This window comes from Camelus ferus, chromosome 18, assembly GCF_009834535.1.
Source record: "Camelus ferus isolate YT-003-E chromosome 18, BCGSAC_Cfer_1.0, whole genome shotgun sequence".
NCBI classification, from domain to species: Eukaryota; Metazoa; Chordata; class Mammalia; order Artiodactyla; family Camelidae; genus Camelus; species Camelus ferus.
Genome location: NC_045713.1, coordinates 36667792 through 36736034, shown reverse-complemented (window position 1 = coordinate 36736034; position 68243 = coordinate 36667792). Strand labels below are relative to the sequence as shown.

General features: G+C 47.0%; 2 protein-coding genes across 15 annotated transcripts; one reads left to right on the top strand and one right to left on the bottom strand.

Moving 5' to 3' along the window:
• The first annotated feature begins 29944 nt into the window (after positions 1-29944).
• Positions 29945-50110, top strand: LOC116657619 (collagen alpha-1(III) chain-like). 14 transcript variants are annotated; one of them, XM_032461011.1, is made up of 5 exons: positions 29945-30627; positions 32781-32863; positions 32988-34821; positions 35230-35375; positions 48322-50110. In XM_032461011.1, the coding sequence occupies exons 3-5, from the start codon at positions 34421-34423 to the stop codon at positions 48606-48608; spliced, it is 834 nt and encodes a 277-aa protein (XP_032316902.1). In that variant the 5' UTR covers positions 29945-30627; positions 32781-32863; positions 32988-34420; the 3' UTR covers positions 48609-50110. The 14 variants fall into 14 exon arrangements, with proteins under 14 accessions (XP_032316902.1, XP_032316899.1, XP_032316895.1 ...); XM_032461010.1 differs by lacking the exon at positions 29945-30627 and adding an exon at positions 31090-31345; XM_032461009.1 differs by lacking the exon at positions 29945-30627 and adding an exon at positions 31090-32532.
• On the bottom strand, positions 33841-34357 carry LOC102513234 (protein phosphatase 1 regulatory subunit 3D-like; the record flags this gene model as incomplete). Its single annotated transcript, XM_032459475.1, is given in 2 exon segments — positions 33841-33997; positions 33999-34357. Coding segments are annotated over 2 exon segments (516 nt in total), but the record flags the coding sequence as incomplete, so codon positions are not given.
• Positions 50111-68243: the final 18133 nt, after the last annotated feature.

The following is a 68243-nucleotide window of genomic DNA, read 5'->3' as shown; positions in this document are numbered from 1 at the left end:
TAAAATAATACCATTTGCAGCAACACAGAGGGACCTAGAGATCATTATTCTAAGTGAAGTAAGCCAGAAAGAGAAAGAAAAATTCCATATGATGTCACTCATATGTGGACTCAAAAAAAAAAAAAAAGAGGACACAAGTGAACGTATTTACAAAACAGAAACAGACTCATGGACATAGTAAATGATCTTACGGTTACCCAGTGGTGGAGTGGGAAGGGAGTGGGAAGGGTTAAATTTGGGAGTTTGAGATTTGCAGATATTAACTATTATACATAAAAATAGATTAAAAAACAAATTTCTTCTGTATAGCACAGGGAACTATGTTTGGTATCTTGTAATAACCTTTAATGAAAGAGAATATGAGAATGAATATATATATATACACACATGACTGGGACATTATGCTGTACACCAGAAATTGACACATTGTAACTGAGTATACTTTAATAATAATAATAATAATAAAAACAACAACAACAATAATAAGCCCTCCATCATACGTGGAAGACCAACAAATCAGGACAAAAATAAAAAGTAACTATGAAGATAAGTGCAGGTGTTTCTGTTCATGCAGGATGTATGCATTCCTGAGAAACCTCTTGAGCTGCAAAACTGCATGCCTACCAACATCCAGGCTGATGGGCGGGATGCAGTGGGGGCAGACCACTGGAAACCCATGCCGCAGTTAACCAACACTACAAAAATAGTAACAATCCCATAAATATCTAGCACAGTTCTTTAAAAAAAAAAAGAGAGAAAATGCATGTTGAACTCCTAATATTCCAGCAGTTATACAATTTTATGTTGAGAAAAAAAAAGGTGAAGGTTGTTTGATGGAAGGGCTTTCAGGATGGGAGCTTGAAGTACAGATGGAAACAAGTCCCAAGTCAGAAGAGAGACTCGCCCACCGAACACTTCCAGACGGAGCCACGAGGAAGACGGGAGGTGAATGGCGTGGTGCCCCCGTGCCATGTTCCTCGGCAGCTCCTGCGTTCAGCCGTCGGGGTATTTCGTGTTCAGCTGCTTCCACTGGTTGGCACAGAACATTAACACACCAAGACGAATCGTGTTGCAACCAATCTGACTTTCACATTATCCCAACATCGTTCTCCTATTTGCTAATCCTGTGTGACCTGATTTGCTTTGCAAAAGCAGTGGTTGTAGCAAAATGGGCCAGACGATGGCAAAGCAGCATGATTAAATGCAGGCTGGATACGGCTGTGACAGGGCTGTGACTCAGGACTGTTAATCCAGTTGCCTGGGACGAAAAAGGATGGGAAAGAGGTTTATGAGAATTCCGGCACCAACCCATGAAGCGCACTTCCAGAAAACCTGGTGGACCTGCAGCTAAACCAACAACAGAGCCACGTGGTCCAGACGCTTGAAAGAAGAAAAATTAGCCAAAATATTTCTACCCCCTCCCTTCCAAGGATCAATGGTTCTGTTAGGGTAAGAAAACTGACTTATGGAGACAGGAGACCACAGTTCTCTTACACAAAAGGCAACTTGTCTGTTCGGGGTTGTTGTGAGGATTCACAGAACACGATATGAAAGAGCAGACAGCGGAGGTGGGGACGGCGTTGAGGTGGTGAAGGTGACGCTCTCACAGCCTGAGTGGGAGCGCCTGCTGTTTTCGCTGGAGGCTGGGGGAGGGTGACGTGCACTGTTGGCTGCTGTGTTTTTGTGCTCTGAGTTCCTGGGCATATTTATGAGTCTTTACAAATACCTTTCAGTAAACACAGAAGGCAGATGTCAAGAGGCATGGCTCCTTCTGCTTCTCCTCTTTCCCCAGATCAAGTGCAGTTTTGAAGAAAGGGGTCCAGTGGATTATAAATGACAGAGGGGACGTTTGATGAGAGCTCTGTCCCCAGCTTCCTCTGGCTCTGCTCAGGTCATGCTCCACACTCGGCCCCACTTCCCCATCTTTAAAAGGAAGAGGTCAGACCTGATGGATACAAGAGGTTTTCCAGCCCATCCGTGTTAGATATCCTGTTGCCCGCGGAGCCAGACGGCTTTAAGCCAGAGATGTAATTTACCTTGGAGCAATTCCAAAGTATTTCTTGACAGCCAGGCATAGCACTTTACTGGCTTTTTTGAGGAAATGCAACAAATTTGTCCTTCACCTTGGTGACCCTTAAACTGGGATGCCCAAAGAAGCCAGGCGGGGTATGTCCATGAATAAAGTACAAAATGTGTAAGGAAAACAGTGCAATGTGATGCCAGCAGTGGCAAAGTGACGTCCAGGCATCAGGGAGCGGTGGGGACTGTGGTGTGCTGGCAAGCATAGCCTGTGGGACCCTAGAATGGCTGGCTCTTACTCTTAACAGTTTCTGAAAAGAAACAAGAAAATCGGGTTTGTGTATCAAATCGTTTCATTTTTAAATGCTCCCCAAGTTTTTAAACATTTGGACAAAAGCCCAGCTGTAGGCTGAGTTGCCCAGAGACAGCCTGGGCATTTGCAACCACATTTGTGACCTCTGCCTTGTAGTCTATATGAGAGGTTGGTAAGTTGTGGCAGGCTGAACTGCCTCCCATTTTTGTAGATGAAGTTCAGATGGAACGTAGCCACACCAGGGGGTTCAGGGATTGTCTGTGGACAGTTTCATGTTGCAGGAGCAGAGGTGCGTGGTTGTGACAAAGACAGTGAGGCCTGCAAAGCCTACAATGTTTCCTGCCTGGTCCTCTAGAGAAAACATGTGCTGGCCTCGGTCTGTATCACGGAGCTGTTGTGGGGCTGGGAAAACATTCTGGGTCCGGAGCCTGAATGGCCCAAGTTCCAAGGCTGGCTCAGGGAAGTCCAGCTGTAAAATGACAGAGATAGGACAGCATTGTCCTTTTCTTCTTTTGGAAATGATCCTGAAGCAACAAACGGAAATGCAAATGTCTTTGATGAAAGCATAGCGTCTGGAACCTCATACATGGGGAAATCAGTAAAGGTCAAGATGAGTGCAGGGAGAGTCCAGAGGGAGAGAAACGCCTGGCTGCAGAAGGGCTCAGACGAAGCGGGAGGGCCGAGTTCTCTCTACTCCAGGTGGTGCGTACAGAAGGCAGAACCTATCGCCTCTCTCGTGCATCAGCTGCCGTGGGAGCCCTCCCACATCTAGTGGTTTGTGTTTAATTGAGATATAATGGACATACAGCCTTTTATCTGTTTCAGGTGTGTAACTTAATGATTCAGTATTTGTCTACACTGGGAAGTGATCACTACGTTAAGTCTAGTTAACATGCTTCACCAGATGTAGTTGTATACTTTTTTCTTGTGACAAGTGAGAACTTTTAAGAACTACTCTCTTAGCAACTTTCCAGTATTATTAATGACCATTACCATACTATACATTACATCTCCATGGCTTATTTATTTTCCAGCTGGAGGTTTGTACATTTCAACCACACTTCTTCGGTTTTGCCCACCCCTAACCGTCTGTCTCTGGTGGCCACCAATCTGTTCTTTGTATCTCTTAGTGGCTATTTTTTTTTAGATTCTACATTTAAGGATTATACAGTATACAGTCTGACTTATTTCACTTAGCTTAGTGCCTTCAATTTCCATCCGTGTTGTCAAAAATGACAAGATTTTCTTTTTCATGGCTGAGTAATATTCCATTGTATCTCCCTCCTTCCCTCTCCCTTTGCACTGCTCTCTGTGTGTGTATTTGTGTGTGTCTGTGTATAAAATTACATTTTCCATTCATCCATGAGATCTAGTTTTAAACAAAGTAAAAACAGGGATGGGTCTAGTCTGAACACGGACCCATATGGACAAACCATAGTTTCTAGATGCATCTCCTGGGGAGACAGAGTGGGAAACAGAGGCTCTGTGTGGAATGCAGGTCTGAGGCCTCTGATCTTTACCCAGAAAAAAGTAAAGGCTGAAAGAACTGACCCTCACTCACACCCTGTATAAGACCTGTCTCACTTTTTGGACTGTCTTGCATGTGAATCTTGTGTAAATCGATAGCTCAGGAAGGACTTGCCTCACAGCTGAGTCATAATCAGCGGGAACCAGCACAGCTGTGTATTAAGTTACTCTGAAAAAGCAAGAAAGTGACAGGTGAAGAATAGACATAAGAAAAATATTGCCACAACGCAGGTGAAAATTCCAAATGTACATAATGTCTTGAATGAAGGAAGAAGTACTGGAGGTATTCCTGCCTGTGAAAGTGCAAAGTTGAGATACAGGAACCCAGCAGAGATGGCAACATGACAGAAGAGGCTGGCCCGTGATACGACTGATCTCGGTAAAACAGATGGGCTGAAAAGTAAGCCTGAGAGCAAGTGAAGCCCATGGTGGGATGATCTCAACAGAAAACACAGTGAGAGGCCTGGAAGGGGGCTGGGAAAAGCAAGGCAAATTCATATAAATAAAGAAGGGATAAAAGGAGTCGAAAAACAGTAATACAGAAGACAGAGGGGACCCAACACACACAAAACTGCTGTCCTTGGCAATGAGAATGAAAATAATTACATTCCTAAAATGTCAGTATAATTCAGGAAAACTTTCCAAATATAAGATTTAAAAAAATCCTAACAATAGTCCCTGCTTCTGTGGTCTGCATGTCTGTGTCTTCCCAAAATGCGTCTGTTGGATCCTTACTCCCAAGGTGTATTAGGAGGTAGGGCCTTTGGAAGGTGATGAGATCATGAGGGCAGAACCCTGATGACTGGGAACAGTGTCTTGTACCAGAGAGCCCAGAGAGCCAGCGTGTCCCTTCCACCAGGTGAGGTTATGGTGCAAAGACTGAGATGTGGGTCCCCACCACACACTGAATCTGCAGCACCGTGGTCGTGGACCTCCCAGCCTGCAGAACCATGAGATGTAAATGCCTGTTGTTTATAAGCCACCCAGTCATGGTGTTTTTTGTCATAACATCCCAGATGGGCCAGGACACTCACTACCTCATCAAGTTGTTGAGGATCAGCTGGGTTTAGCCAAGTGAAATGACTAGGACAGAACCTGGCACATGACAGGTACAGTCCAATTAGCCGATATAAGTACCACATCCGTGGTTGAACACTGGGTCTGGATTTGGAGCCCATGTGCCTCCTGGTCCAATAGGGGTGGCCCACCTGGCAACAGGTGAGCCATAGCCAGTCAGGGGTCTGGAGAGGGGTGCCAAGAAGGGGACAACCAGCTCATCCTGGGGATCAGGCCACCTGGGGAGGCTATCTTGCTGGGTCTTAAAGAATGGATGGGAAGATGAGACAGTACCATTTCCCACCCCTCGGGTCTGCAGAGAGATCTTGAAGTCTCAGGATCTCAGGTGTAGGGAGAGGGTGGAGAAACGGAGAGGCACATACACTGTCATTGGAAGCGTAAATGAGAGCAAACCACTCGGACAGGAATTTGCCAACATGCGAAAGATGTCCCAGACCTATAGCCTGGTGAGTCCCTTTCAAGGTAAATAGGATAGACAAACTCTTGCAACTACGCACATAGGAACTCATTCAACAATATTCTAAAATTTTTTAAAAAGTCAAAAGATATTTTATAACTTGTTTGGCAGCAAAACCTGACTCATATTGATGTCTTAAATGGATTTAGAGTCTGTTTATTCCTTTAATGTAAATTTTTGTATGTTCTGCTATAGAAATAGGAGTGCGTTTGAGAAAGGGGCACTGACACAGCCCAGATCCCCCGGGGGTGATCTGTAGTGTGTGCAAGGTGGGCTGGGACCTGGTCTGACTCCCCGAGGCCCCTGGAGGATGGCTCAGAGCGGACAAGGTGGAAGGGGACTCAGGAGACCAGAAGTGCTGGTTCAGTGCTGGCCCCTCCTCCACTCCAAGACCGCACAGCCGGACAGGGGCAGGGGCAGATGAGATCTTGGGGTTCCAGGCTCTCTCAGCGGGTTCCCCAGAAGCTGACCCTGACATGAGGATGATTTGTTCAGGAAGTATTGCCAGGGGAGACCAGGTGGGGAGTGGGGGAGGCAGGCCAGGGGAGGGCGTGACTGCAGGTGAAGGAAATTTCTGCCTGACCCTGCGGATATGCCCTGAGCTTGCCCACCCTGGGGGTCAGGCGGCCACTGCCGAGGGCCTGTGGTGCGGAGGCCTCTGGAAGTCCCTGTGGTCCTGCCTGACTTCATCCAGGAGGTGGGCCTCATCCGGTGGCGCTCCAGGCGGCTCACACTCGCTGGTGAGCGCCGACCACTGAAGCTGCGGTTCTGTGAGCTGGTCATTATCTCCGTAGTTTGCAGTTGGCCGTGGTAGGCGATGGGGGCAGATGCTACAAGTCAGGGCCCAGCCGGTTCTTAAGCATTTGCCAGCACACTCCTGGCTGCCTTTCAGACCTTCCCCTCCTTCAGGATTCCTCTCCCCCTTTACCAGACTGTGCTGATTCCTGGCCTTGAAAACCCAACTATATCTGTCATCTAGAATCTCAGGTACCCTCCTTGGTGAATGGGCTCCCTCAAGGCCGTGCTTCTCAAAGTGGGGCAGGTGGCCGAGTGCCTGGGGCTATAACATCCCCCTCTTCTAATCTTTACATTAAAAAAAAAATACACAGTTGCAAAGTTGTAATTTAGTGAAAGAAGGAATGAATAGACTACAAAATTGGTGTGAATTTTCTAAACAAACAGCTCAAGGACATTTTATACTTGCCAAGGGCCACTTTTGCTCTGTCCCTGCCTGCAGGTTCACTGTGAGGTGTGAGTGTTCAGTGTAACGGGGAACCTCTGGCTTTGTGCCTTTCCTCACACTGAGACTCTGGAGGGAGGGGCTGTCACAGAGGGGAGTAACCTCTCTCTTCCTGGACCCCAGGGCCCCTTTAGCATTTCACTGATACGAGGCACTAGAGCTGGAACAGAGAAAGCATGGCCTTTGGAGCTAGACCGCTGGTGCAGACTGTGTGACCTCAGGGAAATTGCTTCCCCTCTCTGGACCTCAGCTTCCCTCAGGGAAATCTGGATGATCGGAAATCCCCCCCAGGGTTTCCAGGAGGCCAGGTGAGACAGTGCAGGTGGCAGCTGTGAAGCGCCATGCCCGCACCTAGCATCAGGGACATAGCTGTAGCAACGTTCATTGATTTTGGTGCTGAGGAAAATGCAGCTCACTGTGAAAAAAGAAGGAGGTTCACGTGGCCATTTCTTAAATGCACAGCCCCCAGTTTGATCTTGGCCTGGATATGAGAGTTAGGCCCCAGGTAGCATCCTAAGATTATGAAACCATTCAAGTGGGGGTTGAGCTCCTGCAGGTGTGATATTTGACTTCAGGCAAGGCGTTTGGTCTCTCTGGGCCTCTGGGTAGAATAGGCCACCCCCAGAGAGGGTCCTCAGCCCTTCCTGGATGCTGTGGGGCCACAGCTGGTCCTCATTCCATGCCCTGCTTCAAGGGCCAGCCTGCACCCTCAGACCCTTTTTTTGTGGATGTGACTGGGCATTTGTTTGTTTATCCCCTGACAGCAAACTCTGTTCGATCAGGAATTGATGTCCGTGGTGTTAGCACACAATAAAGCTTCAAGAAGCTGGTTAAACAGCATGAGGTGGGCCATAAATTTGGCTTTTCATCCCTGTCAGAACTTCCTTATTACAGAAAGTGAGAAAGATGGAGCAGCATGCTGTATTCTGCAGGGTGTTTAATTTAGAGCGACAGTCAGGACTCCTGGACACCTCCCACTGTTTATAACTGCAGGCTCAGCTGTAATTCTGAGCAACAAGGCTGGAATTTACCATCATATTTAACTGCTTGCTTTTAAGTTTCCTTTTAAAATGTGTTGTTGATTTCTTTAACGGTTTTTCTTCTCTGCCATCTTCAATTAAACCACATCTTAATGAGGCTTTTGATCTTCATTCTTGTCTTCCTATCAGGTACTAAGGCCTGAAATTTACTGTTAATTGATTATTGATGATCTGATTTGAGCCACACATGAATTCTTTTCAGGGATGTGAAAAACTAGCTTAGAAATGAAAATCAAAATGTAGTGCTTAAGTTGGAGAAAAGGCAGTGTCACAGTCAGAAATGAAGGCTGCTCCTGAGTTGTTTAGAACACAGGTGGCAACAGAAGCCTGTGGGCCAAATCTGGCCCACCGACTGTTTTTGTAAATAAAGTTTTATTGGCACACAGCCACACCTGTTCATTTACATATTGTCCATGGCTGTTTTTCACTACAAGGGCAGACCTGAGGAGCTGTGACAGAGGCTGTATGGCCTGTAAACCTGATGTATCAGCTCTCTGGCCTTTATAGAAAGACTGCCAACTGTGATGGTCAATTTTATCTGTTAGCTTGGCTGGGCTGTCGTGCCTGGATATTTGGTGAAACATTCTGGATGTTTCTGTGAGAGTATTTTTGGATAAGATGATCATTTAGATCAGTAGACTTTGAGTAAAGCGGATTATCCTTTATAATGTGGGTGGGCCTCATCTAATCAGTTGATGGCGTGACTATAACAAACACTAACCTCCTCTTGGCAGCGATTTCTGCAGCAGATGGCCTTTGGACTCAAACTGCAATATCAACTCTTTCTGAGTCTCTAGCCTGCTGGCCAACCCTGCAGATTTTGGACTTTTCAGTCCCCATAATTGTGTAAACCAATTCCATAAAATAAATCTCTCTCTATGTATATATAAACATCCCATTGGTTGTTTCTTTGGAGAAACAAAAACAGAAACATTGGTCCTGTTTTTCTGACTAACACACCTGATACTCGGGGTCAGATGATCTGCAGTAAAGGATTGTGCAGGGCCTAGGAGTCAGGCAGACCTGGGTTCAAATCTCATCTCTGCTGCTTCCTGGCTGGAACTTTGAGCTGATTCTGCCACTTCTCAAGGTTTGTTTCTGTATCTGTAAACTGCAGCCAAGTACTGCTCACTTTGGAGGGTCATAGTTCGTGACTGACACACTTAACAAGGGGTCAGCACCTGCTGGGTGCCCGGTTCTGGTCACCGTCAGTGTTATTACTGTGAATGAACTGTCTGGTTTATTCATCAGTCTCTTGTGTGTTTGGTTCAGATGAGTCAGCCCTTCAGGCCTGCTAAGGTCCAGCTGCCCTTATAAGATGTGGTTACTGAACCAGAAAAACAGTGGCCCTGACCCTTGATGGTGGAGTCACAGGTACCTCTGTGACATTGATCTCTCCCCTGTCCCCCAACCCCTTCAACAGAACCAAAGAAGCCCCTGGACTGTGCTGAGTGGGAGCCCCTGGCTTGGTTGCAGGTGGCGGCACGAAGGATGCAGTTGCTGGGTTTACTGGAAGGAATTGTCCTGCTAGGATTTCCCAGGCTTCATTCAAGCACCGAGGTGCTGAACTTTGAGCCTTTGTTCTCTAACTCAGTTCTTTTATTCATTCAACAAATGTTTTATTGAGTACTTGCTGTGTTCCAGACACTGTTCTGGGCACCAAGCATACAGCAGGGGCCCACCAGACTTGTCCTGGACCTCCAGAAGTACCAGGGCTTAGAGCATGAGCCTCGTCCCCCAGGCTGTTTCCAGGTCAGATTTTCTCATCTTGGGCCACAGCTCTGCTCTGTCCCTGTGGAGGTGAAGGCGCAGGTCAGGATGGGGCAGACCTACTGGTGTGAGCCCCACCACAGGAATCATCTCTCAGTGCAGGACCACCAATCCCTGCAGATGCCCCCTCTGTGTGTGCCATGTTCCAGCTCAGTTTTGGGCCCACGAAAAGATTCTTAATTAGCTTTTGAAACTGGCTTCTCTTCATCTGGACTCTCAGTGGCAGTGCAGCCTGCAAAGCTCAGTGAGCAGGACTCGCCCAGTGTTTCCCCCCGGTGGGTGCTGGTGGGCCAGCGGAGCCCTGCCCCTACCCGTGGTTCGGGGCTGGGTGGCCAAAACTGTGCCCAACCCAGCTGTGTGGCCTCATTAACAAAGAGCAGGTCTCTGGACCAAAGAGGGGAGTAGGAGTGACCTGCTGTGAGGTGGGCAAAACGTAGGCCTGCAGTCAGAGCTGGGCGTGAGTCCCACTCTGCCAGGTGACGCCGGGTGCCCTCAGGCAGGGGTGTGGCGGTGTTTTGTAGAAACCGGAAGCCACACGAGCAGCTCCGAACCCCAGCTGGGCCCTAGGAGAGCCTTGCTGCCTGCGCGGTGGGAGGGAGGGAGGGCGTGCTCTCGCTCCACACCGCAAGCAGCCTCACCCCCACCTTGCCTGCCGGCAGTGAGTACTCCTGGAAGGAGGCACTGGCAGGGGGGGCTTGGCAGAAACAAGCCATTTGTCGTGGCCGTGTGCCAGCCTGCATGTCGTCCCGCAGCCTGTCCTTGGGAAGTCTTGCCCGCTTGTCGTGTGGAGTAGAACATCTGTGTGCATGCAGGCGTGTATGTGTATGTGTGTGTGTGTGTGTGTCTGTGTAAGAGAAAAGTGTCCACACCCATGATGAGACAGTTCCCCGGAGGAGGCAGCATTAATGGGGGGGGGGGGGATTAGAGGTCCTAAATTATACTGGGTTGAATATTGTCCCCCAAGATTCAAGTCCACCCAGAACCTTAGACTATGACTTTATTTGGAAATAGCATCTTTGAAGATGCAATTACTTAAGTTAAGATCAGGTCATATTTTTAAAAAAATATAAGGTCATATTTGATTAAAGGGGACCCTAAATCCAATGACTGGTGTCCTTATGTGAAGAGGACGGACACACAGAGACATACAGGGAGACTGTCATGTGAAGACAGAGGCAGAGTTGGGAGTGACGTGTCTACAGACCAAGGACCACCAAGGCCGGCTGGCAAGCACCAAAAGCTAGGAGGGGCGAGGACTGGCTCTCTCTCCCCTTAGAGCCTCCAGAGGGAGCCAATCCTGCAGATGACTTGACTTTGGACATCCAGCCTCCAGACTGAGATGGCACATTTCTGTTGTTTCCAGCCCGCCTGTTGGTGTGGGAAAGGAATCAAGGACCCGGACCCAGACCCTGACTTTCTGACCCCTGTTTTCTCCATCTGCAAAGTGACGTGTTGAGCTAGAATGGGAGTGACATACATTTTCTGTAAGTGGCCAGATGGTAAATACTTTAGACTTTGCAGGCCTAAAACTAAATTCTTTTTTAGGACAGAAATACATTTTAATTCATTAGAAAGTACAGCAGTGAACAGGGTCCTCTGAAGGGTGTTTTCTGAGTCAAATGAGTGAGATGACACAGAGCCAGGGCAGAATCCCTTCTCGGAACAGAAGATGCAAACACGGGAATTCAAAACATTCAGTGGGACCTAAATGGTGGTGCAACTATAGACCCCAATACTCCCATCTAGTTCTGCTGTTGAATCAGTTTAAATACCCTTTGCCTACTCTTATAAGTGTTGCTTATTTTTCTTTGTTTTGTTGTCCTTGCTTGTCATTTGTTTTACTTTTCTTTCCAAGTGCACAAAGCTGTTCTGGATCCTGGGCTGGATTTAGCTCATGGGCTGCAGTTTGCCAGCCGAGACTCAAGGCATTAATTCTGCCTGTAGGGAGCCCCAGACACACACACCGTCCATCATCAGGGCGCATGGTCATGGTTCTGCCGCTAGGCCACGTGCTGATGGGGGAGGAGCCAGCCTGGAGCCCCCAGGCGTCAGTTTTCAGACCTTTCAGTGGGCATGATGACTGGTTTTCCCGCATGAAGGCCAGAGGGGACAGCGCTAGGCAGGCCACCACCGTGTGTCCGTGCCAGGGCCTGTCTCTGTTGTTCAGCCCTTGCTGGGCTTCAGCCTCCTCTCCAGGAGGGCAGAGGACGGGGCAAGATGTGCGCAGCAGAAAGCAGCCTGGCGCATGGGGGTGCCCGCTCTTAGCAGCAGTTCCGTCGTTAGGTGGCTCTGAATGGTAAAGCCTGCATTTTTGTCACGCCTGCACTCCCTCCATCGTGGGTGTGTGTCCCCTGCCCCCTTGGAACTCTCCCATCCTAGCTCTGTCCAAGGGCTGCCATGGCCGCCCCATTGTACAGACGAAGAAACAGGCTCAGCAAGTAAGGGGCCTTACCCGAGGCCACAAGGCAAGACAAGTGGCTGAAGGGGACCCGAGGCCGGTCCTCCTCCAGCCCGCTCCTCGCCGACCCAAATGACTGCCTGTCTGATCAAGGCACTCTCCCAGCCATGGACCGTCAGGCACACGGGCGGGAGCTGAGGGAAGCCTCCATCATCTCATTGGACTGATCGGCAGAAATCTGCTGGGAATGCTGCCATTTGAGGTGTGGTGACCCCCAAACACCCCCGTGGTGTCTGCTTTAGGCACCCACCCTCCCCCGCCCCCCTTAATCAAAGCCGGTCCTGTGAAGACCTGCTTGCTTGCCCTGACTAGGAGACAGCTTCGATTTATTGCCACAAGGCCGAGGCCATGGACTGGGGTCCCTGGCGTCCCCTCCCCGAGAGAATCTGCAGGAAAATGTGTTTACGCAGAAGCTGGAGCAGCGTCCAGAGGGAACCCGGCAGGCGGGGCCCTGGAGACCTACCCAGTTGAGTTGCCCTGGGGATTCTAGGAGCCTGGAGTCTCGTCAGTATGTTGCATGGAGGGGGCCGGGTGCTGCATGGGAGCCCCAAACCCAGGCCACAGAGAGGGAGGGGCGCCAGGAGCCCCAGGAAGAGTGGTGCTGCTTTTTTTTGTATAATCTTTTTTCTTTAATTTTTCTTGAAATATAGTTGATTCACAGTGTTTCAGGGGTACAGCAAAGTGATTCAGTTATACATATATACATTCTTTTTCAGATTCTTTTCCATTATGGGCTATTACAAGCTACTGAATATAGTTCCCTGCGCTCTGCAGCAGGTCCTTGTGGTTTGTCTAGGGTGGTGCTTCTTATCGGAAGATCCCCCAGGAGGCCTGCAGCCTGGGTCTGCAGGCAGTGGAGTCTGGGGGGAGGGCCACGCCCTCACTGAATGTCACCCTGGGAGGAACCAGGTGAAGATCTAGTCCCCGGGGCTAAGAGTCGCTATACTCTCTTTGTTTTCTTATTCTAGAAGAAGCAGCACCACCACCACCCTGCCTCCCGTCCCTTTTCACTTACCCCCCATCCTTTATGACGTCCTTACAGGGTGCCTGGAGCTCGGGGTCTGACCCCATCAAGACACTTGGCAAAGGAGGCAGCAGGGAGAGGCAGAGCAGCACACCTAGCACCTCATCGTGGACACGGAACACCTGGCCTAGGTGTGCTGGCCAAGTGGGCTTCCTAATGCTGAGCCCCAGAATTTGTCTAGCATGCCCACCCATCTCTGGACTTTGGCAGGCAGGCAGGCGCAGAGCAGAGCAGGCCCTCCTGGGCACTGGGCTCCCAGGAGGAAGGGGGGAGGAGGGGCGGGGCTCCTTACACCCAGTCCTCCTTCCATATGTACGGATCAGAGTGGGTCACCCTCCCTTCCAAGGAGGGGGAGGCCAGGAGCGTACAGTGGAGGACACAGCAGGAGTCTGGAAGAAGCGTCTCCCCTGGTCCCCTAACCCTGTCAAATGGCCCCCACCATCCTGCGGGGTGGTACCAGTGTGGCTCTGTGTTCGGAGCCAAAAGCTTGAGAAACAGAAAGATCTGGATGCAGAGTGGCATCTGTGCAGCCAGAGGGCATGTGGGCAGCCCAGGCCTGGCCAGTAGATCAGTGTGACTGGAGCAGAAGTGAGGGAGGTGGAGCAGAGATGGCGAAAGAGAAGCTGGACTGGTGCGGGGCTCCCACGTCATCGAGGAGGTGGCAGCTGGTGGGCTGTTTGGGAAAGCTCAGGCTGGATGGGGGAGGGGCGGGTGAGACCAGAGGCAGTGGGGGGCTTGCTAAGCTGGCAGAGGCTAGGGGTCCCAGAGGAGCCTGACGGGACATCGAGATGACAGAAAGGACAGGCGGCTGCTGGATCAGCTGTGGCATTTTCATTGGGTAGTGGAGTCAGACCTGGGTTTGAATCCTGGCTCCCATTCTTGGGAGCTGGGTGACTTTGTCAAGTTGTATGACCTCTCTGAACCTCAGTTTTCTCATCTGTAGAGTGGGGGAGTCCACAAGGGGTTGAGGGAGGAGAATCAAGTCTTGCTTTTAGGAACTTTCTGGAATTTTTTTTTTCAAATATATATTTTTTGATCTGAGGATGCTCAACCCAAAGGGCCAGCTGTGTTTGTGGCTTCCGTGGCCTCAGCTGCCAGTCCTGCAGCCCCCAGGGAGCCTTATGCTTCCTGAGCTTATCGCTCACTGCTGCTCAGTGTCCCCTTGGGAGAGAAACGTGATTGGCTAAGCTCTCTGGGCAGCCTGGTGATTGGCTGCCTCTAACAGGGGGGTGTCCACCTCTTGATCCGATCAGCTGAGGGCAGCATAGGGCTGTGGTCACATGGTGGTGCTGCTGGAGCCAGCTGGGGGACAGGGGTTGGGGGCAATGAAAGGTCACCGCTGCTGTTAGTTGATCAACATTTGACCTTTTTTGGGTCCTTTGCCTTTTCTGCCATTTTTTTTTAAATCAACCTAATGGCACACACAATTTTTAAATTCCCCAAATTACTAAATTTTCAATATAGTCTAACACGGAACAACTGAAATGTAACAGGAGCCACACATGTAATTTTTTATTTTTTAGTAGCCACATTACATAGTGAAAACATACAGGTGCAATTCATTTTAATAATTTACTCACATATCCAAAATACGATACATACGTAATCAATAAAGGCATTATTAATAAGCTGTCCCACATTCTGCTTCCACATCTCTGTCTGAATCTGGTGTGCAGTTACATTTACACATCTCAGTCCAGACTGGCCACATTTCAGCGACTCAGTGGCCATGTGTGGCTGACGGCCATGGACAGGGAAGTGCAGCTCTGGATGAGGACCTTGCTTTACATCCTTTTAAATGTACTTTTACCCACTTTCGAATAGTTTAGGGACTTTACAGCCCATTGTTTAGGAGTATTAGACTTTAAAATGTCGGGTCTCTGGCAATAAGTGTTCATAAAACCTGCTGGCGTTTTGGAGGGTTAGGTCCGTGCATCCTGACTGCCTGTGTCCTGTTTCTGCTGGGTCCTTGCTGCAGGCCGGGTGGCAGCCCGTCGTTAGTGTTCGCTTCTGATTAGTGAGTGTGTTTATTTTCTGGGGCTGCCATAGCATACTGCCACAAACTCGGGCTTGCAACGCAGAATGCATTTCTCACAGTTCTGCAGGCCAGAGGTCTGAGGTCACGGTGACCAGAGGGCTGTGCTCCCGCTGAGCCTCCAGGGAGGACACGTCCTTGCTTGTCCCGGCTTCTGGAGGCTGCCTGCATTTCTTGGCTTGTGGCCACATGGCTCCAATCTCTGCCTCCCTTGTCACACGGCCCCCTCCTCTTCTCGCTGTGCCTCTCATCTGTGTGTCTCTTGTAAGGATGCCTATCACCGGACTTAGGGTCCACTCGGGTGATCCTGGATGATCTCATTTCAAATCCTTGACTTCATTATGTCTGCAAAGACCTTTACAAATAGGGTCACATGTACAGGTTCTGGAGATTAGAATGTGGACACACCTTTTGTGGAGCCATCTTTCAACCCCCACAGTGAAACACTGAGGTGTGACAGTGAGAATGAAAAAGCAAGGTGAGACCCCGTTTTATTTTTCTAAGCTACTGAAATGCACACAGTAACAGTGGCTTATGAAAGGCCAGCTGTACTCTGCATCATTTCCCTGTAACAGGAAGTGCTGGTCCAGAGCCTCTGGCCAGGGTTGGGCAGGGGTTAATTTGATGTACAAGTATGTCAGATGCACTCAGGAAGGCAAATTGAAAGACAGCAGAAGGGCAAGAATGTCTTAAATTGTTCAAAAGCAGATTTGGTGATGCTTGTAACAGGCTCTGAACAGGGCCAGGTGCAGCACCAGCCCTTAATAAATGCTAAATTCACCATCTTGAGTGTAATGATCACTGTTGTATATTTATATCCGTACCATATTGCTCTGTATTATTAATGAAGCTGGTCATAGATACATGAAGGGGTAAAGGGCCCCCCCCGCCCCCGCCCCAGGATATAAGACAAAGAATTGAGCTGAATCCCTGAGTCACCAGATGTGTTCTGATGGCAGAAGCCTTTCTTTACGAGCTCTCGCGGCTCCTCACTGCCGCCGTCACCCCTGGCAGGCTCGTTCACGGCTCGCTTTATGTGCCCATCCTTCTTTTATATGATCATCAGGACGGCACTAATCTGGGTTTGCAAATGAGGTTCTCTTGATGGTGTCGTGTCAGCACCTGGACTCAAGACAGCTGCTTCCCGGAACCAGGCCCTCCGGTGCAGCCCGCGGGCAAGCCCAGCCCCTCCCCGTTTCTAATCAGCCCCAGGAGCCTGGGGGATTTGCTTATGGGCCCAGGAAGCCATAAACAGTAATGGAAGTGTTTGTATTACTGCTGGCATGGGGTTGCCCTGGGGGTCCCTTCCCCACCATTAAACTGGGGATCCTCTTTCCATCTTTGAGCTCACTCATCCCTTCATCCCTCCACCCATTCATTTGTTCGTTCATGTATTCATCCATTCATTTGTTCAGAGAACCGCTGTTGAGTGCCTGCTTAGAGCCACTTTGGAGTGCTGTGTGTCCCATTCCCCACAGCAGGGCGGGAGAGGACGGCGCTGCGGTGGGAGGAGGCGGGAAGGGGTGTGTGTGGGGGTGCCCTGACCAGAAGCCCTGTGACCATGGTAAATTCCTCTAACTCTTCTCTTGGCTTCCTCCTCTGTAAGAGAGACAGGCTAGTATAACAGCAGCTGCCTTACAGAGTGGCTGCGAGAATTAGAGGATGTAACGGATGTAAACTCACACGCTGCCTAGTGACACAGGGCAGTGACGGCCATGAGAACCCCTAACACTTACCTGGGGCCACTCCTCTGAGCACTTTTCACCTGTTAGTGCATCTCATTCTCCCAGTAGCAGTGCTCTGCTACTGGTCCCCACTTGTCTCGGCTGCTCGCCCTAACCTTATAGGTCTCAGCTCTGGTACCTCCTCCTCCAGGAAGCCATCCCTGATCCCCTGGCAGGGCCCTCACAGTCCCCATTGTCTCCATCCATGGAAGCACTGGCCACACCGTGTGGTGCTTCTTATATCTCTGACTCCCCCTCGAGACTGGGAGCTCCTAAGTGTAGGGGCATCCGTGTCTGATTCACCCTTGGCCTGGTGTGGTGGCCCAGCACAATCTGCTGAAATGGAAGGAAGGAAAAAGGAGACAAGGAAAAGGAGAGGAGAGAGAGCAGGATGGGAGGGAGGGCAGAAGCACTGTGCCCATTCTGCAGAGGAGAAGACTGAGGACATGCAACCAAGAAGTGGCCGAGCCAAGCACCCTTCTACTAGCTCATCGTGCTTTCCATCTTGAGTCTAAAGTAGCAAAGAGGAGCTTCTTTTTGATTTTGAGAAACAGGAATGGCTTTGATGAGGAGCCATGGGTAAAGCGGCACGTGCAGAGGGCTTGAAGTGAGGCGGGTGTGGGCGCAAAGCCCTGCTGCACCTGCCACAGGACCTCGGGCGGGCATTGCAGCCTTCCAGCGTGGTCTCCTCATCTGTAACGTGGCGGCCGGAAGCCTCACCTCCCTGGTTGCGGAGTGGACCAGACAAGATGGTAACAGCAGTGGAATCGACTTCCCTTGTGTCACCATTTACCCTCCAGCAGCCCGGTGAGCCACTTGGCGCCCTCCATATCATTAATCCCAATGTATAGAGGCGGCCACCAGGGCACAGAGAGATTAAGTAACTAGCCCAAAGTCACACAGCCAGTGAGCGTCAGGACCAGGACTGGAATGTGACCTAAGATGTGGGAGGTGCTTAAGTGGCAGCCACTATTGCCGTCATCCCCGGCACCTTCTTCAGCATCGTCACCCCCCCACCCCCAGGACGCCCTCTTGTAGATTCTGCCGTTTGAGCTTGTGACTTTCCTCTGTGAGCCTAGCACATGGGCACTTGGAGCTGATCTCTGGCCACCACCCCATGGTTGTGGCCCCTGGAGCACCTGGCTGAAGTCATGATGTTGGAGGGCTGTGGGGCTCACCATCCTGCAGAGGAAGTGGGGGCCTCAAGGTCAGCTCCAAGGGGATCTCAGGACAGGATGTGCCAGAGCTTCGAGCTTGGCGTGTGCTGGGCCCAAGCTGCTGTTCATGCTTTGGCCTTGCCCTTGGTCTCTGGGAGGCCGGATAGCTGCATCTTTCCATCCATAAGGGGTCTGGGACCAGAGGTCCGAGGTTTATGAAGATCACCATCCTAGCCACTGCATGAAAAAACTTATGGGATAAGCACGTGTAAAAATATTTGCAACAAACACAGAGGTGAAGGAGACCGTCTGAGATGGCTCCTGGGAGAACTCAGAAACAACGTTCATGAAGCATTGCCATGGTGTCCACTTGTGGGGGTGCTTTACAAAGCTTTACAGTGCTTTACACTGTCAAGAGTCCGAGAGATGGAGAGAAAAGTCTTCGCCCTGATCAGGTTTTTCTAGAGGGCAGGTGAGCTGACTAATTTCTAACATGGTTAATAAATCAGGTTGTTGAATACAATTTTGGACAAATTTTCATGGTGCAGAAGTCGTCTCTGTGATGGTGATATTTGCCTTAGGCCAGATACTGATTTTCGTAGTCTGTGAGCCGTTTGGCCAAAATGTGCGTTGGACACACCTCTACTTTTGACAGAGTGTCTATGTGAGTTGAGACCCTTTCTCCCCTTGTGACGTTCTCTGGGCCCCTCCCTGCTCAGCCTCCCTCCCACACAACTTGACCTCTTAAAAACGATTTCGGATCCCAAAGAGCTTCTATGTATGTGGGCTGTATCCATCGATATTTACTATGTTAGAAATGAAAACTGAAACACTGAGAAAGATTCATACATTAATTCATTTAACAATAGAAATAATAAGCCAATTACATCTTAACATAAATAACATTTTTTTTCTGAAAAACAACTATGTTTTCCAAAACAAAAATATAGTGAGAGGAGTCGCACTTTTGTAACTCTCTTTAATGTCTGGCTTCAGAGATGACAGCTGGATTCTCACGTCACCTTTTGCATTCAGTGTGTTGTGATATTTTGTTTGGCTGAAATGAGGTCCAACATCCAGCCTCACACAGATACGTAGCTGGAAAGGGAAGAACCCAGTGAATGTCCAGGGGTCCTTGGACCACATCTAAGAACTGCTGGTTTAGGTGGTCAGTGAACTCAAGATGACGGCAGAGAGAAAGCATGTGATGCGCAGGTCACTTCCTGCCTTGACAAGGAAACTCAGGATCTTAGAGCCCTGATGGTGTCCAGCCTGGAGACAGACCAAGAGAGAAGTACCAGCAGTGACTGACCTGACTTCAGGCCCCCAACCAAGACCCTTTGGCTCAACTGTCCCCAGTGGCTTTATCCAGCTACAGACTTCTATCCAGCTGGACTGGACGTTTCTGGGAAGAGCCTGCATTTGGCCCAGGTCAGCTGCCCACTGGCTTTCAAGCTGCACTGCTCTGTTGCCCACACCATCCCCTAATGCCAACTCAAACATGGTCCTCACTGCCTTTTCCCACTGTTCCAAGCCTCAGCATCTGAGAGTGTCCTGGAAAGGGCTTTGTCCGTGGAGGAGGGAGGGCTGACCTGGGCTTCTCCCAGGGTCAGCTCAGGCTGCCCACACTGGCTTCCGGCTTCCCATCCGCCACTGATGACCTTCCCGGGAAGGCAGGGTGATTATTCATTCATTCAACATACGATTAATGAGATCCTGCCGTGTGCCCAGCACAGCACATTCCTCATGCCCGGGCCAGGGTGGCTCGGACCTCCTGGGACAGATCCAGATGAATTAGCAGCTTGATTAATACCAATGATCTCAGTTGATGAAAAATGCACCAAATGATTGTTCCCCTTCATGTAATTACTCGGGTGGTCGGCTGGCCCAGGGCGCCTTTAGGGGGTTAAATCAGCAGTTTGCTGGAGGCTTCAGAAGCGGGTGGGAGGCTGCCTCTGCTCTTTTCCCTTTTCCCCCTTCACTGCAAAGACTTTTAAAAAGATGGTATTCTGTATAATAAACGGCATCTCCTTAAAGCGTGGAATCCCATAGTTCTGACAGCTGTGGATGCTCATGAGACCACTCAGAATTAAGATTCAGAACATTTCCATCACCCCCGCCCAGATTTCCTTGTTCCATTGTGTGGTCTGTCCCCTACTCCGTTCCACGTCCCGGTGACCACCAGTTCACCTCCTGACATATGTATTAGTTTGCACTTCCCAGAATTTCACGTAAGTGGAATAATAATAAATGCCTTGCTTCTTTCACGCGGTATTCATTGTGACATTCATCCTGTTGCTGTATGTATCAGTAGTTTGCCCTTGTTCATTATTCCTGAGTAGCGTTCCATTGTATGGGTCTGTCACAGCTGGTCCCTTCACCTGTTGATGAACAGGTGATAACGGATGGTTTCCAGTTTTGAGCTACTGTGGGCGAAGCTGCTGTGAACACGTGTGTACACGTCTGTGTGGGTTCCTGGGCTTTCACTGTTCCGCGTAAGGAGAATGGCTGCGGCATGGGATAGGCATATGCTTACCTCGTAAGACGCTGCCAAGCTGCTTCCCAAAGGGAGGATGTGGCTGTGCGTTCCCACTGGCAGTGAAGGAGATTTCTGGTTGCACCACATCTTCACCAACTTGAGTATTATCAGTTTTAAATTTGAGCTATTCTGAGGGGTACATCCTGGGGTCTCACTCTGATTTTAACTTGCATTTCCCTGGTGGCCAATGATGTTGAGCATCTTTCCATGTGTTTATTGGTCATTCATATATTTTGCTTTGAGAAGTGTCTGTTCAATCTTTTGCCTTTTTTTTTTTTGGTGGGGGGAGGTAATTAGGTTTATGTATTTATTTTAATGGAGGTACTGGGAATTGAACTCATGACCTCATGCATGCGCATGCTAGGTGTGCACTCTACCTCTGAGCTATATCCTCCCCACCTTTTTACCTGTTTTTAAGTAGGTGGTTTGTGTTCTTATTATTGAGTTACATGAGGACCGTATACATTCTGGATACGAGTGATTTGTGAGATATGCAGACTGTGAATATTTTCTGTCATTCTGAGCCTTGCCTTTTTGTTTTTATAATGGTTTCTTTCAATGAGCAAAAGTTTTAAATTTTGATATAGGCCAATTTATCCATTTTTTCCTTTTGTTGTCCATGTGTTTTATGTCTTGTCTAGGAAATCAAAGTTGCAAAGGTTTTCTTCAGTATTTTCTTCTGGAAGCTTTTTTTAGTTTTAGCTTTTATATTTAGGTCTCATTTCAACATTTATATTTTGATGCATTTCAACATAATTTTATACATAGTATAAGGTCAGGGTAGATGTTCATTTTTTTCCCATGCATTTGTTTATTTATTGGAAAGACCATCTTACCCTCACTGAATTGTCTGAGTGCTTTTAACAGAAACCAACTGACTATGGATTTGGGGGTCTGTTTCTGGATTCTCTGTTTGTTCTACTGATCTATGTGTCTGTCTTTTTACCAATATCACACTGGCTTGATTGCCCCAGGTTTATGTAAGTCTTTAAATCAGGTTGGCTAAGTCCTCCAACTTTGTGGTTTTTTGTTGTTTTTATAAAATTGTTTTGGCTATTCTGTGTCCTGTTCTAATCCCAACACATGTTCATTCATTTAATCCTTACAAACCTCTGAAGCAGATGTGAGTATGCAACCCATTTTACAGATGAGGAAGCTGAGGTTCCAAGGGGAAGAGTGACTTTCCTAGGTAACTTAGAGGCAGAAGTGAGGTGTGAGCCTGGGGCGTCTGGCTGCAGCTTCCTGCCCTTAACCACTCGGCAGTACTGCCCTCTCTTTCGGGGTCTGCCCAGTCCCTGTGCAGACCTCCCTCCTGCACTTGTGAGGCTGCAAAGAGTTTATCAGTTTCCTTGTCCATCTTCCTCTAAGCCGTGGACTCCACTAAGACAGACTGTCTGGATACCCATCGCTGTGGCCCAGCCCCGGGGTCCTGGTGCAGAGACGACATCTGGTAAAAGTTGGGTGAGTGAATGGACGCGTGGGCAGATGAAGTCCATTCAGAAAGGGGTGCCAGTCAGCTCTGGCAGCTGGAGGGCCAGGCCCCCACCGGCCCAAAACCTCAGCTGGGAGCGCCTGTTCTCTTGAACAGGAGGAGGCAGAATCCTGCGGCCTGGGCTGGCAGAGGGGATGGAGAGGCTGCCGCTCTCCCAGGGACGCAGGAATCGCCTGGTGGAGGGCTGAGCCCGCCTCCAGGCTGGCCCGCACCTGCTGTTGAGACAGAGATACTTAATATGCTTCTGCAGGGGAGAGGGGAGAGCAAAGGAGGGGATAGGAGCCAGGGCCTGCAGACGCCCCCTCCCGGCCAGCGCAAGACACGGGAGCAGGTGTCCCTCCAAGAGGGGCAGAATGAGGGCAGGGCGGCTGGAACTGGGTGCTGCTGTGCCCGTGATGCCCGATGCCCGTCTCCCCTGGCTCCTGTTCATCCTGCCTCTCTCCCTCCTCCGGCCCAAACCTAGGTCAGCGGATGGGGAGGAGGCCCACTGTCGCCTGGCCGTCCCTGAGGCCCCATTCCCTTACCCTGCACCCATGCCTCAGACTCATGTAGCACCGAGAACATCACCCAGGTTTTTTTCCCCAGGCAGTAAGTTGTGTTTTCTGAAGCCAGGCCCCCGCGTTCCCCGCTGGGGTGGTGGTGGCTCACAGCCGGGGACGAGCAGTGGGTCTGGTCCTGGTGTCTGCGAGGCTGGACCGGCCTGAGGTGGGGCTGCAAGGGAGGGTGAGGGTCCTGCTGATGAGTCTTGGGGTTCCCAGGGGCCACGCTGCCCTCGGCCGGCCAGCAGTCGGGTTGTGAGGAGAGTCTTACCCAGAGGCTGAAGGCTGGGACTTAGTCCTGATTCGGCGTTCCTGCCAGTGTGGACTTGGGGACTCCCCTTGCCCAGGGTGAGTTGGAGCTGTCTCATGTCAGGAATTGTGTGAGCTGGTTGATAAACCACGGGTGGCTTGAAGCCCCCAGACTCAGCGGATGCTACAACCGAGGGCATGTTCATCCCCACCCCACCTGGAAGAGCCAGGGCCCAGCCATTCACTAGCACACCACGACCCTCCCTCCTGAAGCCTCAGTTTCCTCATCTGGAAATGGGGGCAAAGAATGCAGCCCCTTAAGTCTGCCCCGGTCTGTAACTGAGGTCCTGGGTGTGTAGCACTGGAGGTGGGTGCAGTGTGATGCCACACGTAAGGGCGGTCACCACGCTGACTGACACTTGTTATCTACTCAGCAGTTGCTGAATAACACGCTTGGGGTGAAAGTTTGTGTCTCCAGGAAAAACCCAGGAAAGGAGCCCGGAAGCCACAGCAGTCGGGGCAGAGGAGGCCTCCACACCTGCCTGGCCCCACAAGTCCCACCTGAGCGTGCCTCAGTTTGCTTATCTTTATAATGGCCACAAGGATCCTGGGGTGGGAAGGGGTGTTGGTGTGGTCGGGTGCAGGCAGGAGGCAGGAGGCTGCAGCACTGTCAGCATCCGTGGACGTTCATGGCTGTCCTGTGGGGGTGGGACCTGGGGCTGGACTGTCCCACTTCACCATGTCAGGAGCACAGGCCTTGGGGTCCAGCCAGTGCAGAGAAGCTGCCAGCTCTGAGGCTGAGGACAAGTTCAACCCTTGGAGCCCCAGTTCCCCACGTGGAAATGGCAGAATGCCACAAACCCCTTGCACTGCTGCGGGCGGATACACACTGTAGGGGAGGCGCCTGGCTGGTGCCCAGCCCGTGGTGGGCTCCCAGCCAGTGTGACCCCCTCAGACCCCAGCATCCCCCACTGGGGACTCAGTGTGTCATCAGGATAGGAACATCTCCAAAGCCACACCTTGTCTGCTTCCTGGCATTCCGAGCAGAAGGGTCGTGCCGGTGGTCTTGAGGCTGGAAAGGGGAGTCTCGGGGGAACTGGGACTCAGTCCCACCAGGGAGCCAGGCAGCCATTCTGGTGGCCTGTGGAGCTCCCACCAGCGAATTGGGTCCCACAGAGACAGCAGCATCAAATCAAGCGGGCCTCTGTGCTGGGCCCCATGCTGAGCCTTTACCCACAGCGGCCTGTTTCACAGGCACCATCACGCCCATTTCACAGGTGAGGAAACTGAGCCTCCAAAGGTTGAATTGACAGTGGTTCACAGCCAGGGTGGAGGTGGAGTGAATCCCACCCGTCTGCCTGCCAAGCCCACCCCAGGGCGCCTCTGACATCGGAACTATACTGCTGTTCCAGCCCTTCTCGTGGGGGTGCCCTGGACACTGTCATCCCTTACCAGACTGTCACTCAGAGACTGAGACATGGGCCCTTGCAAGAGGAAGGCAGAGGGAGAGCAGGCTGGCTCTGCACAACGAGCAGCGTTCGCTGTCCCCCAGGGGACACGGGACAGACCAGTGGGTGAAGGGGCTGCCAGGTGCCCATCTGGGCCCCTCTCAGTTCCTGTTGCCTGGCGTGGGGTCTCACACTTGGTCAGAGCTCAGCAAATACTTGTGGAGTAAATAACTGGCTCCACTGAGGTGCCTAAAGGGTGAGGGTCATGCTGGGAGTGGAGAGACAGGGCCGGCGAGGTCACTGGGAGCCACAGAAGGCTCTAGGGAGGGTTGCAGTGGATAAGCTTCCAGTTTCAACAGCGTCCCTCAGGCACAGGGGTGGCCCAGGCCAGGACAAAGACAGGTAACTCAAAGGGGAGGCAGCCACAGTCATCCAGGAGAGAAGGGAGGATGGCCTAGGCTGGGGCAGAGGCAGGAGAGGCAGACAGAGGGCTCAGCCGGCTGTGCTAATCATGACCTCAGCACCCAGCTCAATGCCTGAGTCCCGTCCCCCGACCTGGAACAGAGACAGGCCTGCCTGGCGAGGGGTCACATGACACACTGATGGGATGGGGCCTGAAAGATGGGTTCTTGTCACAGGGCCATTTGGTCCCACTTGCCCCCCGCTGGTTGGGGCCTGAGGAACCAGTCCAGCCTGAGCGGACAGGACGGGGCCCGGGGCCCCAGGTGCTGGGAGGCCAGAAGCCACCCCGGCCAGCTGGCCCGGCCCAGACACAAGTGGCCAGTCTGCATCAGCATGAGGCCTCCGCCCTCCTCGCGGCGGGTTCCTCTCCCCGACGCAGGACAGCTCATTACAGTTTGCAGAGCCCACCAGCGAGGGCAGCTCTTTCCATCGCCCTCGCACAGATGGGGAAACTGAGGGGGAAAATGGCAGCCCGAATGGTGGGATTCAAAGCCAGATCCGCTCCCCCGACACAAGGCTAACTCTCCAGATCTTAAACCACCCCTCCTCTCTCATTTATTAATGCTTCCTTTCCCCACTGTCTTTCAATATCCAGACAGTTCTCTGATTTGGATCATATGTGTAATAATAATATACTACTAATTACAGCTAACAATTTCTGAGCAGTTTCTTGTTGCCTCATTAAATCCTCACAATCAACCCTGAGATGAGTTATTATATCCATTTTAGAAATCAGGAAACTGAGGCACAGAGAATGTCTGTAACTTGCTGAGAATCAAGCAGCCCCACTAAAGTGGGGCTGTCTCGCTCCCAAACCTCTTAGCACTCTACCAGGGGCTCTCAAACCCAGTGCATCCCTAAAGAACCCTCAAAATGCAGATTCCAGGTGCCAGGAATTCTGATCCAGTGGATCTGGGCAGAGCTGGCCCTGGGCATCTTCTTTAGGAGAGAATCCCAGGAAATTGTGTGGGGCTTTCAGGAGCTTGTGCCTCGAGCAAGCAGACAGAGTGAGCGGTGTTCTCTTGGTCTCCTTCACCTTGATCCTGTCCGGAGGCCGCCTGGCCGTTTGAGGGCCCACAGGGGTCTGATGAGGGCTGCTGCCTGAAGGGCTCTGCCACAGTCAGCCCTGGGGAGTCACCCCTGCTGTGTGCACGATCCAGCCTGGCCGAGCATGAGACCCAGCAGGCTGATCGGGTCCTGCTGACCGCAGACAACTCCACAGCTGCCCTGTCCCCCGCTCTCCAAGCCTATCTGCCTCTGCACCAGCCAGCTAGGCCGACAGCCACTCAGCAGGGGCCTGTCTGGGTCGGCAGGGAGGAGCTGACCACCACAGCCTGTGGCCCTGCTCACACCCGGACCCTCCCAGAGCGCCTGCTGTAGGGGCAGTGCTGTCCCACCCTCCCTCCAGCTCCTGCAGAAACCCCTCGGCAGAGCTGGGAGCAACCACGGGTCAGGGGACCAGGTACACAGGGCCATTCATAGGGGCTCCCCACTCCCCCACCACCCCACAAACCCTCTTCTGGGGCCTGGGTTTCTGCTTGAAGAGAATGAGACCTGTCTTTAAAACCATCATGACCACAGTGGAATATGATTCAGCCGGGAAAAGGACAGAAATCCTGATTCATGCTGCATGGACGGACCTTGAAAACATGATGCTGAGTGAAAGAAGCCAGACATGATTGGCCACACACTATACGATTCCATTTATGTGAAATGTCCAGAATTGGCAAATCTTTAGAGACAGAAGTCGTCCTCGTTGAACTGGGAGAACTGGGTGTATCTCCAGTGTAGGACCGCATGCGTGTGCTGTGCAGCAACGAGACGGTCAAGGCCATTGTTCCAGATAATGACCTCTTCCCGCCACCCCCTCCTCCACAGGGGGACTTGGCTCCTGTGCTCTGGCAGGGCCCCCTGCTTCCTGTAACCTGCTCCTTTATCATTATTTATTTTAAGTATGTCTTTTCTCCTCTGTCTCACTCACTAAATCACACACTTTGTGAGTATAAAACCTATTTTTCTTTTTACCTCCAGAATGTGTCATGGTGCCTGGCTTATGTGGAGTCTCAAGAAATGTTTAAGTGGATGACTTAATTATCACATGCAGACATACTCCAAAGCATTAAGTGCTGAGGGTTGTGCTCTTGGTCACACCTCAAAGTGACACTTTGGTGAACTCAGCTGCTATCCCATAATCTAGGCTATGTCATAAGCGTGCTGAAAAATCTAATTTGGCTTTGGTCTCCTTTGCTTATTTTTGGTCCCAAAGCCACCTTTGCACCTGAGCTTTCACCACATCAGCTTCAGGGAAGTCCAGTCCAGAGCACACCTGCCAAGGAGACACTCGAGAAAAGCACCAGGGCAGACAGTCCCTGGACTTCTCATCCACGCTGACCGGGAAGACAAGGATGTGATGGTTCTTCTTTTCTAGTATTTCCTGCAGCTCTAGAGACTCAAGAGGAGTCTTGACACTTCCCAAGGGGTGGCTGACATCTGGAGACTGACTCAGGTTCCAGAAACCCTCTTGCAAATTGATACACTGGCTTTAATCAGAATACTCTTATTTTCAATTCAAACGTTTCAACTGTTTGTCATGTTGTCAGTCACTACAAGCGACCAGGGCTGGGTGCAAAGCAGGTGTTTAATACTACTCAATAACCCAGCAAGATGTGTGTCCATTCTTTCCCTTGTAGGTATGCACATTTAATTTACTAATAAACCCCACCTGGCATTTTATTTTCAGTTTCTCTTTATGTCTATTCACACATGAAAAATTCATTAAATTTACAATTTTTTCCGTCGGTATACTGGGTGATAGAGAATCTCACAATGACTGAGTGCCATCATAGCCCTCAAGGAGCAAATGGCTCTGGTGGGAAGGGCAGAAGGATGCACAGAATGAATATTGAAACAGGAAAAGTCAATGATGGGGCCACAGTTGTGGAACCATGGAGGGCTGAGCTAACCAGCCAACTTGGGTGGACAGCAGTGGTAGAGATATTAGGGAAGGCCTGCTGGAAAAGGAACTCTGACCTAAATCGTAACAGAGTGCACAGGAATTCGGAGGTAAGTATTTGGAAAGGGGGAGGGCATTTCAGGTAAACAGACGGGAGAAAATCTGCAGGAAAAGCACAATGTTGTGTTCAAAGGGCATGAGGAGCATCTGAGTGTTGCCAGAGCATCTTGTCCGGGTGGGGAATTGGAAGGGGTGAAGCTGGAGGAGCCGCGCAGTCAGATCACATGAAGAAATCATGCCTTTGCTCTCTCTTTGTTGAGGAGTTATTGAAGAGTCATTGAGTAGATTTGCAAAAATGGAGTACTGTACCTGAGAGGAAGGGGATGGATGTAAGGATGACAAATCCTCTGCATTTGCTTAGATGCAGAGATGAAGGGGAGAAATGATAAAGCCAGTCCCTGGGTGTACAACCTTGGTGATGGGGTAACCAGTGCGAGAATGAGGCAGCACAGTGGTTCAAAGCATTGCTTCTGGAGCCACAGGGCCTGAATTCAAATCTTCGCTTTGGCACTGCTAGTTGTGTGACCTTGAGGAGGTAACCTAATCTCTCTGTGCCTCAGGTTTCATCTGTAAAGTGGAGATGATATTGATAATATGTACTTCTAAAGATGCTGGTAAGGATTTAATGAGTAAATAGGTGTAATATTCTTAGAATCATGGCTGCCACAGGGAAAGTCCTGCAGAAGTAATTACCACCTTGATTATGGGAAAGGAACACGTTTTAAAGGGCAAAAGGCTAAGTTCAGTTTTAGACATTTTGGTATTGGGAGTCCATGTGAAGACAGTCAGAAGTTGGTTGGATGTGGTATGCTCATCTGGAGTTCCAGAGAATGGGCTTGGTGGGAGGTAAGCATATTTTAAATTTTTGGCATACAAATAAGTCCTGTTTAAACCATGAGGGTGAAGTCAGCAGAAGGAAGAGAATAATAAAGATTAGAGCAGTGATAAATGAAATAGAGAATAAAAAAAAAATAGGAAAAAAATCAACAAAACCAAGAAAGGTTTCTGAGAAAGATCAACAAAACTGATAAACTCTTAGTTAAACTGAGAAAAAGGGAAGAGGGCTCAAAAACCTAAAATTAAGAATGAAAGAGGAGACATTATGACTGATGTCACAGAATAAAAAGGATTGTAAAAGATTGCTAAAAGCAATTATATGCCAGCAAATTGGATACACCAGAATACATGGATCATTTCCTAGAAATGTTCAATCTACCAAGACTGAGCCATGAAGAAATAAAAAAATCTGAACAGACCTGTAACTAATGAGGAGATTGAGCATAAAAACAACAACAACAAACCCCACGCCAAGCAAAAAACATCTTCCAACAAATAAAAGCTGAGGACCAGATGGCTTCCCTGGGGAATTCTACCAAAGATTTAAAGACAAATTAACACCAGTCCTTCTTAAGCTCTTCCAAAGAATCAAAGAGGAGGGAACACTCCCAAACTCCTCCTTTAAGGCCAGCATTGCCCTCACACCAAAACCAGATGAAGACAAGACAAGAAAACTACCAACCAACACTCCTGCTGAATATGCATGTGAAAATCTTAAACAAAATACTGGCAAATAAAATTCAATAGCACATAAAAAGGATCATACACCACGAGCAAGTGGGATTTCTACCTCGGATGCACGGATGGTTTAACGTGAAAACCAGGCAATGTAATACACCACGTTTACAAAATAAAGGAAGGGCAAAAACCGTATGACTGTCTCAATCAATGCAGAAAAAGTATTTGACAAAATGTAATACACTTTCATGATAAAAACAGCCAATAAAATAGGAATAGAAGGAAATTACCTCAACATAATGAAAGCCATGTATGAAAAGCCCACAAACATCACACCCAAAGGGGAATGACGGAAAGCCATGCCTGTGAGATCAGGAACAAGGTAAGCATGCCCCCGCTCACCGCTGCTGTTCAGCACAGTACTAGGAGTTCTAGACAGGAAAAAGCAATACAAGACATAAACATTGGGAAACAAGTAAAATTATCTCTGTTCACAGATGACATTATCTTGTAGGTAGAAAACCCTAAAGATTCCACCAAAATGCTGTTAGAAAAGAAAACCAAGAGCACAGTCAACAAAATAGTAAATGAATCCCACAAACTTGCAGTCTAAAAAAAATACTCTAAATTGTTTCCATACACTAACAATAACCAATCTGAAGAGGACAATCCAATTGACTATAGCATCTGAAAGGATAAAATACTTAGGAATACACTTAACCAAGCAGGTGAAAGACTTGTGCCCTAAAAACTATAAAACATTCCCAGCTAAAAGAAATGAGACAAATAAATAGAAATATATTTTATTGTGGCTTGGAAGACTTAACATTGTTGAAATATTCATACTACTAAAAATGATCCAATATTTAATGCAATCCATATCAAAATCCTAATGGCATTATTTGCATAAATAGAAAAAATATCCAAGAAACGGAAATCAAAACCAAAACGAAGTGATGTGAGGTTCAGTCTTACATATAGCAGTGGTTCATTTATAACTTTATCCAACCTATTGCTGTTGTAAATTTATACAGTTTCCAGTTTGGAAATATAACAAATAATGACAGTTTTAAAAGTGTTTTAAAAAAAAAATCCCTCTCAATTCCCCCCAGCCAAGGCAGGAGTCGGGAAGGCGCGGGAGGAGCGCCTGCAGGGAAGGCGGCGAGCCCCGCAAGAGCGGAGAACGAAGGACGCTGCGGGCAGCAGACGCGGGGCGGGCGCGGGGAGCACAGACCGCGGGCGGCGCGCTGCCCGCGACGAGCCCGGGGCGGGCTGGGAGACAAGGCCCGGCCAAGGGGCGAGGGGCCGTCCCGGCCGCACGCCCCGCCCGCCGGATGCGGGCTGCCCCTCCCCAGCAGAAGGGCAGCGGCGGGAAGGCGCTGGGAGCGGTGGCCCGAAAGCCCGGGACTCCCGCCCACCTCCAGGTGCACCTAACCCGACGAGTCCCGGGGGCGCAGGTCCTACTCTTTCTCCAGGGTGCGGCGGCAGCCCGGGCCCGTGCCGGTGCAGTTCTCACCCTCCGTCTTGAGGTTGCTCAGGGTGCCGGGGCTGGGGTGGGCTGGGGGTGGCGAGGGGGAGGGAACGCGGAGGGCGAGCGCGGCGCCCGGCCCGGCGAGGAGGTGGGAAGGGGCGCGGGGCGGGGCCAGTGGGGGAGGGGAGAGGCGCGCGGGGCGGCGAGAGAGGCAGCCGCTGTGTCGGGCTGGGGTCACATCACGTTCGGCCGGTGCGGGAGGCGTGGAGGGGGTGCGGCAGGACGGGCGATGGGAACCGGAGCGGAGCCAGAGCGGCCGCCGCCTCCACGTTTTCACTGCGACCCGCGAGGGCGGCGGCGGCGGCGGCGGCGGCGGCGGCGGCGGCGGCGGCGGCGGCGGCGGGACCCAGCCGGCCCCCTCCCGACCCCCGCGGTCTCCGGGGGAAGGTGCAGCCAATCCCCGCAGCCCAGTGCGGGCTCGCCCGGCCGGCCGTGACGCGCCAGCCTCCGGCGCGGCTTTTCCCTTGTCTCCCTCCTTTCTCCCCCATCTTCTTTCCGCTTTCCCTTCTCCACCTGTTTTTAAACTTTGATGAACTCGCCCGGCGAACTTTCTTAAAGGGACCGCGAGCACTGCGCTGTCCCAGCCCGCAGGAGGTGGAACCAGGTGCCGGGCTCCCCGCGCCCCCTCGTCCCTCCTGGTTTCCCACCTGGTTTCCACCACTTTGTGCTGGCCCTGGTATGAGGGACACTGCCTCCTGCAGGAATCAGACGTTGCCGTAAGTGACTGTGCTTCACTTTCCCCAGGGGTTTCTAGGTACCTCCAGCCTCTGGCACCTCCAGATGGAGCCAGCTTTGTGAACCCCCAGATGTCCTGACCATCCTTTGCAGGCCTCAGTCCAATCTGGCTCTTTACCCCACCCGCACTCCTTTCCCTAGAATAGATCCTCCATTGGGCCCTGTCTCCAACACGTGGCCCAGCAATGTTCTGCCAGCTTTACCTCCCCTCCCTTCCTCCCTGCCGCATCAATCCAGAGCCTCGCCCCCTTCAAGATTCTGTTTCAGCCCGACTGGTTCCAGGAGGAGGAACCTGGTCAATTTTCAAAATCCAGGTGTCCTCCAGAAGTTAGCCTGAATTTTTCAGAGAGGAAGGGATTCTCATTTTGTCCTTCAGGTCCACATTTTATAAATGAGAAGCTGAGGCCGAAAGAGATGACCGGTAATGCGGGGTACACAACTGACTCCCACCATTGTTTCTTTCTGTGACATGAAGCTAATGATTATTTTTAAAGGAATATTTACTGCCACTCTGATGATTAGCGTTGAATAGTTGGAAGCTCGTAAAATAGTTTAGGAAAAAATCTGCCACAGAAAGAGTGAGATTATTAACATTTCCTTCTAGTCTTTTTGTCTGTGCATATTGTAAAACACAAAATTGCTAGGCATTTTATTATTTTTTCAGGGTGGGAGGAGATAACTAGGTTTGTTTGTTGGTTGGTTGGTTGGTTGGTTTTTAGATGAGGTACTGGAGAATGAACCTAGGATCTCGCGTGTGCTAAACATGCGCCGTAACCCCACTGGACACTTGAAATACTCCTTTTCCCCCAATATCATGAGCATTTCTTTTAAAGTTCTTGAGCCACAGATTTTAATGATGGCTTAACCCCATTCAATGTGCCATAATTTAACTTATTTCTTGTTGGACATTTGCATTATTTCCATTTTTTTCCTCTTTTGCCTTCATAAGAAAGCACTTTGAAGGCAGCAGCCGTCTCATTCCTCCCTGTACCCTTCACAGCCCCAGGGACAGGAGAGTCTCTGACCCCAAAGGGATGTGGAGATCATATAAATGTAGAGCTCTCACCCAGGCCAGCGTGAGTGCCCATCGTGCTGACTCGGGGTTGACGCAGATGAGGCTGGAGAGACAAGAGTTCCGGGTGTACAACTCTGGCAAGCTGCCTGGAGGGTAGAAAATTGCATCTGTCTCTCCCACTTGTGACCCAGTAGCCCAGCCTCTAGCAGCCTTTTTAAGTGTTCCCCACCCCCACACCAATTGCCAAGATCCATGTCACCTCTGAGCTGCTCACATTTCTGTTCCCTTTGCCTGGAACTGTCCTCTTCCCAGGCTGCCACTCCCCTTCCCGAATGCTCTCAGAATGCCTCCTCTGTTCTCTGGAGCCTGGGAGTAACTTGTCTTGCTGTCTCACCTGCCAGATGGGGTAACTGCTGACAAGCTGTTAGTGAAGGGAGCCTCAGCCCTGTCTCTGCAGCCTCCCCAGCCTCCAGCAAAGAGCTCGGTGAGTGGTGGGCATTTGTGTTTGTGCAGTGAGCCATTCCTGGGGCCTCTGGGTTATCTGGTGCCTGTGGCCCTTTCTCTTTGATTTTCTGTCCATACATTGTCCTTTGACCTTTCATTCTTAGGGTAAGGAAAAAAGCCAAGATGGCCTCACTCCCGAGTGGTGCTGCCCTGGGACCCGGCCTCCTGAGGGTGTGCCTGGCTGCTTTGGGGCAGCCCCCTCCATTCTAACCCCAGCTCCCCCACCATCAGGAAAGTCTGGGCAACAGGAAGGCAGGTAGGGAGGGTGACCCTGAGGCCCAAGGCTGGGGTGGATCTGAGGTGTACTTTCTTGGCTTCCTTAGGTTTAAAGCCTACAGACATTGGCAAGCAAATGTAATCTCGGGTCTTCCTTGACCTGGGGCAGGAACGCCTGGGGGGACCACGATGCAGGTCACACTCTATACTCTGTCTACAATAGGCAGACACAGCGAGACTGACTTTCTCTAGCTTATTAAAGCCAGAATGTCCCGAGAAGGCACCCACTGAGGGCAAAAGGTCCCACAATGATAATAAATAACAGCTCATTCATAGAGACCCAATCAGGATGTATGCAAAAGCCACAGGTGGGAGGATGCAGGCCTATCCAAAAACACCTGCCTGTGCCCTCTTCCGAGGGCCGGCGCCCATGCATCCACCCACCCAGCCCCCCACCCCAGCACCCGCCACAGCTCTGCCTCCTGGCACCTGAGGCCACATTTTAGACCAAGTGACACAGATGATTCCAGTAGAAGACAGGATGGGTCACTGCCAGCACACCTTGCAGCGGGATGTGAGGTCAGACAATCTCGGTTTGCGGATGGGCTGTGAGGAAGGGCCAGTCCAATGTGAGAGCTGGACAGGGAAGCGAGGGCAGGTGCGGCTCGCGTGTGGAGGCGCAGGTCCCAGGCCTGGGGTATCAGATGAAGTGGATCCAGCTCTGTTCTCACTCCTCCCGCCTCACGTGAGGCTGCAATCACCGCCGAGGTTGTTGTCCCAGTACTCGGCGCTGGCCACCCTGCAGCGCAGTGCAAAGTGCAGGTGGAAGCTGAACTGCAGCAGGAAGGGCAGCACAGGGAAGCCGAAGGCGAAGACATCCTAGGTGTCCTCGGCGCCAGGGGCTGTGCCACCTTGCCATCGCCTCGTCCAGGCTGCACCAGTCCAAGAAGGTGTAGTGCACGGCCACCTGCTTCTCCAAGGCCATGTTGCACACGTGCACCGCCCCGCTGACGCCCAGGTCTGAGCAAATGACGCGCTCCGGGCACACAAGCTGGCGACTCAGGCGCTGGGGTCGCAGGAGGTCGGGCACCAGGCACTGCAGGATGAATGCCAGGTCCTGGCTGCTGCAGCACAGGTCAGAGTTGATGGCAAGCTGCGACAGTACGTGCAGCAGCAGGGACGGGTGGTCGCTGGCCTTGAACACGTCGACCTGTGCCAGCGCCTGGGGAGGCGCACGGGGTGCTGCCCGCTGCAGCCCGGCCGGCCCGCGCCCTTCCGGCGGCGCTCGGCGGAGTGGGGCAGCGAGTGCACCTGCCCCGGGATGACGGGCCACAAGACAGGGGGTGGTCGTAGCCGGCGGCGCGCGGCCGGGGGTCCCGGGGGGCCTGCAGGGCCGCGCAGGGCCGAGAGGCAGCGGAGGCTCCGCGGAGCGGGCTTCGGGGACCCCAGCCGGCGGGGACAGCCACTGACCCTGGGTCTCTGGACGTGGCCCGGCGGCCGTGGGCGATGGCGAGGCGGAACCCAGGGCAGCCCCCGGACCCCGCGCCCGCTCCCCCCGTGTCCCCGGCCCTGCTTAGCAGCCCCCGGGGGGTGTCCGCCGGAGCCGCAGCCCGCAGGGAAGCCTGTGGGCCGTCGCGCCGGGCCCTCGGCCGCCTCCTCGCCCCTCCAGCTCTCGTCCAGCTCTTCCGCTTCCAGCAGCGAAAAAACAGCTGGTTTGAAGAGGTGAGTGCTTTCTCCTGTGGACACGTTTCAGGGCCACCCCCGGAGCGCAGGGTGGCACCGGCTCTTCGCCTCCTCGGAGGGCCTGGGGTGGGGGGGGGAGGCGGCCTCGGCCCAGCGCCCCTCCCGCCCCCGGGGCCGCCCGCGTTACTTACAGGCCTGCAACTTGTTGGGAGCAACTTCCCCACTTTTGTTATTTTTAAGAAAACTTTATGGCAAATTTAATCTGGTATTCCCCAGTCGAAGAAAAAAATGGCTTTTAAATTCTAAATTGAGATTTTAAAAATTAATATATAATGCATGTATATAGGGAACACGTAAAGAAACTAAAAGTATATACAATAATTTTAGAGTCCAAATGGAATGAGTATTTAAGGGAAATATTTTCTTCAACCTTTTCTCACACACCAGCTATAGACTCTCCTTAAGCTATTACCTGAAGAAGATGACTGACTCGGGTCAGTTCCTCAAGGGCCACCCAACTAGTATCAAGTTAGCGGACACTGAAGGCCAAACTGCTGCAAGAAGAATCAAGCAATTTTTAGGAAATAGTAAAAGTAAGTACAACCTGCAGCCAAATGAACAGAAAAATAGCAGAGGCGGATGGAGTAGCTATTTATAATGTAGCTGTAAGTTGTGATCAAATCAAAATACTCAGAGATATGAAATATTGTACAAAATTTACCAAAACCATCCATGAATAGTCTAAATTTCCATGTCATCTCCCCCTCACATTTTTATTCTGGTATTAATGCAATTACATGTACCATTAAAAACGCATTTGCAGAGTACACAGTGAACCATTGATTACCATTCTATTTGTGAAAAAGTCACTTAATTTTTACACTGATTTATTATATGTTTCAGAATAACAGCGGACAACTTCATAACACAGAAAGGACAAAAGATTACTTAAACCACATACATTTTCTATATTTAGAGATACTATATAAGTGGTAAAACAAAAGTGATTTTTAAAAATTATGCTATTCTCTTAATACACTAGAAATGTTTCTATCTTACATACATTTTATTGAACATGTTTGACATAAAAGATTTTGTAAATTTAAGGTGTACAACATGTTACTTTGATACATATATATATTGTAATATTGTTTCTATTGTAGTGCTATTTATCCTGTTGCATAAATATAGTAAATACTGTTGTCAGCATTCACTATACTGTTCATTAGATCACATGGCTTATTTACTACTTGTTGCATGTTTCTACCCTAAAACAACATCAATTTTACCCCCATCCTGTGGTAGCCACCATTTTACTCTATTTTTTATGAGTTTGATTTTTTTATTTTCCACCTATAAGTGATATCAGTACTTGTCTTTCTCTGTCTGACTTACCTCACTTAGCATAATGTGCTCGAGGGTCATCCATGTCATTGCGAATGGCAGGATGTCCTCCTTTCTCATGGCTAAGTAACCATCCACCGTGTATACACGCCACATCTCTTTATCCACTCACCCACTGACGGGCATTTAGGCTGTTTCCATGTCTTGGCTATTGTGAGTTAATACTGCAATAGACAGGGAGTGCATATATCTCTTCAAAACACTGTTTTCATCTCCTTTCGGTATATATCCACAAGGGGGATCGCTTGCTTCTACGGCAGATCTATTTTTAATGTTTTGAGGAACTTCATGTTGTTCTTCATAGTGGTTGGACCAATTTACATTCCCACCAACAGTGTCTGAGTTTCCCTTTTCACCCCATCCTCACCAGCGCCTGTTGTCTCTTGTCTTCTTGATGACAGTCATTCTACAGGTGTGAGGTGACAGCTCATTGTGGTTTTGATTTGCATTTCCCTGCAGATGGATGGTGTAGAACATCTTTCTTTGTGGCTGCTGGCCACTCTGACGTCCTCATTGGAAAAAGGTCTACTTAGTTCTTCTGCCTTACATACGTTTCTAATTGCAAATGCCTCTGTGTATGTGTGTATATGTGTATTTAATCTCAAGCTCGTTTTTTGAGCTTAACACAAAAATTGGCACATAGTAAATAAGCATAGATTGAAAATAATTAATTTTGCTTCATTAATAGTGGCATTAATATTATGCCATGCAAGCTATTAATTTTGGTAATTTCTCAAAATTACTTCACCTCTAGAGTCAGTACGCATTACTCACAATGAGACCATGACTTGTTCAGTGTCACCCAGTGCAGCTGTGGAGCAGCAGGACAGCTGGAGGGGTGATGGGAAGAACATTGTGCCTGACGTCGGGGGGCTGAGGTCCTGGACTCGGCTATTTCACCTATGAGTCATGTGGCCTTGTTTAAGTTACAACTACTTTGAATCTTAGTGTCTTCATATTCAAAATTGGAGTCATAATGGTGCCGGTAGTGTTTTCACGGCATATGATGTACCAGGAACTGTGCTGTAGCTTCACAGAAATCCTTTTTACGGCCTGCAGAGTTGTTGTCAAGATCAAATGCTGTGATGCCGAACGGAACACGTGCCAATCAGAAAACATCCTTTTCTAAAACTTCGTGGCAGAGTTCCCACCTGGAGGCTATTTGTATATAACAAGCCTATCAGGACTATTAGAACATTTTCCCGGCCACAGATCTGTCTTCTCTTTGCAGCCTGTCACGGTAATGCTGATGGCTCCTTCCCTGAGACTTGCCTGCTCCGACAGGGTGGTGTGAGTGCAGACCTAGCGTGCAGGGGTGTGGTGTGATGAATGTCAGGTCAGAAGCAGGAGCTGGCCAATGGATGGCTTCTTCCTTCAAATGTTTTACTGGCTTTCAATGACACAAACCTGAGTATATTGAACGATGGGTTCAGGATTATCTGATTCTACATGTAAAACCACTGTGATCATTGAAATGTTTTCTTCAAAATAGAACAAAATTTGCCATACACTAGCATGTGACCTTCAACCTGTATTTTCTTGGTAGTGAATTTGTGTAATATTTACTGTAATTCAGATATTTCTGAAATAACACACACATTTAATCCAGGCCTGTGGAGAGTCAGGTACTCTTTGCTTTTGTTTTTGGCAGAATAAAATATCTCACCCTTTGCTTTTATCACACACTTTGTTCTAGTTCCGTCGTTTAAAATTTCCAGTGAACCTTCTATTCAACAAAAGCTTTCAGTAGAGAAGCAAATCATAGTATTTTTTAGATATCATTTTTCTACAATGAAACAAAAATCAAAATATTTCACTCTGTTTCTGAACGCATTGCCCTGCCTTCAGGATGCTGAGCGCCTAGAGATTGTCCCATGAGACTGTGCAGACTTGCACACTCTCTCTCACATAAATATGTCATCTGGGTGACACACCCTGGTAAGCAGAAGCAAGCATTTGTCAGATGGCAAACTGGCCTTTCTGTAGGAAACTTGAAAATAGCATTTGCTTCTATTTCTTGAATAACATGACATGACTTTGTTTTTGTTTTTCTGTTGGCTTTACAGCCCAATATGTGGTGGGATCCCAAGAAGAGATTCTGTGTGTTATGAGGCTGCGGTCCCGTTGGCTCTGTGACACCACAGTGTGACATTACAGGAAGACGCGTCTGTAAATCAGGCTTCATAGGGAGATGATGCACCCTCAGCAGGCAGGAGCCCCGACATGGGGAGCAGCCTGAGAGCACAGCGGGGGGGCTGGGGGTCCCCTAGAGGCGGGCTTTCAGCAGCTCCAGCGGATGCCCTCGGGGAGCCTGGCAGCTTGTGGCGCCTGTGACCTCAGCGGCGCTGCAGGGCTCCTGCCTCAGCATGTTGTGGTCTGTGTGCTGCTGCTGGCCCGCCCTGACTGGCGCTTCACCAAACGACGGCTGCCACGTGTGCAAATTGCAAATGTGCGAACTGGGCAATTCCTGACTGAGGTCTTGCCTTTTAAAGACAGCTGTCAACGTGGTTTTAAAAGGTTCAGAAAAGTTTTAATTGATCACAGATTCATAGAAAACAAAGAGAAATTTGTTTGTAGGAACCTGTAATCTGAGAAGTGGAAGGAACCACAGGCATTATTTGGAGCAAATGTAGGGAACAAATGAAGGGAAATCTAGCAAAGAAAGTGACTTGCCCAAGAAAGTCCAGCCCATCGATCTGACATTTGGCTGATACTTCATCATAATTATGATTTTGTTACATTTTTGCACCATAATTTTCCTCATGTATACAACACACTGTAAATTTTCAACACTCTATAAATGCACAACATACACAAAGTAAGGCAGCATGTTTTCTACTACAAACCTTTGGTGCTCCTCCTCACAGAGCAGAACAAAACAAATGCTGGGAGGAAGGAAGTCAGGAAGAGGAAGGGAGGGAAAGGGAGGGAGGAGGGAGGAGGGAATAGACCCAAGGCCAAGTTGCAGAGCGCGCAGGACACAGGACTTGCCAGTGTAGACTCAGCTTGTGGGAGAAGTAAGAGTAGGGGATATATGGTAAGTCTACCCCTAGTCTTTTGAGGAATCTCCATACTGTTTTCCACAGTGGCTGCACCAACCTGCATTCCCACCAGCAGTGTAGGAGGGTTCCCTTTTCTCCACAGCCTCTCCAGCATTTGTCATTTGTGGACTTTTGAGTGATGGCCATTCTGACTGGTGTGAGGTGATACCTCATTGCAGTTTTGATTTGCGTTTCTCTGATAATTAGTGATATTGAGCATTTTTTCCATGTGCCTATTGATCATTTGTATGTCTTCCTTGGAGAATTGCTGTTCAGGTCTTCTGCCCATTTTTGGATTGGTTTGTTTGGTTTTTTTTTCTTATTATGTCAGATGAGCTGCTTATATATTCTGGAGATCAAGCCTTTGTCAGTTTCATTGTTTGCAAAAATGTTCTCCCATTCCGTAGGTTGTCATTTTGTTTTACTTATGGTTTCCTTTGCTCTGCAGAAGCTTGTAAGTTTAATTAGGTCCCATTTGTTTATTCTTGCTTTTATTTCTATTGCTTGGGTAGACTGGCCTAGGAGAATATTTTTGAGATGTATGTGAGATAATGTTTTTGGTTATGTTTTCTTCTAGGAGGTTTATTGTATCTTGTCTTATGTTTAAGTCTTTGATCCATTTTGAATTTTTTTTTGTATATGGTGTAAGGGAGTGTTCTAGACTTACCATATGACCCAGTAATCCCATTCCTGTACATATATCCAGAAGGAACCCTACTTCAGAAAGACATCTGCACCCCAATGTTCATAGCAGTACTATTTACAATAGCCAAGACATGGAAACAGCATAAATGTCCATCAACAGATGACTGGATAAAGAAGAGGTGGTATATTTGTACAGTGGAATACTATTCAGCCATAAAAACAACAATGTAATGCCATTTGCAGCAACATGGATGTCTCTGGACAATGTCATTCTAAGTGAAGTAAGCCAGAAAGAGAAAAATACCATATGAGATCGCTCATATGTGGAATCTAAAAAAAAAAAAAGAACATAAATACAAAACAGAAACAGACTCATAGACATAGAATACAAACTTGTGGTTGCGAAGGGGGCAGGAGGTGGGAAGGGACTGACTGGGATTTCAAAATTTGTAGAATAGATAAACAAGATTCTACTGTATAGCACGGGGAAATATATACAAGATCTTGTGGTAGCTCACAGCGAAAATAAATGTGACAATGAATATACGCATTTTCATGTATAACTGAAAAATTGTACTCTCCACTGGAATTTGACACAACATTGTAAAATGACTATAACTCAATTAAAAAAATGTAAACAACAACAACCACCCCCCCAAACAAACAAACAAAAAGAGTAGGGGATAAAAGAATGAGATGGAGGAGGAGAGTAAGAGGGAGAAGAAAAAGGAGGAGAAAGGCGGAAGAGGGAGGAGGAGGGGCGGAGAAAGGGGAGTAGGGGGGAGGAGGGGGAGGAGGGGAGGAGGAGAAGAGGGGAGGAGGAAAGGCAGCAGAAAACAGTGATGATTCTATCTCTCAGCTCTTTCGTTACATTTTGATGTCAATAAGAAAACTACTTTTGATATCAAATTGCCTCAGGTCAAACCCCAGCCCCACCGCTTCCTGTAAACTGTGAAATGGTTTCTTAAATCTTCCCGTAACTCAGCTGCTTTCTCTGTGATAGGACCTACTTCATAGGGTTTATGTTTTCTTGGATCCTCCAAGGAGCAAATGCCAAGAACCTTCCGAGGGGAAACACCAGTGAAGGGTGGTTGGGGAGAGAGCATAATGCGGGGCGCCGTCTGCTAAAACGCAGGTCTGAGCACATGAAAGGAGAGAGTGAAGGAAATGTTGGGGAGAAAAGCCTCACTGGGTGCCTTCTGCCCAAATCCGAAATTCGTGGCCAGGTCAGCAGGGAATGCCCAAGTGAAGTCTGCCCATTCCTGAACTGGGCAGGAAGACCCTAGGACTTCAGTGCAGCAGGCGTGGACTAGGAGCAGCGTGACCTGGTGTGAGCTCCCCCAGTGGACCCGAAAGAGTGGAAGGAAGCCGGGCTTATCAGTCAGTGACACCCCCAGTGCAGGGAGCAGACCAGGCCCCTCCATGGCTGTTTCTGAGTTGTCATGGGAACAGTGCAGAAGACATCCATCTGCAGAGCTCTTAGTAAATGTTATCACTGTTACTATTACTACTGCTATTAAATGAAGACATCTTTAAAAGAGATTACATTTTTCAGAAATAAATGCATACAAAGTAAAAGAAAGGGATGGTAACTGATCAATGTGTCTCCAAAATACAAACTTGGGACAATTTTAACCCTGATTCATGTCCTTTTCTTACATGCCCTAGCACTGAGACCAGTTCTCCTCTGAGGCAGTATGTGTGAGAGTCAAGAGCGCAGGCTCTGAAGGCAGCCTGGCTGGTCTGGAACCCTGACTCCACAATTGCCACAGCTGGTGACCAAAATACTTGACCTATCTGTGCCTCAGTTTGACCACTCTGTAAAAAGTTGATGGTAATAACTACCTTCCAGGATTGTCTTGAGAATTTAAATGAATTCATATTTGTAAAAGGCTTTAGAACAGTGCTGGGCACACGGCAAGCGCAACATGTACTTGCTAGTTTTTATTATTATCCCGAGTGAGGGTAACTTATGGGAGCTCATCAGACTTCCCAGAGACAGAGACAGGCACTCCCTTACGTGTATGTTTTACCTCATTCATCTCAATTACTCAGAACATTTGTTCCTTAAATTTCTTTTCTACAGAATTTTGTCTGATCCATCAAATAAATTTTTGAATACTAATTTATTAACATTTTACCACTAGAATCTTGTAGAATTTGTTTTGGTATAACTTAGGCTAAAAAACTGCATTAAATATTTGAAAATTGTGGTAAAGACTACTTCTTACATATTTCTTTACATAATCAACTTCGGAATTTTTTAAATAACTAATGATTTGGAAGTTGATTTAATGTTTTATTGATTTCTCCATTAGAGAGGCATATAGGCATACAGATATGCTAAGTGAAGCAAGCTTAGGAGGAAATAAAGGCGAATGGAAAGTACTGTCTCTATGATTCAGATTCCAAGTCAAGAGAATTCAGGAAATAAGGACAAATGCAAAGTACTACTTTAAAAAAATGCTGCAGTGTATAGTGTCCTGGTCTTCTTCCTGTGTGTGCGTGTTTCTATTTGTGAGTGTCTGACAGGTGTGTGCATGTCTCTTTATGGGTATGTAATTAGAATTATAGTGTAAATATAATTTCATATTCTGCTTATTGAAATTTTACTTAATGCTATATGCTAAGCATATTCAAATCATGAAAACTGCTTCAAAACCGGATTTTAATGATTGCGCATCATTTCATAACATGAAAATATCATAATTTAATTTATTCAACTTTTTCTCTAACACATTTCTAGACTGTATTCTGTTTCACTAATTTATGCCTCTACAGTTACTCACTATAATAAATAATGTTTTAATGGTCACGCTTCTACTTTAACCATTTTCCCAATTTCTGATTAATTTTCTAGGCCAGGTATTTAGAATTGTATATTGAATTGCTTTTTAGGAATAAAAATATTAAGTTCTAATTTTTTCTTATAACTGAATTTAATTTCAAAATCAAGTGTTAGGTCATTTATTAGAAGTGATGCACACTTTTTTCTTTAATCATATAATGAAATCTGAATTAGAACTAGAAATTAAAATAAAGTCAGCAGTAAATATAAAGATTAAAATGATTATCGAACTTTATCAACCCATTTTGCATTTGAAAAACAAAGCTATTCTTAGCTACAGTCATTTTAAGACTAATTTTCAGTGTGATTTTGTTTTCCAGGACTTATTTTTGACACTGTTAAGAATAATGGCAAAAACACATAATGAGGCTTATTCACTTCTCTTAGGGTGGCTCACATTAAATAGCAAGATTTATTTTTAATAAGAAGTAATTATTGAGTCTAATTTTCCAAAATAGGAATTAGTTTTGCAAAGAAGTAATTACTGGAACTAATTTTCCAAACTAAAATATCCTGTAATGTGACAAACTTCTATGTGAAAGAACCCTGACATACTTTAAGTAGAATATGTGTTTTTCACTTTCTAGCAGGAGTGATTTTTAATCCCTCAGCATTTTCTAACAACCACTCTGGGTCTGATAACATGTATTTCTGGCAAGTCCGCCAGAGCGGGCGATGCATGACCAGGGAAGGCCAGTTTTTACAAATAGGTAAGAGACATGGACGTGAATAACTCGTCAGAGAACAAAAGTTCCCCTCCATCTACCAAATCTGGGACTTGAGATGTGTTCTCACAAATCAGTTTCGGTTGTTAGGATGAACCCCAAGAAACTAAACGTTAGTCAAACCAATTACTTTGTCAGCATAATGTGAGCCCCCGAGTGATGATTAGAGGTGGTTACGGACGTGTGACAAAAAACAGATCAAATATTCGAGGGAAAATGATCTATTTTAACTTTAGGCTGCTGGCCAGTAATACTGAAAACATTTTTACCAAGTAAAAGAACATAATGAGATCTGCAAATAATCGATTTGGATTATTAAGAATGAAGCAAGGAAAATTTTTAATTAAATAGAAAAGCCATCCTAGCTTATTTCCGCATTGCCACTTGCACAGTCGCATACACAGCTGCCATTTCTGCAGTCCACATGCACATTTCCTCCCAGTGCAGGCTTTTTACTTCCACACTGTCTTGATCTAATCGTATAAAGGCTAGTTTACTATCTTTTTCTTCCATGGGTCATGCTTTTTTATGAAGACAGTCATACTCCATGCTGTTTTTCGGAGGGCTTTTTATTTGCTCAGGGGGATTACTTTCAGTCTGGCTTCCTCTACTTAGTATCGCCCACTTGTAATTCTTCCACACTGCTGCCTACATCAGGAGTTTGTTCCTTTTAAGTGTTTGATGCTTTTCCATTGTATGATATGCTATGACTTGCTTATTCATTTACCATTTGATGGGCATTTGGGTCACTTCCACTTTGGACCTATTATGAATACTTCTGCCATGATCATTAGTGTATAAGTAAGCTAAAAGCATATGTGTAGACAAGTTTTCGTTTCTCTTCACAAGAACACTCTGCATCCTTGCCAATACTCAGGATTCTAAGTCTTTGTAATTTTAAGCATTCAGTTGGGTGTGTGTTCATTTCCTTACTGTCCCGTGACATTGGGAACAATTTTGTTCATTTGTCATTTAGATACCTTTTTGGATGAAGTGTCTATTCAAATCCTTTGCCCGTTTTTATTTTGGGTTGTTTGTTCTTAGCACTAAGTTGTAAGAATTCTTTATACATTCTGGATACCAGTCCTTTAGTATATCTAGTCCTGCAATTGTTTCCTGCCAGTGTGAGGCTTACTTTTTACTTCCCCTACAATATCTTTACCTAATTTTTATAGATTAGTTTATTATCTTTTTCTTCCATGGTTCATGCTGTTTATGTTCTAAGAACTGTATGTGTACTTAAGTCTACAGATATCTCCCCTGTGTTTTCTTCAAGAAGTCTCATGGTTTTATGTCTAAACTTTAGGTCAATGTTCAACTTTCAATATTAATTTTTATATGTGGTGTGAAGTAATGGTCAAAATTCACTTTTTTCTGGATGTCCAATTTGTCCAACACCAATTGTTGAAAGGGTCATCTCCCCCTCACGGCCACTGAAGTACTTTGATCCCTTTGTCAAGATAAACTGACCACGTATGTGTTCACACATTTCTAGACTGTATTCTGTTTCACTAATTTATGCACATCCTTATGCTAACACCACACTGTCTTGATCCCTGTAGTTTTCTAGCAAGCTGTGAAATTAGGTGCCATAAGCTTTCCAACCTTGCTCTTCATTTCCAATACCATTTGGCTACATTTAATTTGTTGTATTTTAAACTGCAAATTTAAATCATTATATAAGTGGACTACTGAGCTTGTCAATTTATCAAAAAGCCTGCTAAGAGCCCGGATGTAGTTGGTGGAGCGGCGGTGGTGGCACCAGGGGTGGGGGCGGCAGGAGGAGGAGGAGGAGAAGGACCCTGAGCGGCGGTGGCGGGAGGAGGAGGGGAAGAGGCAGCCCAGGGAGGAGGAAGAGACCCAGGAGGCAGCTGCTGGCCTGGGAGGCAGTCGCTCTCCACCGGGCTGAGCCGGCCCGTGTTGTCTTGCACCCGCCCCCTGTTCGCTGCTGCCCGGGCTCCAGAGTGAGCGTAGTAGTGTTGGGGGAGGGAGATGGGCCAGGGGCCCGGCGCCAGTAATGAGGAGATGCTGATGCTCCCCCACCACCCACCTGCTCTGGGGGCCCCCTCCCCGCTCCCCGCCACACGCTCACAGGAGGGCATTGAGGCCATCACAGCCCAAGGCAGCACTTACTCATTGAAGAGTCACCCCAGAAGCGGTGACCATAGACGTGAAAAAATGCGAGACACCACAGATCCTTCACAACCAGATAAAATATTGCAGAGATCTGATAGTCCTGAAAACAAATACAGTGACAGCACAGGTCAGAGTAAGGCCAAAAATGTGCATATTCAAAGTTAGAGAGAGGGATGGTGGGACCAGTTTATTCTCTAGAAGAAAATTCATGACCACGGTGCTCTTCATAGTTCAAATCCACATTCTTCTAATCCAAGCAATGATCCAAGCAAAGCTTCCAATGCACCGTATGGTTCTGCAGGTGACTGGTCTGAGCATATTAGCTCTTCTGGGAAAAAATACTACTACACTTGTCAAACAGAAGTTTCACAACAGGAAAAACCAAAAGAGTGGCTTGAAAGAGAACAGAGACAAGAAGAAGCAAACAAGATGGCAGTTAATAGCTTCCCAAAAGACGGGGATGACAGAAGAGCGGTGATGCCAGCAGCAGCCACCGGTGGGGTTGCCCATGGGAAATCTACATCAGGAGACAAACCTGTAGAAGATGGGTATCCTACTTGATGCTTAGAAGAACATATTAAGCTTCCCCCATTTGGTTTTAAATAGAAAGGAGGATTAAACATAGAGAAGCTGTCAGTCACTGATTAAACCCTGACCATTAGAGACTCTTACTGCAGAATTTGCGGTCTGTCTTTCCAGGTTGGTTGCTGCAGGTTGTTGGTCAGGGTAGAATAGGTTCCTACCCTGCATGCTAAAACCTTCCTTCATCATCTGCAATCAGATACACTTAAGTTGATAGAGAAATTGTGCACAGGGGTCACCCTGACACCTGACCTCATCCCAGCCCAAATCCTATTGTGTATCTCGTATCTCAGCCCCAGGGTGTCTACTTCAGAGCTCTGGGTTGGCACGGTGTGACCGAGGCAGAAGGGGAAACTGGAGAGGTTTTCAAGAGGCCTGCTGCCCCGCTATGGATGGTAACAGGGAAGGTCTGACTCCCCACGGGATTCCCAGGCCAGTGCTGGCTGGTTCCCAGTCCTGAAAATGATGTGAAATTTCCCAGGGACACCAGCAGTTCAGAGCACCTGGCCTGGGTTTCCCAGAGTAGCAGGAGATGCTGTGGGGCACCCAGGTGGACTTGACTATTCTGCGTGGGCTTTGGCTGCATGGACTGTAAAAGTGAAACTGTGAAAGTACTGGAAGGAAACATGGATGTACAATTTCTAGTCTATAATTTCAGAGTGGAGATCTTTCTGAAGCATTTTTAAAGAGCCCAGAAGTGCTAGAGGAAATGATTGATAAACTTGACTACATACATTTGAAGCAAACTTGATCTTTACATATACCACAAGCAAAGACAAATGACAGCAAATGGGTGTGGGGAAAATTTGTGCAAATATATGTGTAATAAGAATATTGATATCAGTATTACTTACTATACTAACAGAACATTTTGAAAGTATAGCCATTAAGAGAAACCAAATAAGTAAATTCCAGTACGTCCACACAGTGTAATAGTATCAGTTTGTGTTTTGATTAATTTGTATATTTCAAATGAGGTACTGACATGGAAATGCTGATGATGAACTATTAAATGAAAACAGAAAATTATAGAACTTCCAGTGGTATTTTTAAAGAAAACATTTATTTAACTTTAAAAAAACTTACACGGAAAGACAAAGGAATTAGAATAGTCATGGCATTGTGGAAAACAAGACTACAGGCTTCTCTACATGCTTGTGTCAGGAGCCAGAAGAGACAGTGTCTTCAGAAACAAAGGGGGGCCACACCTCCCGCTCTTCTGCCCCCTCCGACTGCAGTCCCCAGGCAGGCAGTTGGCGTCTCAGCCCCTTAACCTCTCTGCTCCACCAGAGACAACTGGGGGCAAGCTGGACCTCAATTCTGCAGGCCTGGGTTCTCTACATCCTCAACCTCTTCCCTCATCCTGGGAGCCCCTGCCGATTCACTCAGCTGCCCCCACTGCCCAAGCCGGGGGCTGGTGGCCGCAGCCTACACAAGTGCAGCCCTTCTCTCCATGCCCCTGAGGCGCTTTCCCCAGGAAGGACATTCCCCCCACACAGCAGGTACAAGCCAAGAGAGCAGCCATATCCGTGCACCTGGACCCATCGTACAAACCTTATGTGCACTCAACTCCCAAAGTCACAAGGCCAACAGAGGCCGCAGGCCCCTTGGCAGCCTCATGGCCACTGTTCTCATGAAGCACGGAGACCCCCTCAGCAAGCCCCGGGGTGGCAGGAAGAAGGGAGAAATCACACACACACATACCCCTGCCCAGGGCTCACTGGTACTCCTGCCACAGCAGCAGGGGTGGGAGCAGAAAAGAGACAATTGTTGCCATTTTTGGATCCTCTGGGCTGGTGGCCCCAGCTGGCTCAGACAGGTGCTGGTGGTTCTGTTGATGTTACTGGGCGGGGTGGGAGCTTGGAGCGTCCCAGTCTGTCACGTTGCTGAGCAGGACCCTACCTTTTATTGTCCACTATACTTCTACCCACAGTCAAAATTCAGAAAATAATCATCTGCAGACATTGCATCCAATTTTCAAATTTGAACAAAGATTAAGAACACAGAGGGAAACAGAGTTACTGTGAACAAGTCTGGGAATGGAATATTATTTATCTTTCATTGAAGCTATCAAAATGTTCAAGTAGAGTCTATAAAAACATTAATAAGTTTAAAATCAGGAAGAATAACTGAGTCCTCATTTCTCTCCCTTCCCTAGCCCCCACCCTACCCCACACCTGTGACTGGGCTCACCGGACGAAGCGCTTGCCTCTCCACTGGTCCAGAAACTTGTCTCACTCATCTCTGCTGTGTCACCACGTGCCCAAGGCCACTGCGGTCACTCACATGATGAACGGGGAGACTAGCTCTCCAGTGAGCCCAGGGAGTGGATTTAAAAACAGAAAGAAAAGCTGTCCCACCGCCTTGTGGGGGCCAGAACAACTGCGTATAAACGTCAGCGGGGGCACTATTTTCACATCGGCTCCTGAGCTGCCGCGGGACTGACAGGGTGGTGGCTGTAACTGGCACTCATACGTCCTGGGTGCCGTCAGAAGATTCAGGCCAAAAGGAAAATCTGACCATTTGGCAAAAGATGGACTAATTCCGGAGTAAGACAAGTCCCCTCTCACCTGTAGTGTCATCGCCAGGCACTCAGCACCAGGGGGCCTCCTCTGTATTCTCACGCAGGGGCGCTCTGAAAACAGAGCAGATGCAGCTGAGGAAAGAGAAAGAAGCCATGAGAATCTAGTCTTTTACAATATTGCTAGTTACACCAGGCGTGAGTCCCCAGCCATTCACCTGCAACCCCCTCCCACCCAACCCACAGTCGCGCACAGACAGAAGAGCCCGCTTCTCTCCAGGGCGACAGGACAGCAGTGGTGGCCACACTGCACATGAGCAATACAGTGGCGCCCCCACTTTAGAGAGAAAACTAATCAAGAAATACTCTCCGCAACACAGCTTCTCCTCGTGAGGGTAACTATTTAGAGACAGGTGCAGTTCCTTTAGCTGATGACTCCTTTCATCCTGCTACTGTCCTAAACGCCTCCCAAAGTAACCCTGATGCCTTTGGCCGGAGGCTTCACTGTTTACAGGACTGTCACCAGGTCTGCAGAGAATTTGCAGCAAGAGGATCCATATTTTAAATGGATTTTAGCTGCAGTCTCTCAGACTGTGGGCTTCAGAGCAACTCTGTGTAAGGAATGGTGTTTATGCTGATGCCTGATGTTCAAGGAAGATTTGAGGGGTCTAACGTGTTCATATTCTAACACCAAGTTAAAGAATACTTAGCTTGTATTCACTTCTATGAAGTTCCCAAGAATGCAGGAAAGAAAAGGATACAATTGGAGAAATAAGAATGCGCCAGGATAGATACGATTCTTCAATTTTCCTGTCAGATCAGGAGTAAATAGTGCAGGGTTTGAGGGAAAAAATATTTTCAGATCTTCTAACAGTGAGCTGAAGAATTTCCTCAACTTATCTGATTAACCTGTGTGTTAGGTGACTTCTCTTGTGAAAAGTGAGGGAAATACAGATTACTTAAAAATCAAAGGATATGGAGACGATCTGAAATACTTACGAGGTGTAGACTAATGACACAATTATAAGAGGGAGTGCGGAGCCAGAGACGTGTGCAAGCCATCAGGATGTCTGCCACCCTGACGGGGGTAAGGACCTGGCTACATTCAGCTATGGGATAAGCAGATATTTGGGGTAACCGGGGATTGGAGTCTTGATCAGCAGAGGCAATAAGAGGTCAGAAGGACGTGAAAAGCATTGGTCTTCATAACTATATGTTGAAATCACTTAGTTTGATTAAAGTTGGCGTAAAAATGAAGATAGGCTGGCACAGATGTTTAGGAAGGGGGTCAAAACACTGGAGGTTCTCCTAGCATTTGGCATCAGGGAAGAAACTGAGTGACTTTGAATGTCAAGGATTAATTACTTTTTAAAAATTCTATGATATTCATTTCCTTATAAGTAAACTTGTGATAATATTTCCCTCATGAGAATCAGTAGCCAAAGCTGTCTTAGTTTTGACTCTGGGGAAAAAGCATTCTCTCTTCTTATCTTAGACCACTGCGCATTTACAGGTGGGTGGCTGGTCAGCCCCAGGTTGACGTGTGGGGCTGCACGGCTGACAGGTCTGAGAATCGCGGGGAAGATTCAGGTCTCGTGGCTTTCTTCTCTGTCCTCAGATCTGCCTGCTTAGAGTGCAGACCATCTCTGTGAGAGAAAACAGAGGAGAACAGGGGGCCACTGAGATGCTGACAGTGCCTCCCCGAGTGACCAGGGGTTTGCTCTTTCTCTTGAACTGCTAAGTGCCTGTGGTGGCCAGAAAGCTGTCTCCACCTGGGTGAGCCTTCTACGTGTACCCAGGAGGCATCCCAGGCTCGGAGCTCCAGTCCTGTCATCTCGTGTCTCTAGAGGACTGTCGATGGGTCAGGGACTGGTGCAGAAATCATATCCTTGCCCACACTTACACTAATGTGTTCCAGAAACCACGCGGACTGTGCTTGAAAAGAGGGAATACGGGAGGCTGTATTTCCCTCCCCTTGCCCACGGTCCTGATGGGAAAGCAAGTCACTTACTAATCACTCGTCTGTGATGCAGGGAGCTTGGTCATGTAATGGACATAGGTGTGAGGGATGAGTAAGAGCAGAAGTTCAAGGTCTAGTAGGGGAGGCAGGTGTGCCAGCGGTGAGTGCGGTCAGTCCAGGGTTACAGGTGCTGGCGTGAGTGCCGTGCAGAACTGAGGGACCAGAAGGAAGAGGAGAAGCACTTCTATATGGCTGGGCAGGAAGGGGCAGGGAAGAGTCAGTTTGCTTTTATTTTTTTTTCTAATTTTTTTCTTAGCTATATGATAGATACAGATATGTGTTACAGGCTGTATGTAAGAAATTTTTCAGTGAAGGAAAATCATACCCAGTGGTTGCTCTATGGAGTGAACTGTTTGACAGAGCAGTAACAATAGTGTTCCTAAGATTACCCAGAAGCTGTGCTAAGCCCAGTGTTCTGACAGTACATGGGTGTGAAACCATCTCTGTCTGCAAGTAAAATTCCAACAAATCAGACCCAGTTAAACTTAAAAGCTTTTGCACAGCAAAGGAAACCATAAACAAAAAGAAAAGACAACCTGGGAACTGGGAGAAAATTTTTGCAGACTATGCGATTGGTAAGGGATTATACAAATATACAAGCACCGCGTGCAGCTCAATATCAAAAACACAAACAACCCAATCAAAACTTGGGCAGGAGATCTAAATAGACATTTCTCCAAAGAAGACATACAGATGGCCAACAGGCATATGAAAAGATGCTCAACATCACTAATTATTCAAGAAATGCAAATCAAAACTATAATGAGGTATCACTTCACACCACATCATTAAAAAGTCTACAAATAATAAATGCTAGAGAGAGTGGAGAAAAAGAAATCTTCCTACTCTGTTGTTGGGAATGGAAATTGGTACAGCCACTATGGATAATAGTATGAGGGTTCCTTAAAAAACTAAAAAGATTTACCATATGATCCAGCAATCCTACTCTTGGGCATATATCCAGAGGAAACTCTAATTCAAAGAGATACATGCACCCCAATGTTCATAGCAGCACTGTTTACGACAGCCAAGACATGGAAGCAGCCTAAATGTCCATCAACAGATGAATGGATAAAGAAAATGTGGTGTGTGTATACATACACACACACACACACACACACACACACACACACACAATGGAATATTACTTAGGCATAAAAAGGAATGAAATAATGCCATTTACAGCAACACAGGTGGATCTGGAGATTATCATACTAAGTAAAGTAAATCAGACAGAGAAAGACAAATATGATATCACTTATATGTGGAATCTAAAAGAATAACACAAATGAACTTATTTACAAAGCAAAAAGACTCATAGATGTAGAAAAGAAACATGGTTAAAGGGGGGAGAAGGGGGAGGGAGGGATAAATTGGGAGTTTGGGGTTGGCAGATACAAACCATTATGTACAGAATAGATAAAAAATAAGGTTCTGCTGTATACCACAGGGAATTATATTCAGTGATTTGTAGTAACCTGCAATGAAAAAGAATATATATGTCTAACTGAATCACTATGCTGTACATCAGAACTAATACAACACTGTACATCAGCTATACTTCAATAAAATGTTTTAAAACTCTTTTCTGATATTTGATATATATGCAGATGACTTCAAAAGCTGTATCAGGGGAGGGCATAGCTCAAGCGGTAGAGCGCATGCTTAGCATGCATGAGGTCCTGGATTCAACCCCCAGTACCTCCTCTAAAAATAAATCAATTGAATTACTCCCCCTGCCCCCAACAAAATAAAATAATTAAATAATACAATAACAAGTAAATAAAATATTTTGTAAAAAGCTATGTTAAAGTGTCCTGGCACAGTGTTCTTTCAGTGAAAGAATTTTTATACACGGTGAGTGATGCATGTGGTGACTTGATCAGGAGCCCTGTGACACAGGTCTTTCTAAGGCTAGGTAGAAGCTTCACTAAGCTGGTGTTTCTAGCACTGAAATGGATGTGAAAGCCTTTCCATCTGCATATAAACTCTTGGTCCCATATTAGATATATATACGTAGATATTTTTTACAAGCTATTTTAAAGCCATTTTCAGCAAGGTGTTCTTTCAGAGCAAGGCATTAGACAAAGGTAGTGATGTGTGTCATCAGTCCACTAACAGGTGTGTAACACTAGTTTTCCAAAGGCCACTTATCTGCTGTGCTAAGGAAAGTTATCTAATAGCAAATGGGTGTGAAAAGATTTCAATCTGCCTGCAACATCTTTATGAGGTTCCTGTATTAAATATATAGTTGTTCATTACAAGATATATGTAAGAAAACGCTGGCTCAGTGTTCTTTCAACTAAAGGAGGGTACATCCAATAAACGAGCAACACCGTGAGCTGTTTACCAGGCCTGTAGAGCTGGTGTCTCTGCGCGACTGAGAAGCTGTGTCAGGCCCGGTGTTCTAACACTGAATGGTTGCTAAAGCATTTTATCTGCAATTAAAGTCCTGTTCCCATATTAAATCTACATATGGATGTTTTAAACAAACAACTTGTTAAAAAAAATTGGTACAGTGTCCTTTCAGAGAGAAAAATTATTAACCCAGTGTGTGATGAATGTAGTAAAAAAATTGTAAAAGCCTATTATTTTATAATCTAAGGATAGAGAGGAGCCCTGTTAAGCCCTGTGTCCTTACAGCCAATGAGTTTCAAAGCCCTTCCATTGCATGTGAAGACTTGTAAATAAAGTGGTTACATAGAGATGTCTGATATGAGCAACGTGAAAGCAATCTTTGGCACAGCGTCCATTCAGTGAAAGGGAGCTCTGTAGTGAGTGACGCATGCAGGGAACAGCTCAACAGACCAGTAACACTAGTGTTCAGGGAACAGCTCAACAGACAGACCAGTAACACTAGTGTTCTGCAGTTACATTAAAAGCTGCAAGAATCCCACGTTCCAAGAGCAAATATATGAAAGCCTTTTCATCTGCATATAAAGTCTTATTCACATATTAAATACCTAGAGAGGTTGTTACTATATATATGGAAGAAATTATTTGCACATTGTTAATTTAGTGAAAAGAAATAAAAAGTGAGTCACGCATGCAGTGAATTGTTTAACAGAACAGTAAAACTGGAGATTTTAAGGCTATTAATAAGCTTAAATAAGCCCAGTGCTCCAACAGCAAATGAACTGGAAAGTCTTTCTTTCTGCATAAAACCTTATCCCCCTGTTCTAAGTATTATTTACACAATTGCCACAAACTATATTACACAAATTTTTGGCCCAGTTTCTTTCAGTAAAAAGGAAGTTATACACAGTGAGCGATACACGCTGTGAATATTTAACAGGTCTATAACAAAGCGGGGTTTCACAAACTGCTTAGAAGCTACACGGTATTGTTTCTAGGGGAAAAAATGCATGTGAAAGACCTAGGTCTCCATGTTAAAAACTAGTTCCCATTCTAGAGATATACAAATTTGTTACAAGCTATATGAAAGAAATATTTGGCACGGTGTTTTGCAGCGAAAGCAAATTATACAAATTAAGTGATGCATATAGTAAGCTAATGAAAGGAACCGCGAAACTCATGTTCTCAGGCTGCTCAGAAGCTTCTCTATACCCAGTGCTTTAATAGTTAGTGGATGTGGAAGTAACCCCACCTGCAAGTCAGTCCTGTCCATATATATTATACATACAGTTGTCACTAGCTACATGAAAGAAATCCTAGACAGAGCTCGTTCAGTGAGGGGAACCTGGTGAGTGAGGCCCACAGTGACTAGTCTAACAGACCTGTGCAGTGCTCCTCAGACTGCCTGAAAGCTGAGTGCCGCCTAGTGCTGTAACAGTGAGTGGACGCAGAAGCCTTTCCCAGGGCATGTGAAGATTCGTTCCCATATTGCTTGTTCACAGATGATGTCACAGGTGCCAGGCGGGCATCATGCACACAGTGTTCTTTCAGATAAATGTTACACACACGGAGTCGTGAATGCAGAGAATAGTTTAAAAAGACTCACAGCAGGTATGATTCTCAGGCTTCTTCAAACACAGCTGTGCAAAGTGTTGTAATAGGCTCTAGACGAGAAGGTCTCTCACCCTGCATTTGAAGTCTAGACTCCACGGCAGACACACACAACTGTTGTCACCAGCTGGATGAAGGAAATTCAGAGCGCAGCGCTCCTTCAGTGCGAGGCAGCTGCGCCCGCTGAGCGCCGCGCGCAGACGGCCATGCGAGGACCCGGAGGGCTGGTGCTTCCCAGGTGGCTTAGGGAGCTGGCAGTGCTGATGCTCCAACGGCCAAAAGATGAGAAAGCCTTTGTGCCTGCAAGTCAAATCTCGTTCCCATGTTAGACACATTGCACTTGTTACTAGCTGTATGCATGCAAGATGTATCAGACACGGTGTTGTTTCAGGAAAAGGAAGTTATAAACAGCGAGCGGCACTAGTGGTGACTAGCTCACCAGGCCTGCGGGACTCGTGCTTGTCGGGCGGCTGGCAGCTGAGTCCTACCTAGTGTTTTAACGGTGAACGGATGTGAAAGCCTTTCCAGCTGACTGTAAAGATACAAGGTGGAAACTTCAGCCATGTGTTCTTTGACAGGAATGCTGTTACACGTAGTGAGTTACATGGGTGCTGAATCGTTTAACAGGACTACGGAAGGTTTCTTCCCAGGCTTCTTATAGCTTCGCTATACACAGCGCTGTAACAGGCAATGAGTGTGTTAATCTTTCCCTATGAACGTCAGTCTTGCTCCTAGGTTACGTGTAGACAGCAGTTGTTGCTAGCTATAGAAAACCAATTTTAGATAGAGTGTTTTTATAGTGAAAGGAAGTTATGACCTTCAGTGAAGCATGTAGCCAAACGTGTAATTAACCTGTTGCAGTGGCATTTCTCAGGCTCCTTAGAAAATCTGCTGTAATTGATGTTCCAACAGCCAACAGATGAGTAAGCCTTTAAGTCTGAAGGCTAAATCTTGTTTCCATATTACATATATATATACATAGTTATATATGGAAGAAATTTAGGCAGAGTTCTTTCAGAGAAAGGAAGTTACAAGCAGTGAGTGAAATCAGTGGTGAACAGTTTAATAAACATGTAGAATTTGTGCTTCTCAGGCTGCTTAGACGCTTCCATGTTCTAATAGCCCACAGGGGAGAAAGTCTTTCCATCTACATGTAACAGCTTGTTTCCATAGTAGATAATTATAGCTGCTATTTTTAGCTCTATGAAAGAAATGTTAGCACAGCGAAAGGAAATCACAATGAGGAACCTCTGTAGTGAATAACGTAACATCCTTGTGAAACTAGTGTTTCTCCAGCTCCTTGCATCAGAGTCATAAGCAGCATTTTAGAAGGGGGTGATGCACAAGCCTTTCCAAGTGCACGTAAAGGCTTGTTCCCACATTACTTCAACATAGGTGCTGTCAGCATCGGTAGGGTAGGTGTCAGCCGTGGTGTTCCTTCAAAGAAATATTAGGGCATGAAGTTCATGTCTGACCAACACAAACAACCAAAGGGCAGGTCATTTATTAGAGAGAAAACCAGAGGAGGGGAAATGTCACGACACCGAGGATGAAGACGTCTTCCCTATGTAACAATATGAAACAGAAGGGCCCTTGCTACACCACAGAGGCTTTCGGGCATCTAAAATCTGTGACCATTTCTGATGGACTGAATTATTTAAATTCAGTAAAGTGTGAAAAATAAAACCTCATCTTTTCCTTCTCTAACTGTCCCTCTTTTTTAATTCTTTGAAGTTCCAGTATGCCTGCTTATGATTCACTCGGAACAGATAATGATCATCAAACCATCAAACCAACAAACACTTACACGACACTTACCATGAACTTGGCCACAGGATGGATCCTATGAGAGATAAAAAGATAAGCAAGGTAGAGTCCCTGGCCTTGGAGAGCTTAAGCTTACGTTCTAGTAAAGAGTTTGCCTAGAAAACAGAAATAATGATGGTGTAAGTTAGCACGTGGTCAGTGCCCAAGGAGAGAAGAGAAGTGTCATAAGAACACTCCGAATGAAAAGTTTCATTTAGGTTTTCCAGAGTCTTAGGAAATGGGTAAGAGTTCATTCAGCAGGTATAGGGGAAAAAAAAAATTCCAAATGTACATTTGTTCAAAAGCACGAAGGTCATAAATGGTGGAGCTTGGTCACATGACCGCTGGCTGCAGGATGGCTGAGAAAGGACAGGAGGAATAGTTTTGAGGACAGATTATAAATAACAGAGAGGTCGCCCATGGGGATGGAATTTTCCTTTACGCTTTGATTTTGCTTTTGTTGTTGTTGCTGCTTAGCTGTTACCTGTTTCCCGTATCCATTTGCCTTATTCTGACAACAGCATCTGATTTTTCCTTTAGGAACCTCTCCTCCCCGCCAACAGTCAGTCACTGCTCCAGTCAGGCTAAGAGAGCAGAAAGTGGCAAAGGAGAGGTCAGGAGCGAGCCTCACTGTCCTCCAGCATCTAAGAGCTACTTGCAAGGAGGTGACCCGTAAAGGGGACGGAGCAGATGTGGCGCAAGATGGGGGAGCAGTATCAGCAGAGTCTGTACCCTGGTGGCCAAAGCTGGGCAGCATTTCTAGAAGTGAATGGTCAACAGTCCCCGTGGGTGAGAGGCCAAGTTCGCAGTGACTGAAAAATGCTCATTGGATGTGCGGACAGGATAGTCACTGATGATGTAAGAGAAGAGAGCGAGGTGTTTCTACAGAGGATCGAAGTGGGCTGGCAAGTGAGCAGGAGGCGAGGACAGGGGGACTGCCAGGGTGGACAGTTCTCTGTAATCTTCCAGGTCATTTAGCTGTGAAAGAAAGAGAACCCATCAGGCAGGGACTCAGAGCGATGGGGGCGCTTGTTTGTTTTTCATTGGATGTACTCAGGAATGATTAAAGTCAGACAGGGAGAATCTGACTGAGGGAAAGGGTGAAGACACTTGACAAAGAAGGAATAATCGATGGTGTGAGGTTCCTGAAGGTGGGAGAGGGTGTGACCTTGAGCAGAGGTCGGCAAGCCCTCCAACAGGAGGGGGACGACAAAGAGATGCAGGTGAAGACAGAGCAGCATATTGGGTACCAAGAAAAGGCGGGCATTCTCAGACAATGGCGTAGACTTGCTCTCTACAGCTGGAGGTGCGAGAGGGATGTGGGGTCGGGGGCCACGGTGCACTCACGGTAAAAGTGGGAAGTAAGGTTGGAGGAGAAGGATGAGCTGCTACAGTGCCTCCAAAGGCTGATTTTTTAAAATACAAGTTTTGATGTGCACATTGATGTGGCACAACCACCAAAGCAGGTAAAGGGAAGAAACATACCTGAGGACGCTTAAAAGAGTTTCTCCCACTCTTGAAGAGTATACATGCTGCCTGGGCCAGCACAACTCCCCTCTGGAACGCCCATTAAGTAAATTGCAAGTGAAATCACACTCTTAACCCTCCAGCTTTAGACGATGTTCAGAGATCTGGGTAAACACACGTTTTCAATGACAAACCTGAGAGTGAGTTTTGAAACCAACAACTAAAGTCAGTGTTGCCCATTGACTAATAGCCTCATCGAGTGAGAAACGTTACATAAACTGCAGCTTCCGATCACCGCACCAGACGTTCCAATTTAATCGGCAGAAGGATAGGTGGATTGCTTGAATAAAGAAAGAAATAAAATAATGGCTTTGTCTTTGGTGCTTGGTTATAAAAGCCTTACTCAATCTCAGACATTTTAAAGGTATTGTGAACAACAATCCGCTAACATAAATCAGAGCATATACCTCACAAAGCAGTCTCACGATGTCTATTATCTGGCTGTGACTGATTTATCGGCTTGCCCCAAATACATCAAAGTGCCAACCCAGATTGTACACTGAAAGCAGGCTGGGTTCTAAAAATGGGGGAAAAAAAATTTTTTTAAGCCAATGCATTCGTGTTTCAGAATTTTAAATTACTCATCGTAACCATATTTACCATCTGGAATAAAAGTGATCATTAGGTAACAGTATCATAGTAGCCAGAGTCACAGGTGAGATGGCCAAGTTGTCTGCAGGAGTCCTGAGAAGGAAGCTCCTGGGATACGATTTTCAAGGCTGCTTTGTTCATCTGATGCTCAGTAAAGGCCAAGTAAGAGATTTATTGCGAGTGCCAAGCTCCTATTTATCTTGCCGCACGTCAGCTTCTCACCAAGTCAATAATTTTATCTCTGTTTAAAAAAAAAAAACCTGTCAATGATTATGTGCTAGTTTTAAATGTGCTGACTTTTCTCTTTTTTTGAGATTCTTTAATCCATTTTCTCATTCACAATATCTCATCATCTGTCAAAACCCAGTTTAAAATGCCACCTCCTCAGTGAAGCCTTCCCTAATTCCAGTTAGTAAGTTAACCCATCCATGCCATTAGGTATAGTTAGGTACCTCCCTCTGCTTTAGACCTCCTTATGCACTGAAATTGGCATCTCAATAAACGGAGGATATCAAGTCACAAGAATACACGTAGGCACTAAGATGACTATAACGTGACATCACGAGCAGTTCTTTAACACTGTCCGTGTTAACATCATGTCCTTGTCAGACACACAAACTGCAAGCCGCTACACGCCACCCACCTTGTTGTGGACTCATCCTCACACAATTCTGTTTGTACAACCCCGTACTCTCATATCTGCACCCATGTTTGTCTCTGTCCCCAGAGTTTACATCTCTGCATCAGAAGGGGAGAAGTCAGTATTCTCATAGGTGCTTCTTGCTACTCTCAGACTAGTCTCTTGCAGTTTTATCCACAAAATCCTCTTCCTCTGAAGTTCATGCTTCTCCCTGTGGTTGTCCATTCCAATTACCTGTTTCAAGACATGACCCCAAAGTCACCCAATTTACCCTCTTCCTTTCATCTCTTATATGATTGCAGGCAACTTCAACAATGGTGTGGAAGCACTAAGTAACAGTGACAATCCTAGCTAGTATTCCTGAGCCCCTTCTAGGTGCTGAGCACTGTGTGCATGTGTCCATGAGGGCCTGTTAACCCCTCACGGGAGGTATGTGCTACCAGGTGGCCACATTACTGGTGAGAGAATGGAGGCTTCCACCCCCGTCGGGTGCTTGGCCGAGATCACACAGCTGGTACGTAGCAGAGCTGCGAGCGATGCTCGGGAGCCTGACCACCAAACCGCACTTTAAACCAGCCCCTACTCTGTCTCAGCCTGGCCCCACAGCTCCTTGGCTTCCCCCCATGGCGGCCTCCACCTGCAAGACCGCAAGGTCCCACTGCAAACCCAGGAGTCTGTGGACACCGGGAACAGCTCCACATCAGAACCCTTCATGTTCCAAACTGCAGGATAAGTGATCCTTCCCCACCTCCCACCATCACTTCCTCTACCCTCCGCCCCAGGAGCTCTCGTCCTTCTAACCACTCCCTACTTATCTCCCTTACTTACACCTTCTGGACCATTAATAACCATCAAGCCAGCACCTTTAATTAGCTAACTCCCTGTCCACCAGCCTTCCTGCTCCCCAAACTTCTAATGTCATTCTAACCACTTGCCTTTCCCGTCATCCTGTATCTAGTCCTCAGACCACCTCACCTCTCAGCAGCATCTGATTGGGATGCTGTCCTGTTTCCTTACGTGTTTGGGATTGGGTTCCCCTCAGTTTTCTATATTTCCCCTTCTCTCTTTCTAAGAGTCCTTATTCAGCTCTGCCGCCCGATCCTTTTTGCTTTTTTTTTTTTTGGTATATTTATTTATTTTATTGCAGTATCGTCAGTTTACACTGCTGTGTCAATTTTTCATTCCAAGTGAAGTAAGACAGAAAGAGAGAAAATACCACGTGTCGCTTATATGTGGAATCTTAAAAGAAAGACCAATGAGCTTATTTATAAAGAAACAGATTCACAGACATAGAAAACAAACTTCTGGTTACCATGGCGGGGAAGGGAGTGGGAAGGGATAAATTGGGAGTCTGAGATTTACAGATACTAATATATATGAAATAGATAAATAACAAGTTCATGCTGTACAGCACAGAGAACTATGTTCAATACCTTGTAGTCACCTATGGTGAAAAAGAATATGAAAATGAATATATGTATTTCATGTATGACTGAAGCGTTATGCAACACACCAGACATTGATACAACATTGTAAACTGACCATACTTCAATAAAAAAAATTTATATACCATGTCAAGTAAGCCAGAAAGAGAAAAGAAAAATACCATATGATATCACTTATACGTGGCATCTTAAAAAAAAATGAACTTATTTACCAAACAGAAACAGACTCAAGACATAGGAAATAAACCTGTGGTTACTGGGGGCGGGAGGCAGTCAGCAGGGATAAACTGGGAGCTCAAGGTTTGTTTCTCCTCCCTGTTATGACTGCTGCTACTCTGAGTCTTTTGCCCATCTCTTCGTCCACACACACAAGGGTTAGCTACTCTGGGATGGAGACTGAGGAGACCTGCCAGGCCGTGTGCTCTGCACACGTTCCGTTTTGCTAGGTCACAGCGAAGAGTGAAGCACGGATGATGTGCACCTTCCCGGCTGCAACACTGTTGTGAGGGGGCAAGAGTGGAGCAGAGGTCAAGACTGTGGACTCTGTAACCAGTGCACCTTCAAACCCTGGCTCTGCGCCTTCTCTGCTGGGTCACCTTGCAAAACTTAACCACTCTGTGGCACCGTTTCCTCATCTGTTAAACGGAGATCATTAGAGAACATACCTTATAGGGCTGTTGAAAGAATTAAATACACTACTGCTTACAAAGCGTGTAAAACATGGCCTTCCTACCCAAATGTTAGATGGTTTTTATCACTTTAATTTAGTGGGAATAAAGGAGTATCTTCCTTGTGGTTTTCATTTCTCAAAATGACTCCTCACATCTTTTGCCACTTTTCTACTCCAATCGTTCATCTTTCTCCTACTGATTCACTGAAATTCTCCATGTAGCTTTCTGGACTCATCAGTTATACGTGTGGCAAGTATCTTTTCCCAGTTTATGGCTTGTCTTGTTCACTCTCTTTATGACATATACCATACAGATGTTTTCTCGGGGAGACGTGAATTTTCAAAAAAGATCCCCCCAACACGGAAAAGTCAAGGCCCAACCTCCAGGGAACAATTGGCAAGCCCTCCCGTTGGCTTTTTACTAAATCAAGCTGGCCTAAATATCCCATGACGTTCTTAAGTCAAAGTAAATCTATAACTGATACTCATCCATAATAAGACGCTCAGGGATGCATGGAAAAATCAAGCACAATTCCTGCCTTCATCAGGCTTCACGACCCAGCTGTGATGAAATCGTAAACACACGGGAAGACACCTAAAATCACAAGGGAGTAATATCCTTTCAGATAGGATGCACCACTGAACATTTCATCATAATTCATTCCTAGATTCAGGGAACGCATTTCATAAGTCACGTCTACAAAGAAAGCAAAAGGGTGAAAAGCTTATTTCCTGCCCTGGAATGGCTCAGGCTAGCGTCCAAACAATGAAAGAACAGACTTCTGCGGTTGAATTAGTGGTCCACGGATGGGAACGCTGTCGTCGGGTCAGTGTCTGCGAGGATGCTCAGGCTGTAGCCAGACCCCTGTGCCCCTCCAGTCCTGACCATTCATCTATGGTTTCAAACACATCCTGCATGTTGGGCAACTCCTGGCCTTTAAAAAAATCCCATTAACTCAGTTCTTGTGAATATTATGGTTTCTTCATGAGAGTTACTTGAGTTGTTCAAGGACTTTCCCATATATGTCGTCAGTGATCGATGCCAGTTGGTTTTCATTATTTTTATTCTTAATCATTCTATGGTCCAAATATGGCCTCTATGGGCCTGAAATATTTAAAGTCTATGGTGTCTGCTTCAATCCATCCAACTTCGGTCCTTAGTTCAATGTCACTTTTCAGAGAACAAGATATATTTTAAAACAGTTTTTCTCTGGACGTGAAAAACATCACAATTTGAATAAGCAAAACTTGTTCAGGAGGTCTTACCATGACTGTTAGAAGCCAAAAGACCAGTTGGCAGAGCAAGTATTTAAATTCTTTTTTTAAATTTAATTTTATATTTTTAAGCTTTTTTTGGGGGGGGGTAGTAATTAGGTTTATTTCTTTACTTATTCATTTTGATGGGGATTGAACCCAGGACCTCATGCATGCTATGTATGCACTCTACCACTGAGCTATTTCCCTCCCTCTAAATTCTGATTTACTATTTCAATTCAATAAATGTTCTCATTCATAATAATAACAGGTAACACTAAATCAGTGTCTTTGTGTGGGGCACTGAGAAAACCACTTCATACGAATTATTTTACTTTAGCAGTAGCCCTGCCTGGTAGGGATTGTTAGCACTCCCACAGCTCAGAATCTCTCTGAACTAGGGCTTATCTATTCAAGTCAATAAACATTTCTCGTGCACCTGTTACGTGTGAAGTAGGTCAAGGCATTTGGGAGGCTCTAAAGATGACAACACAAGAGATTATGCTACGAGATAGTAGAGGACCTGAGGAATCGGAGGAGAAACACAATTGCTTTGGGAGCTCAAGGACAGGAGGGACCATATCTCAGAAGGGATCTGGAAAGACTTCACTGAGCAGATGTTAGCACATTATGGCTTCCAAACCAGGGAAACCCCACATTATAGCTATACATATATATATGTATTTATATATATACATAAATATATATAAATTATATATGTGTATTTCAGATATATTCAATTATAGAGAATTGAAGTATAGTCGGTTCACAATGCTGTGCCACATTATGGCTTTAAAAGCAAGGAGCCCCTCTCCCTCCTTCCCTCCCCACAGGCAGGCGACACAGCAGGGACCACAGCACTCCATCCGGGTTCCTGCACGGGACTTCTAATCTCTATCACTCAGCCTCGATGCTCTTGTGGACTCTGATCTTGAGTCTCAATCCTGCTTGGTGGTGGTGTCACCCGCTCATGAATTGGTTCCTGGTCCTGACCCATTCTGACCTCAGCCTGCCCCACATACCCCAGAAAGATCTGTTAGGACCCAGCAGATCACATCTGTGTAACTCTTTATATAAGGAAATACATGGAGATTTAAAGGTGTATCATTATATCCCTGAAAGTAGGTAGGAAAAAATATAGATAGAAAAATACATTGGATTGTAGTGGGAACATGCAAGGCATTTGGGGGCAGTAGCTTGGGCACTGAATGACACCCTTGACTCCAACCCACTCATATTTTTTCCATTTTGATTTTGTAGATATTCTGTAATAACATGCCATCAAAAAAAAAAAAAAAAAAAACCAAAAACTTCCACAGGAATCAGCAGAATTTTCCAAGGTCTCATCCAAATCACTCTGTACACATTCATAATCTGAGTAACAGAATTCCTTTTCTTCTCTCAATCACCATGTTTTGTTTTCTTTTTGTGGCCAGCAGAAGCTACCAGTGAGAGGACCCAGAAAACATCATGCACAGAGAGCTAACTGGAATGGACTTTGCTACTCCTTGGCTTGTTTCAAGCAGCCTGCCTCCGGCAAGACATTTCAGAGGTTGGGCAATGACTCAACCAGCCGTCTGTATGTCCTACGTAATTCCTTCAGCCCCCTTCACAGCTCGCCTCCTCTGGGCGTGATCTGCCCACAGGGAAGTGAAACCACCACAGACCCTTCATGGCGGTCTTAAGGGTCTGTACTGAAAACATTCTGTCCTTGTCATCACTTAGGGAGACATGTGGGCCAACGCAGACATGGGTGAACTCAAAGCAGAAAGGGCTTGAGATCTAGTCTGCCGATAAATTGTCAGTCCTCGCCTAAGTCAATCCTTTGGTTTCTTCTGCGGCAAGGGCATGGGGAGTGCACTAAATAATCTCTGAAATGCCCCACAGTCTCAACATTTTCTGACCAGACTACTTTCCATTCCTGACATGGTGCTCTTCATCAGAGGGCGGCAGCCTCAGAAGTGGCAGGAGTTAGATTTCAGGTCCAAATCATCATTAAGAATTAGAGTTTTTTCTGTGAATCAAGATAAAGCCCACACCACCTCTCAACCTATCAGGGACAAATTGACTCTCTCTATGACTCCAACCCACTCATATTTTTGGCATGTTATTACAGATTATGAGTCAAACTCATAAAAATTTTATATGTGTGTGTGTGTGTGTGTATGTATGTATGTATTTTGTGTGTGTGTGTGTGCATACTTTTTTAATGGAAGTACTGGGGATTGAACCCAGGACCTTGTACATGCTAACTAAGCACATACTCTACTACTGAGCTACACCCAACTCCTCCCCAAACACATAAAATTTTTAAAGTTACATTTAAAAGCTTCTTATACTTAAAACCCTGTCACTGCATCATTTAGCCATTCAAATACTTAGGAAGAAAACGTGCTTACAAGGGACCAGATAAAGACGCCTGCAACAAGCCAGCCTCCACCCCTCCTTCCCGTGGACCTCAGGTGGGGCCTTCCCTGGCCCCCTCCCTGGGGCCCCAGCCTCACTCTGACTGTGTTTTCTGCTGTAGTCCTTACCAACATCTAACATAGGATATATTTTAATCATTTAACGTATTCTCTGTCTCCTCTCTATGAAAGCAGAGTTTTGCCTGTTTTATTCACTGCTGAGTTTGTAGCACACAGAAAAATACCTGGCATGTATGTTGAGTGTACAAATGAATATTATTTACCATTGTGATCTAATAATTGCCCTTTTTAAATTGAAGTATAGTCTACTTACAATGTTGTGTTAGCTTCTGGTGTACAGCATAGTGATTCAGTTATACATATATATATATTCTTTTTCAGATTCTTTTTCATTATAGGTTATTACAAGATATTGAATGTAGTTCCCTGTGCTGTACAGTAGGACCATGTTATGTATCTATTTTATATGTAGCAGTATCTAACAATTGCCACTTTTAAAGGAGGGGCATATAGTAGGCCAAAAAAAAAAGTGGCCCCTTTCTTCCAGATGTTTCCAGCTCCAGATTATAAGAATGGCCCCATTCACCCCCTCTCCCCCCAAAAAACTAGAGAAATGAACACTGATCATGGGCGATTATGACACAGTCTGAAGTCTCTGACATAAATCAGGGGATATGGCCTCAAGATGATAAGAGAATCAGATAAACACATCATTCCAGAGTGTGTTCAGTCGGGGCTTAAGTGACACACAGAGTGAGCACAGGTATCTTAAAGGCTTTTCTGCTGGAGAAGCATCAGTCTGCATGCAGCTTCAGCTTTGTTTCTTAAACCCAAATTATAATGAATAATTATAATTATTATCCACAACAAAATATTACTCTGGTTCTGACCTACATTCTGGAGGAGAAGAAAACCAGAATCTCTTCTCCTAAGTGATCCCCCAACTCCAGCGCCTTATACAACCTGCAGGGGGGTGGGCAGTGAGACCCTCACTCCAGAACAGGGTGGCCGTTCTCACATCATGTCCACCAGTCTCACGCTCAGCCCTGGAGCCTCCCACCAGCTCAAGGGCACCGTGGTGAGACACGCTCTGTAGTCCAGACTTCGCGCATCAAAGTCACTGCCCTATTTTCCCTCCCAAAGATCAGAACTATCTTTTCAACTACTGATACAGAGTTTTGTTTTGTTTTGTTTTTCCCTCTCCCCTTGCTCAGAAAACATTGGGTGTTTCTAGGGAGCTCAGACCTGGAAACTCAAAGAAACCCTTGACCATCCAGCAACCCACCTCCTCTCCCCACCGCCTCCCTCTATCCCGCCCCACCCACACTCATTTATTTAACAATGTCTCCTTTATCCTTCTTTGCAAAACCCCAGTACCTTTTGCTTCCTTGGCAATAGCAGGAGGTTGGTTCTCAAGCAGCCCCACTTTCCTGTTTACTCTCTGGAAGTCATGCTTTTTTTTTTTTTTTTTTTTCCAGCTGTATCTACCTCCCCCAAAAGTCCTGCTTTCTTGTCTCACTGTGAGTTTACCACCTCCAGGCTCTGTGGGCAGAATTCAGTGGCTTGCAGTTATGGGACTGGGGACCCTGTTTCCATGCTGGGCACCAGCCAGGGGCCACTCTCAGCAGCTGGAGGCTGCCCATGTGCCTGCAGTGTGGCCCTCTCCACCCCCAGGTCAATGAGAGACAATTCTGTCCTTCTCGGGTTTCCTAGATTTGGTAAATGGCAACCCACTACAGTTGCTGGAGCCAAAAACTTGGCCATCTTTCTGTCTTTTTTTTTTGTTTGTGGGGGGAGGTAACTAGGTTTACTTTTCTTTTAATGGAGGTGCTGGGGATTTACCCCAGGACCTATGCATGCTAAGCACGTGCTCTACCACTGAGCTACACTCTATCTCAGCCCTTTTATTTTTTTGGTCATCTTTCTTAACTCCTCCTTCCCCTCACTCCCCAGGTCTGTTCACTTCCATCTCCATATGTGTATCAAATGTATCCACCTAGAGCCCCCCATCCCAACTGCCACTATTCTAGTCCTGACTGCCATTATCTGTCACTTGATATTCTGCAACAGCTTCTTAGCTGCTCCCCTCACCTCCCTGCATTCCCCAAACCCCGTCTCCTTAGCGTGTCCAGAAGGCTTCTTTCTACCACAGATCTGATCTGACTTTTTAAATTGCTTTCCTAATTCCCTGTTTCCTCAGGGTAAGGATCAAATTCCTTAACCTCGTTTACAAGCGATGCTCCCACTCTAAGCCCTGTTTCTCTCCCTGATTTCATCTCTTGCTCCTCCTCCCACTCCTTACCCCCACCCTACACTCAACGCAGAGTAGAAAAAAATCCAGAGTCTCCCTCCTAAGGCATCTTCTAATTATTCACAAGCTTTCTCCCTGCCTCTCTGCTCCAGCCATTCACAACGACTTTTTTTCTTGCGGATATAGAAAACAAACTATGGTTACCAAAGGGGAAAGTGGATGGAGGGATAAATTAGGAATTTGGGATTCACAGATACATACTACTACAAATAAAACAAACAACAAGGACCTACTGTGTAGTACAGGGAACTATATTCAATTTCTTTTAATAACACAGAAAGGAAAAGAACCTGAAAATGTATGTGTATATATGTATGTATGTATATGTCTAACTGAATTGCTTTGCGGTACACCTGAAACTGACACTGTAAATCAACTACATGCCAATAAAAAAGAAAACTAAAAAATAAACTAAAAAAATTTTTAATTAAAAAAAAACAACTATCTTTTGTTCACCCAACATGTGGTATATGCTGCCAGCACCACCAAGCCTTTGGACCTCCAGTTTCATTTTCCTAGAACATTCTGTCCTGCCCATCAACTTTCTTAATGCCAACTTAGAAATCACATCTTTAAGAAACCTTCCCCTACTTCCCCAAACCTTCAGTCCTGCCAGGATGCCGTACTTGCTTCTCACATTACCCAGCATGCCCTGTTATCATTGCCTGTCTGTCTGTCCCCCTCATCAGATGATAATAAGCCATTTCAGGTGGGAACCATATTTTGTCCTTTACTGTATCTCTTGTAATTAGAAGGTGACTAGCAAATACAGACCACTAATTTTTTTTTTTAAGTTAATGCATAATAAAAAGTTAGGCGCACAAGAGCTGTGCTGGGGAGTAACATCCTATGCAGCAGAGGAGGAGAAGCCAGGTGGGCAGAGGGAGATACCAGGCTGAGAGG

Bases quoted from the DNA above. Each gene is read 5' to 3' on its own strand.
- LOC116657619 (XM_032461011.1), top strand. From the start codon at position 34,421: ATGACGGGCCACAAGACAGGGGGTGGTCGTAGCCGGCGGCGCGCGGCC. The intron at 34,822-35,229 runs GTGAGTGCTTTC...CTCACACACCAG, and splicing joins AAAACAGCTGGTTTGAAGAG to CTATAGACTCTCCTTAAGCT. The intron at 35,376-48,321 runs GTAAGTACAACC...TCCCTTCCCTAG, and splicing joins ATTTTTAGGAAATAGTAAAA to CCCCCACCCTACCCCACACC.